The sequence below is a fragment of the Suncus etruscus genome, chromosome 5 (assembly GCF_024139225.1).
Source record: "Suncus etruscus isolate mSunEtr1 chromosome 5, mSunEtr1.pri.cur, whole genome shotgun sequence".
Lineage (NCBI taxonomy): Eukaryota > Metazoa > Chordata > Mammalia > Eulipotyphla > Soricidae > Suncus > Suncus etruscus.
The window spans coordinates 139,163,185-139,224,263 of record NC_064852.1 but is presented as its reverse complement, the minus strand read 5'-3'; the positions used below and the strand labels follow the sequence as shown (position 1 = coordinate 139,224,263).

General features: G+C 33.6%; 1 protein-coding gene across 1 annotated transcript; it reads right to left on the bottom strand.

Annotated features, from left to right (window-relative positions):
• Nucleotides 1-6,713: 6,713 nt before the first annotated feature.
• LOC126008710 (60S acidic ribosomal protein P1-like) lies at nt 6,714-46,066 on the bottom strand. Its single transcript, XM_049772939.1, has 2 exons — nt 45,988-46,066; nt 6,714-7,033 (listed from the first exon to the last, which is right to left on the bottom strand). Exons 1-2 carry the CDS (start codon nt 46,064-46,066, stop codon nt 6,714-6,716), a joined length of 399 nt encoding a protein of 132 aa, XP_049628896.1.
• Between the last annotated feature and the right edge of the window lie 15,013 nt (nt 46,067-61,079).

The window sequence follows — 61,079 nt, the reverse complement described above, 5'->3', positions numbered from 1 at the left end:
TGTCAATATCAGGTAGGGTATTGTTGACATCAGTATTTGTTCCAACACAGAATCAACTAAGAAGAAAACTTTGATCTATAAGTATAAACTTTAATATGTCATAAATGAGCCAGAGCAGTAGCATAGCCAATAGTAGGGCATTTGCCTTGCATGTGACTGATAGGTTTGATTCTTAACATCCAATATGGTCCGCTAAGCCTGCTAGGAGCAATTTCTGAGTGCAGAGCCAGGCATAACCCCTGAACACTGCCAGGTGTGGCCCAAACCCCCCACCCCAAAATGTCATAAACACATTCTGTTCTCTTTGATGATTGAAACAAGAATAGGGGCAATAATAGATGTTATTTATTAATGATTCCAAAATGATTTTAATAGATAAATGAAAAGCTTTTAGGTGTAAATATATAGTATAGCTATATTAATATATTAATTCCTATTTACAGGCCAATGCTCTATGGCAAATAAAGTTTTTCCCAAACAGTAAACACACAAAAATTGTAAAAATATTAGAGAGGGTTAAATATGAATAATATATAGATAACTAAAGTCTAGATTTTCATTCCTTTCCTTTACCTATATATGTAGTTTTCCTAATGTTATAGAAACCCAGAAAAAAAATACATTCATTGACATACTAGTAAACTTTTTTCAATGTCTATTTATAATGATTCTTACTGTTTTTATTACTAAGGTATAAAACAAAACTAACATTTTTTGTGACAAAACATTTCTCTCTCAAGATAAGCTTTTATTGCCCCAGAGGCCACTTAGTAGTAGCAAACCACACAATGTTTTTCTCACTGTGGAAATTATTGAAGTGGTTCAAAATTCAATGCCCATTGTCAAGAATTAAATAAATTCAGAGACAGTTTAAAAAAATTGTATGCCAGAGGCCCAATTTATTCCCTGGCATCAGAGGTCTGCAGAAGACCACAACAGAACTGAGAGTAGCCCCAAGCATTCCTGAGTAAAGCTCTAAAAAAATATAATGAAACAAATCACTAGATTTACCTTTAATCTTTAACTCTGTTTTACCTAAGAATATTTATTTTTAGATGGTATAGGTGTGTGGATCTCTCAAACTATGCTTAAGAAAATCAGAATTACCCATGTCAATATACAGGACACCCACCTGTTTGTGTATATTTAGGACCAAAGTATAAAGTGTTTTTCAGTGATGTTTGGGGCGCTTCCAAGGAAATATGATGTATTACTGGGTGAAGGTAATCATATGTTATCAGGTATCAAATGCTCAATGCCTCTAATTCTTGTGGCAATATTCCCAGCTCATCGCACATATGTTTTAAAAGCAGAAGGCCTTAATGTAGCTAACATATAAAGGAATGTTTTTTATTCTCCTGAGCTTGTTTTAAGTTTATACTCCAACTCATGACTTTAAAGGAAATATCTAGTAGGACTTTAGTGGCTGTTTTGTTTAATAGAGCTGTAAGTTTGAAATAAGATCCTACGTTGCTTCCAGTGAATAGAGAGACAACAACCTACGTAAGAGATACCTATTTCTTAACAAAATATTTAATTTCATATCTATAATTAGGCTAATCTGTAGTAAAAACTAAACTCTTGAAAACCATAGTAAACTTAGATTCTGGAAGATATTTCAAAATATATGAATGGACACCACAGAAGTAGTCTCCATGTCTGCACCAAGCCAGCTCCATAGACTCACTCTGATTTGAAGAGATATAAAATAAGCTGTGAAAAATCATGATACATCATTATTTCAACTGAAGCTGCAATCTCAAAAGAGGGGATGGTAAAGCCCTGTCCTGCTTTATCCACTCCAGCTGCACACATTACTTGTAACCTCCTCTTTGTCTATGCCCTGCTTCAAAACTCCTCTACTATTCTCTGCAGAGAACAATAAGCCCAAATTTCAGATATCTAATTATTTAGGCTGATATTATCAGGACTTTTTTGGAGTGAATCTAAGCACCAAGTATTTCATAGTCTCATACTTTCAGAAGACCTGGAAACTAAAAATATACCCCATCAAAGCCTTAATATCAGCAATAGTGCTTTGAATTTTTGGATCATGTAAAAACTTAAGTTTTGTTTAATTTGTAATTCTTGTTTGTTTGTTTGTTTGTTTTTATTTAGGGACCACACCCTGGTGACTCTCAGGGTTACTCCTGGATATGCACTCAGAAATTGCTCCTGGCTTGGGGGACCATATGGGACACCAGGGGATTGAACCATGGTCCGTCCTAGGTCAGTGTGTGCAATGCAGACGCTTCGGCCTCTAACTCTTCATTCTTGTAGGAACACAAAAATTTAGATTCTAATGCAAAGTCGAAGTCACTTAATATTCAGAAACAAATAAAACAACAAATGCTTACTAAACTTTCTGACAATGACTTAATGACCTCATTGGAGGATACTATAATTTTTACAATTTTTTTTGTCATTGTACTTTTTTCTTCTCTTCTCTTCCTTATTTTTTCTATTCTTTTAAAAATAATTTTATTCTCAAATCTGAAAACAGAGTACTACAGTCAACTATGTCAACTATGTGATATATGCTATTTAAATAAATTAAATATCTAAAAATTATATAAAAGGAAAATAAATAGAATCTGTTTGTAAATTCATGTCTTCTTATTCAACTCAAATAAAATGCTTTGAAAAAAAATTTAAATTTGAGCTATCTAAATGTAGTAGAGAGGTTAGAATTAAGAAAATATTTTAGATAAGATGAAGGATAATCTTAAGTGTTTTATCTGTTGGGAGGTAAATAGTTCAGAAAGTTTATGAACATATATAAATAAAATATAAATAAGTTTAAGATGAAGGAAAATTATAAACATTTTATCAAGTAATAAAAATTTTGGAATAGAATAAGGGGCTTATTTATGTGAAATTATTGAATTTATGCTAATGAGCAGAAGTATCAGTTTCATCTTGGAGGTCACATGTATGTTATAAAATAGAAAGGTATAATTTTGTTGTAGGTACAATGAACATCATGTCTGATTTTGCTGTAGTCTTTTTAAAAACATAAAAAGATATTATGTTTAGAACTATACATGTACAGATCTATGAGAAGTACAAAGAAATACAAAATTCAAGAGTAAGATGTTTCTTTTAGTGTGTGTGTGGTTTTTGGGTCACACCCAGCAGTGCTCAGGGGTTACTCCTGGCTCCCTGCTCAGAAAATTGCTCCTGGCAGGCACGGGGGATCATATGGGACACCGGGATTCGAACCTATGACCTTCTGCATGAAAGGCAAATGCCCTACCCTCCACTCCTATCTCTCCGCCCCAAGAGTGAGATGTTTCTAAAACAATTTTAATAATGATGTTCATTGACTAAAATTAGGTGTGGCATTTTTTATTTAAATAATAACATAGGGACCATAGTAGCTGAACAAATTAGGAAGGCACTCTCAACAGGATTCTATAAGACAGCCATTTTCCTTAGCTTCCTTTAGTTATTAATCAATTTCAATAGAGAAAAAAAATAATACAGAAAAAGCAAAGACAATGGGAATTTGTTCTTAAAACAGTTCCTTTTCAGTGAAAATTGGTCCAGTCTCATCAAAGGCATAGATAATCAGTTTAGTGTTTAAGCGTTTACTGTTTGTATATGAGTCATACTACATTTTTTCTGCTATAGGAAAACATTTTCTGTTTTTATAGTCAAAATTAGTAAGACTATGTTCCTTATTAAACTAGAATCATAAGATCCTTTTCCTGGGAATTCTAGAAATATGTCTTCTGTCCCACAGACAGTATTATACTGCATTCAACATATGTCTAGTCTAAAAATATACAGTAAACAGTAAAATGTATCAGTCAGTGGGAATGCTCAGAGAGAGAGGAAGTACACAAGAATACAGTATGAGTATCATTTGAGATTATTGCCTCTGAAACCTGATGGGGAATAATAAGGACTATTTTAGATAGAATAGACATAGTGTCAAATAGAAATAACGTATTTTATACTTGAAATTGCACCAAACTATTTCCAAATATATGAAAGGAAATTGTGGGTTGACCAGACAGACAATATCATTTCTCAGGTGTGTCTCATTTTGTTAGACAATTTGTCATTTGTCCACTTAGATTTTTTTCTTTCAAGAAAAGGTTAAATAACCTTTTTTTCACTGACTATTTTTATAATAATATAAAGGGGCTTTTGTCCATATATAGAAATGTTCAAGAATTCCTTGATATGCACTCAGTAATCATTTCTGGTGGTGTTCAGGGGACTATATGGGATGACTAGTATAAACACAGGTTGACAAGTGTAAGCCAAGCACTTTACCCTCTTTACTGACTTTGGCCCCAATCAGATCTACTTTTTTATACTGATTTAAGCATGTTGCTATATGTTTATCCTATGTTTAATCAAAAGAATTATTAGAGCTTTGTATTTTTTTCTAAATTTAACTGTCTTCAAAGAATTATATGAGCTCAGTTCAAGAGTAAGACTTAGCAAAGATGAATGAGTTAATTGAAATTTCTTCTCTTTATACAAGATATATGTGAGAAGACTTACAAAATAAGATTGTTCTTAAATGTGTTAATCATTTAAAATTAAGAGTAAAGATCTGTGTCAAATACTAAATTATATATCCAACCATGATAAGTTTTTGGTCATTTTATTCAATCTGATGTGGTTACCGCTTCTTTCATCATCATTTCCTAACAGGTTTCTAACCCTTCTAAACCTGCTCTTATATCTACTGCTTATATTTTTAAAGATATAGTTATTTTCTAGAATAAGTCTATCTTTAAACTAATATCCTTCCTATAAATATTTTTAGTATTTTTGTTTGTTTGTTTGTTTTGAGGGGTTGTGTCACACCCAGCAGCACTTGCCACAAAGAATGCAGGTGTGCGGTTAGAGCAGAGAAGAATCCATTATTACAATAGTAGTTGAAAATGATCACTATGAATCAAGAACTGATTGCTGAAAGGAGTTAAAGTGATGTGCATGGTACCAATTCAGTAAGCATTAAGAAAATAACAGTATACGAAAGGAGAAAAGGAAAGAGAGAGAAATGAAAGAAAGATATAGGTAAGAAAAACGTTTGCCATAGATTCAGGCAAGTGGTAGGACAAGAAGAAAATGGGATATAGGTGGTACTAAATGTGCACTAGTTGAAGGGATGGGTGTTAGACATTGTAGGACTGAAACTCTATCCTAAATAACTGTGTAATTATCTCATGGTAGTTAACTTAAAGTATTTATTAATGAAAAAAAAAGAAAATGACAAAGAGTACAGTATGGATATTTGCAGCATTAAAGAAAAAAAAATTAACTTTAACAGATTGGAAGTGAAAGTAAGCGGATGAAGACACTTGCTTTGCATGGATTTGACCCACAAAACCACATATGCTCTTTCTTCCAGCCCCATCAGGAGTGATCCCTGAGCACTGACAAATGGTTCCCCCTTTTTTTTTCCAACAAAAAGAGGCGTACATAATAACTGTTCAAAATAATTTCAAATGTTTCTGTGGTGTTCAGTTTGTGGTACTTCCAGTTAGAAGCAAGATCTGAGGAAGAAGATAACGATGCTTGACCTGAGCACTTGACATTAGCACAGAAATGTCACTACCATCAGCATAACTATGCCTTCCTAATAACACAGTTACAACAAAAAGCTAAGGCACTTTGACTAAAGTTGCTCTAGGATTTTTTATTTCTGAATATTTGATGTCAATCCAAGAAGATTGATTTACCTTCAGGGAAAACATAAAACATTATTTTCTATTGAAGTCATTTGAAGTTCTTTTTTTCATTAGAGTTACTTAAAATCAGTTCTCAGAAGGACAAAACTTTTTTTGATTTAGTAGCTATTATTTGTGCTATATAATTTGAGAGAGCAAGTTGGAAAATAGGAGTGAATATCTATGTACCTAGAGAATTATGCTAAAAAATACTAACTCTGTGATGATAGCTCATAAAAATAAAATTCAAAACATATACCAAGAAGAAAATTGTATAAATAATTTTAAAAGTCAGGATAGGTATACTGATCAATAATAAATCAATATATTCCTTCTTTTTTGGTATCTTTTCTAAATAGTGTACTATATGAAATAAAAATCTATGAAGATTGAGTCTAGTTATAGTTTAGCTTATATGAAAACAATTTATCTATGATGTGATACTTTGTCTATTTTCATTAGTTTTTTTAATAGGAGTACATAATATTAATAAGGCATTAGTACAAACACTAAAGGCAATGTTTTATTAAAATTATTTTTGTAGATAATAAAATTATTTTATTAATAAAGGATGCTTAATTATGTTATTTAAATTTAGCTATCATGTTAATTTTTTCACCTTTAAGTATCATATTTTTTATATTTTAGCTATCTCTTTTATATTATGAAATTGTTTCCATTATCTTGTGTATAGTAATTGAAGTGAAGAATTTAATTACCTATATAAATTAATAAATAACAATAACAAAGTTCTAAAATTGTTGTACATTTTACATATAACTCATGTCATCCTATAATTCAACAGTTTGTTTATGAGGAAAAATAATAATATTTGTAGATTTTCCTATAATGACAATGATACCTCTTCTACAGCATCAAAAGTACCTTAAAAAGAATAACAGTTTACAAAGTTTGGTTTTCTGAAGTGAATCTAAGATTAAATTTTTTTTTGAGTTCACCTTTTTATTGAACTTGTTACCAAAAAGCTTAGTCAAAAAGACCAAAACCCATATATCATCATCAGATGATATTCCTCAGTTTCTTCTTTTTTTTTGCTTCCACTTTCTTCTCAGCTGGTGCAGCAGCAGCAGTGGGTGCAGGGCCACCGGCAGAGGCAGCACCTGGTGCTGGGGCAGGTCCATCAGCCCCCACATTGCAGATCAGACTCCCAATGTTGACATTGGCCAGGGCTTGGCAAACAGGCCGGCCAGAGGGCTCCACGTTGACGACGGCCGCTTTGATCAGGGTGTTGATTTTGTCCTCCGTGACGGTGACTTCATCGTCCTGCAGGATGAGCGCCGAGTAGATACAGGCGAGTCCCGAGATGGAGGGAGCGAGAGCTGAATGAAAAGAAATGGACACTGCCGGGCGTGGTGCTAGTCGCCGGATAAAGTGAGGGCCTCACCCCAACGTGGCCTTAGCTCCCTTGGAAGGACTGGGCACCTTGGCGGCAGCTGCGGAAAGGGGGCTAGATTAAATTTTAATTTAACATTAATCAAAGATAAGGGTAGCAATTAAAATTAAACATATTAGATTAAATCCATTTAATTAGCCAAAATTATTTAAATTAAACCTGAAAAATAGTTAAATTTTAATATTTTGTGGCCAATAAAGTGATACAGTGGGCAAGGGACTTGCTTGCCTTGCATGCTGCCAAATCAGATTTGATCTTCAGTATCATAAAAGTCCTATGAACTCTGATCAAGGAATTCCTGAGCATAGAGAAAGCAATAAACCCTGAGTTGTGTATTTTCAATCCCACCCACATTTAAAAATATATTTTACATTGAACCAACATATGATACTGGTTACAAAGTTGATTATGACTGTTTTGTGATGCAACATCCCAACAACCATTCCTTTACAAGTGTACACTTCTCACCAACAATATCTCTATTTTCCCTCCCACCCCTCTACCATGCCTGCCCCAATGTAAAAATTTTCTTCCTTTTTTTTTTTCTTTTTCTATTTCTTCCTTTTTTCTTTTTATGCATTGTGATTTGCAATATTGTTACTGAAAGGAGTATCATGAATATCACTTTACTACCAGTACACGAGTTCTTGTCCAGAGTAATTGTTTCCAAATAACAAAGTGTTTTATTTATTTATTTATTTATTTATTTTTGGTTTTGGGGCCACACCCCGTTTGATGCTCAGGGGTTACTCCTGGCTATGCGCTCAGAAATCGCCCCTGCTTGGGGGGACCATATGGGACGCCAGGGGATAGAACCACTGTCCTTCCTTGGCTAACGCTTGCAAGGCAGACACCTTACCTCTAGCGCCACCTTCCCGGCCCCAAATAACAAAGTGTTTTAATATAATTAATTGTAGTCTCTGAAAGTGTAGGGTCATTGATCATTCAAAAATATATTTTAATTGAATTATGTATAAAATATATTATTGGTTTTATAGAAGTAAAAATATAAAATAATAAATAAAGGTTTAAACCTTGTGTATTTCTAAATAAGAAAATAGGTCAACTGTAACTTGTCATTGGTCCTTTTTTTCAAATCTTAGTTTCTCCAAATAATCAACTTTGTTGAAAGAAAGCTAGATATGTCTTCATAATATAATATTCGGTGCAGAATATAGTGGTAAAAAGTAGAGCATTTATTTCAGGTTATATTTTATGTGCACACCAATATAGAGTATATTATCTACCAATTGCCTTATATTGTCAAATTTACCAGTTGTGCTTTCATTTTACTATTAAAATGCAATAAAATAGCTAAAGCTTTATTTTAAACAAAATGGTAGCTTAATCAAATTTGTTGGTATTTTTATGTTAGGGCCACACATGACAGAGCTCAGGAACTCTTTCTGGCTCTGAAGTGGTCTGGTTTTCAAGGAACCTATGTCAATGTTCGTATATTTTAACCTAGATTGGCTGTGTATAAGACAAGTACCTTAAGTTCTGTTTTATCTCTCCAGCCCTTTAACATGCAAATTATATCTAAACATTAGCTACCTGTGATTTTAGTTCTATCAATGTTTTAATTTATTGAATAGTATTATGCTCAATATTGAATAAATAAAATAAGGTAACCTTTTCATTCCTTTTACATTACCTACAAGAACTCACAAAACGGAAAAGATAAATCTAATAAAAAAAGTATCTAAATTGTCCTTTGATTTTATTTTTAATAAATTACTAAAACCTAATAGTTTTTGTATAGTAGAACATTTGAGATTTTATATTTGTGAATTTTGACTTTCTATAATAAACACTTTTAGATCCCACTTTTATATTATTGGGATATATTAAAAGTGTACTCGAAGTTACATACTCAAACCTTACATTTTAAAGGTGAAAAGTCTTCATTATACAAAGCTTTGCATTTTAATTAATGTCAAACGTAAGAATCACGTTAATAAATGTTGTGTATCATTTGGAAAAAATGAAATGCATGTTGGTCAACATTTTTCTTGTTGTAAAAATGTCCTTATCATTTTTTATAAGTGAGACAGGACTACACCAGATAAATAAAAAACACACTTAATAAGAAAGGACTGGGCTTCTTGTTTTCTAAAGAACGGAAGATGCATGATGACAATCAGTACCAAAGCTCCTTCCCAGAATCTTCTACTCAAAAGGACTACTGACATTTTATCAAGACTAAAAGATGGTTAGTAAAAGTAAATGTGTCACATATAACTTATTTAGCTTGGTACCTGTGAAGCCTAGAGCAGAAGGGACTTCATTTTGTTGACACAATGTTAAGTTTCCATTTAAGGCTAACAAGGCTCCTTCCATTTACAGGCTGAGTTTCTATCCCAACAATAATCACACAGACCCCAACGCCGTATACACCATAATATACTGTCCTAAACATCTAACCATAAGAGGACATGGTGAAACACCCTAAGAAACAGCCAATTAAATTAAAAGTCAAGACCTTTTGATTCTAGCCTTAAATAAACTGGCTTGTGACTCACAAGGGGAAATTGCCTCCTGTTGGAGGTGGCCCTGATTGGCCAGTGTCTAGCTTGTTGGCTGATAGAATAAAGCTTTGCTTTGCTTTATTTTAATGATATGGTCTTATACTTTGACACTGGACCCTAAAAGTACCAACTTCCAAAATAAATAAAAGTCCATAACCTAGTTCCAGGCAGATTTTTCATAATATCTTCCATCACTTGCAAATTATTTATGTATATGTTTTTTTCCTGGAGCATGAGATATTCGCATCCATTACTATCTACTTCTGACAGAATCAGAGATGTCACCAATCTGAAAACTGGGGAACTGAAATAAAGAGTCAAGCTGACTTCTACATTATCATTTGTATGTTCTGACAATGAACGCCTTCACCAACATCATCTCTGTGCAACTGATAACAGCGACTCCATTTTGGAATGCTGAGAACTGACCTTTCCTCTAAGATCCAGCTGAAAAAATGACTCCTAGTCTATCAGTCTTATTTATGATGGAGCTGGATCCTGGCAGTGAGAAAACAGAGATGCTGATATGAGCGCACTTTTCCTGGGAGGTAGCCTGCCAGCCTGCCAGGAGAGGGCAAAACCTTTAATCAGGTCTAGATGTTCAAGCCTTATTGTAACCACCTGCAACTGACTTCTAGGAAGATGAGGGTAATTAAAGGAAACAGCCTTGAGAAATAAAATAAAGTGTGGCAAAAGTGTTTGAGGAGTGAGACAGCAATTATTATAATAAATATTTCTTTCTTATTTAAAAAATCATAATCATTTTGACTGTTTTGGGGTCTTGTTTGGGGGGCACTGTTCACTGTGCTCAGGGCTTAATCCTATGCAGAGTGATCACTTCTGGCGACTTCTCTGTGATTCTAGGGAATGAGATGCATAGCAGTGTGCAAGGCTTTAATCCCTGTCCTAGCTCTTTTGTCTTATAGGACTAATGCTCTTGAGTAGATATACCTCTCAACATTCTCTAAATAACATACTATTCTAAATATTCTAAATTTCTAATTATTCTAAACATTATCTAAATCTAAATGACCTAGTTTTCCTCATTTCCTTTAATCTAGCCTTGAGTCAGGGAGTCCTGAATTGCTATCAATAAGACATTGAAGAGTTCTTTTTTTTTCATCTCTCTCTTTTTATTCCTTTTAAAAGCACTGTTGCTTGTTAGCCACTTATCCCTACTTAAGGATCTTAATTACAGCTATTTATATAAAACAATTTATGCAAGTATACACAACCAAATAAGACTTTCAAAAGCATTCTCAGGAGAAAATTGATATGCCATTCACACAAGCTTCTGTATTATCTTAGAATAACTAAAATCTTTGTAGGGGTACTTAATGTTTGCCTTAGTGGTTCTGCCTAGGCAGTAAAAATATAAATTATGGATGGCTCTTTTGCAGCTGAAAATTCCCACCCACTCAGCACCAGTCCCTGCCACCTCCAGATAGAATACTTAATCACTTACTACATAACAGATTTGCCCTCAAGAAATGTTTTTAAAGGATATTAGTAGAAGGAACTTGGCATACAGGTGGAGGGCAGTTTCCAATTTCCAATGTTGAAACACTGGAAATATGAAAGAGCAATATTGGTACTGTTTTAATATAATAAGTATAAATTATTTAAAAATTAAAGTTATATTGGGGCTGGAGCAGTGGTGCACCATGGAGGGCATTTGCCTTGCACATGGCTGACCCAAGATGGACCATGGTTTGATCCCCAGCGTCCCATATTGTCCCCCAAGCCAGGAGTGATTTCTGAGCACAGAGCCAGGTGTAAACCCTGAGCATCATCGGGTGTGGACCAAAAATTTTAAAGTTATATTGTTATTCTATACAGAACCCTAGGGTCTTCTTTGAAGGTAATGCTTTGAACAAATTCTGGGGAATTTTAAAGTGAGCACCTTCACTTTGATGCATTTAAACTGTAGAATGTGACTTTGATATGGGTTAAAATCAACTTAAAATTTAGAACAGAATACATTATATATAGACTGAAAAGAAAGGTAATAAATCAAACTCTCTAATAAATTTCCTTAGCATGTAGATATAAACATTTCCTCCACTAATTTTGCTTTTATCAATTAATTTTTATAAATGATATGTTTTTAGTGTAAACATACATTTTGGGAGTCTGGAGTGATAGTACAGAAAGTAAGACATAGCAGGGTCATGTTTGATTTGTCATCACTTCATAGGGTACCCTGAGCACTTCCAGAAATGATCCTTATAGGCAGAATCTGTAATAAACCCTGAGTTATTTTAGATGTGATATTCCCAGAATAATATATATGTAATTTATATGTAGAAAACAATATAGTCTAATATAAAATGCTAATTTTAATTTTGTATCTCCTAAGATTCAAAATTGAAAACATCTGCTCTATATTCAGTGCAAAAAAATACTTGCATTACCTTATTAAAAATCACTTGCGGGCCCGGAGAGATAGCACAGCGGTGTTTGCCTTGCAAGCAGCTGATCCAGGACCAAAGGTGGTTGGTTCAAATCCCGGTGTCCCATATGGTCCCCCGTGCCTGCCAGGAGCTATTTCTGAGCAGACAGCCAGGAGTAACCCCTGAGCACCGCCGGGTGTGGCCCCAAAACAAAAAACAAACAAAAAATCACTTGCCTTAGATATGGCAATAAGGAATCAGGTAGGGTTGTGTGTGTGTGTGTGTGTGTGTGTGTGTGTGTGTGCGCGCGCATGCGTGCGTGCGTGTGTGCGTGTTTGTGTGTGTGTAGTTTAATCTATACTACTAAAAGTTTATTCCTGACTCTATGGCTTAGAATTAGTCCTAGAACTGCTCAGAAGAGCATATGATGCTGTGGTAGGGATCTAAATAAGGTTGACTATATGCAAAGCAATTACTCTAACTTATTTATTTCTTTTTCTTTAAGGTATAAAACAGTTAACATAAAATTAGATGTGCTCATGAGATTTGTAAGAAATCTTTGCATAGAAAGAGTGATGGTCAAACATGGGGGTCAAAGAGATAACATGGAGGCAAGGCATTTTCCTTGTATGCAGAAGGATGGTGGTTCAAACCCCAGTATCCCATATGGTTCCCTGAGCCTGCCAGGAACAATTTCTGAGCATAGAGCCAGGAGTAACCCCAGTGCTCTGCTGGGTGTGACCCAAAACTGAAAAAAAAAAAAACAAAAAAAAAAAGAATGATGATCAAATACTAAATTTTCAGGTTTTATGGATCAACATTTTAATAGAAGATACCAATGTTTATTTAGTAAGATACAAAATCCAAATATGAATAATTCTAAAATTTTTTAAAAATTTGTTTTGGGGCCGGCGAAGTGGCGCTAGAGGTAAGGTGTCTGCCTTGCAAGCGCTAGCCAAGGAAGGACCGCGGTTCGATCCCCTGGTGTCCCATATGGTTCCCCCAAGCCAGGGGCAATGTCTGAGCACTTAGCCAGGAGTTACCCCTGAGCATCAAACGGGTGTGGCCCGAAAAACCAAAAAAAATTTTTTGTTTTGATTCATCTTCGTGAAAGTAGAGTTATAAAACTATCATGTGCACTCTCCTGTGTCTGACATTCTCTTCAAGTGCACATGAGGTGGAAGTTTATTATATTGGGTTGGAGTTAATATTCAAAATATGCAAACATTGCATACAGCACAACATCATCAAAACAAAATGGGCAGATTACTCGAATGTGCACTTCTCCAAACAAAGACATACAGAAGGCCCATACACAAATTAAGTAACTGAAGTTATTAAACAGAAAAAATACTTAAGCTATGAAGAGTATCACAATTCTAAGAGGGAGAAAATAAGAAGGCTTAAGAATTTAACTGAAGTAGTCAATTTTATAGGGGTTATCATACAACTTATTACTTCAACAAAATATATGTACATAATGAGGTATGAAGCACTATTCTCCAAATTATATAGTGTTGATACCAATCACTAAATTTTGAAGTGACTTTAGAAACAATCAATAAAAAAGTCAATAAAATATTTGCTTATTTTCTTAGCTATTTTTTATTTCTTTATTTTTCTTATGGTATTTAACTTGATCATAACAAATAATAAACTTTTTATTCCAGGTTATTTGTATTTCATTTAAATTATTTTATTGTATTTTTTATTTGTATTGCTTTTATTATATTTTAATTATTATTTTATTGTTTTACTCTATTTTATTGTATTGTACTTGAATTATTATTTTATGCTTTTCATTTTTGTTCTTCTTTATATATGTAGTCTCTTTTAGCTATACAGTACTTGATTACCTTTTAGGAAGTTATTATATAGTTTTATATTACATAACTATATAAATTTAAACATAAAATATAATTATTTATATTTACGAATTGTATTAAATATTATATTATATAATAAATTATATATTTATTACACTTTAGGAAGTTACAATGTTTTGTTTTATATTATATGATTATATATATTATATAGTTCCACGAACTTCCATCTTTCTTGATCATTATGTAGGAAATGTCTACTGGGTTTGGTCATGAATTAAATGACATTCTGAGAACACTGCCACCTTGTGGTTAGTTTCTGCACCAAGTTCCTTCCAGTCCATGACTTAATAAGCTCAAGATGTAACTAATCAAATGCGAATTTCTACATTAAGAGCTATTGATATTAGAAACATTAAGATAATAGTTGATTATTCAATATGAATGTAAAATCTCAGTGTTGAAGAGAACAAGAAATGCCTATAAAAAGTTTTTCTTTTGTAGAATACAGTTATTTAGTGTCCTCAGTAGAAACTCAGAATACGTATCTAAATATAAGACATTTGTAGAGTTCTAAGATCTGTGCAATAACAGTAATAACCAATGCTTATTTAAAAGTTACTTCTTGTAAAGTAATGTAATAAATTCATATAATATTTCAGTCTCTGTGAAAAGTCTCTCTCTGACCCTCTTATCTGTTTCTCTTTCTTTTCTCACCCACTATATACTTATGCTCATCTTAACACTGTATATATATATATATATACATATATACATATACATATTTACCTATATAATAATAATGTGCATAGAAAGGTGATGCTACTATCTTAAAAATCTACAAAATTATTTTTAAATATCCAACTATACTATACCTATAAATATACATATAGGACAATGTTGAGCTGGTTTGATTTTTTCTAGGGGCCACATTGGGATATTCAAGACTTTCTCATGATTCTGTTTTCCTTACATATGTAGTACATATGTAACCATATGTAGTACTGGAATCAAGCCAGATTCCTCACATGAGAGGTAAGTGCCTAATCCATCATTCTGGCTCTAGATATTTGTGACTTCATAGTAGTAATTTATACACCTCTGGGTAGTGTTTATTGCATTGCTATCCTTCAGTTTCAATTCTTAAACATGACCTTTACAACTGGTATGTATTTCTACATAACATGCATTGATGCGGATGCATCTATACATATGGAGGTAAATAACTTCTGTTCAAATCTCAAATTAACTTTTTGTATATAGGCTGAATTTAGCTTTTCATATATGTGATCTTAAATTTTATAACTAAAATTTATTTGTAACAATTTCTTTTCATTTTTTATAAGAATAAGCTCTTCCCTATCTCATGAAAGAGCTAAATAATAAAATTTGTATTAAGTTCTAGGCTTATGACCTGAAATTAGTTTTGTTCTGTTTTGTTTTAGGGTCACACCCAGCAGTGCTCAGGGGCTACTCCTAGCCCTATGTTCAGAAATCACCCCCGGGCAGGCTCGGAGGACCATATGGGAGGCTGGGATTCGAACCACTGTCCTTCTGCATGCAAGGCTAACGCCCTACCTCTGTGCTATTTCTGTGGCCCTTACTACCTGAATTTTAAGTTCATTATTTTGTTAACTGAGTATGGTAAAAAAAGAAAGCAAAAGAAAATAAACCTAAAAGTATAACATTCTGTATCAATTTTTATATAATATATTTATTTAAGCACCATGATTACAAACATATTTGTAGTTGGGTTTCAATTATAAAGAACACCTCCTATTCACCAATGCAACCTTCCCACCATCAACACTACTTCTAAAAGGATATAAAAAAATTGACAAATCTACTAAAAATAAATTGTTATTGACTTTTCATTCACAGAGCCTAATTAATGGTTATTAGTAATTGTTCATTATAACCTCTGTTAGAGAATTAACTAAGTCTTGGGTAATCTTGTTAAATATTGTTCCAGGAGACTATTGAAAGGGCATACAACAATATTTTTCTTCTATATCAAATAGATAATATCTGGGTCAGACAGATATTACAGGGATCAAGCAGCCAAAATTACTTCTGTCATTGACTCTGCATACTTTCCTCCAATCACTTCCTGGAGTGAACACTGAGCACATATCCAGCAGTAATTACCACCAGTGTGCATTTCTAACAAATTGATAACTTTTTTTTAGCAATTCCATTTTATTTTCTTAATATTTAAAGATATTTCTATCATTCTAATAAAATAATGCTCTATTTAGGACTGAATTTCTTCATTTATCACCACACTCTTAATTTACACTCTTAATATTTTTCTATGTATGACTTTAAGTTTTTTAATTAATAGAAGCAATATTTACTACTATCATCATCATTATTAATATTTTTACCTTGACTACTGTTACAGTAAAAGAAAAAACTTCAAACAATCATCCTATATCAATTTCAGTAACAGAAACATGTATAAAAGTATTGTTTTAAAACAACATTTTCTATATATTTTTAGTTAACAGCCATAGGATATGATAACATTTCATGTGAGAATCTTATTTTTTGTTTTCATTTTTGTTTGTTTGGGAGGGGGACAACACCTGGTGATGCTCAGGGGTTACTTTTGACTATGCACTCAGAAACACTCCTGGCTTGGTGGACCATAGGGGATGCCGGGGGATCGAACCACGGTCTGTCCTAGACTAGCGTCTGCAAGGCTTACCTCCAGCGCCACCACTCCAGCCCCTAATACAATATTTTTGTTGTGAATACATTAATTCTAGAAATAAATTTTGTTTGAAAAATCTTATTTTTTATATATTTTTATTTAACAGTCATGGGATATGATAATATTGTATGTGAAAATCTTATAATTCAATATTTTTATTGTGACTACATTAATTCTAGGAATAAAACTTTATTTGAAAACCCTTATAAGTCTTTACTTCAGTTAAAACTCTAATGCATCCATTTTTGCAAAAGTGGTTAAAACGTAATATAATATTAATGTCTATTTATATGAATAGTATAATTTGAGTATGATTATATTTATTTTTACATAGATAAGTCAAGAGTTTGCAGTCAGTATATTAATCTCTTCATAGTTGTATTTAATGTGTTGATAGTAAATTCGTGTTCATATGGATGCAAGAAATAGTTTACTGACAGTCCTCTTTATCCTAGTCTTAACTCTCTTTAATTTTCATAGAGTGGTTTTTATTTCTGATGTCAGCAAATGTGTCATTGCACTTCACTAAAGTCTCACCAGGGATGCCAGGATGTGCCAACAGGACACATTAATTTCCGGGAATTGTATCAAGGTCTTACTAAGGTTATCAGGAATTGCTAACAACCAGAAAATTATGTGATCAGTTTATATTGGTACTTCTAATTTCAAATAAATCTTAACTGACTAGAATTCAAGACAGTCTTATTAAAATGCATAACTCTGTGTAAATGACCAATCACAAACAAGCATTGAATTTTATTAATACATCATTTTCCCACAAGTTTTAATGTATTGATTGTGTTATTTAGGTATAAATTAGGACACTCAGTGAGCAAAAATGTAAAGAACATTTAATAGTATTTATTTAATGTTAATTAATATTCTTGAATATAAAATGAGTTCATTGTTTTAAAAGAAAGATTTTTCTATTCACAAAATTGAAATGTAAATATTTAACTTATCTTGTTAATTTAGGATTAAACTCAAAGCCCCATGAAGTGATATTATTTTCTTTAAATATCAAAGCTTTTATGAAAAGTAAAATGCACAAATTTATCAAAAGAAAAATGGAATTTTAAATTTTTCTTTCTAATATATTTTTGAAATGATAAAAGTCAAGGAACAACATGATGATACATATGCTTATTTTCTTAGTAGTGAAATAAATATAGTTAATACTAAATATACATTTATACCAATTGTAAAATTTATAAAATTACTAAGGTAATTATTTTTTTTATCCCTTTTCCCTCCAGTTATAGGGGACCTCTGGAAAAACTATCAAGAGATTAGAGGCAGGTATGCATTTTCAGAAAGTTCTTTCTAAGAATACTAAGGTAATTATTATAAATAACATAAATTCCTTCTCTATTTGTAGATACACTTACTAGTAAGTGAGAATATTTTTTAATATAACTGATATAATTTTATCTTACAATTATTTACTCTAAAATACTATTATGCACTTAATATAATTATTTTATACTACTATATTCACTTAATATGCTATTATTGTAATATACATAACAGTAATGTAAACAGAAATATTAATTTGTTGTTAATTAGTTAAAATATTAATTAATTAATAATAAATTAATATTTCTGTTTAAATTACTGTTATGTTGACTAGAAATATATTAATATAGGCAGACTTTCAAAATATTTACTATGATGAATTATTGAATACTAGAAAGTGACACTTCAGAAATACATTATTTGAGTTTAATTTAACACTGTACCTAGTTCACATAGATCAAATTAAAATGATTCAGCAGCTGTATTAGAAAATTATCTCTCAAGGATCCGGGATAATTATCAGAACTTTCCACTGAACACTCTACAGAGTGTAAGTCATTTCAATTATTCTCAAAAGTATTCAAGGTGAAAGGCAAAAAGTAAGATGCTTCTGCTTATGTAGTTGCAAAAATTCTGACATATTAACAGAAGTTATAGCCAATGTAAGAAAGGGAATGCTAGTCAAGGCCATTTGAATTATTGTATAAAAGTATTTTCTTAGGGGCCGGAGAGATAACATGGAGGTAAAGCGTTTGCCTTTCTTGCAGAAGGATGGTGGTTCGAATCTCAGCATCCCTTATGGTCCCCCATGCCTGCCAGGGGCAAATTCTGAGCGCAGAGCCAGGAGTAAACCCTGGGTGATGCTGGGTGTGACTCAAACCCCCCCAAAAGTTCTTATATCATTTATAATATTTTATTGTTATTTAGTGATTATTATTTGGATTTTGTTTGTTTTTTGGTGGCCCATGCCTGAGGTGATTGTGTTCTTAGAGATTCATATTATGTCAGGAATCAAACACACACATGAAAAACATGTGTTCCAGCCCTTAGAGCTATCTTAAAGTCCTGAACCATCATTTTGTAAGTAAAGAGAATCATAAATAATAAAAACAGAATACTGAATAATTTGGTACTGAATATTTTGTAAACATATTTCAAAAGCACCTTTTCAGGTGAATGTTTTAAGTCCCTAAAGTTACTTGTATAGAGCTATATTAAGAGCTGTAGGCAATCTTTAATGATAAAATTTTGATAGCCTAGCACTGTTAGTTACCAATGGTTTAATTAATAGTGCTGTATCCAAAATTATAGCATTTATATGTAACTTGAATTCATAGCACAGTTCAAATCATTCAAAAGGTGATTCATTTGCATTTTCATCTATAAAAGCAGATTATGAAATAAAGCCATTTTAATACCACACTCCATTTTCATCTGTTCTATAACTGTTTTAGTTTGTCTTTTGATAATATTGAAAAAAATCGTTATTAAATAATATAAGGTGGGAGAAAATGAGCAATCATTGACTGGTATGAAATAATATCTCATTGTTTTGATTTCATTTCCTTATTAATAAGCAATGATGACGACATTTTCACATTCCTACTGGCCAACTGCATGTTTATTTACTGTCCAGTTTGTTTTGGATTTTTCTTTTGAGAGCAATGATTCACAACTGGTGATGCTCAGGGATTACTCCTGACTCTGCACTCAGTAATAACTGCTAGCAGTGCTCAGAGGATTATATAGGGATTATATTCAGGGAAGTCAGAAGAAAGCAAATGCCTTACTCACTGTACTATCACTCTAGCTTCAGAAATTATTTTTATTAGTAATTTTTATTTTGACCGAAATGGACAACAAATAATTCACAGTAGTATTTCAGATACATAGTGACATTGAATCAGGGGCATTCCCACCACCAATGTTGTCCTCCCTCCAGCCTGTTCCCAGCATACATCCCATATCATCCCTCTTTGCCCCCCAGGCTACTAGTATAAGTGGTTCTTTCTGTGTCTAGCTTATTGTAAAATGGGTATCGATTCTGTTTTTCTTAGCTTTGGATTTGGTGTTTAAGTCTGATCATTTTTTATTTCTATTCAATGTTCATATGACTGTTTGGTCTTGGTGCCCTCCATTATTTCCCCCCTCAATTTGTGAGGCAGAACAAGATGGTTCAAGTTATGTGGTTCTGTTTGAAGGTAAGAAAAAGAAAAGAAAAACGGGAGGGCAAAATTTAAAAAAAATGGGGGGAGTCCTTCTAGAGACTATAAAAACCAGTTTGGGAAAAGGAAGGAAAACATAAAAATAATACAAAAAAAAACAAAAAACAAAACAAAAACAAAAAACCTGAAAAGCACCACAGCAATAAAGACAACAACCAAACACTAACCACGGTCCTGAAATAAAGACGAATCAAAGCACAGAGAAAAAAAAGGCAAAGAGAAGGAAAAAACAAACAACAACAATTACAAAAAAATTTTTTTTTTCCATCTGGAAATTTTCTGCTACATCATAGGTAATAAAATCAGGCCTCTGTAGCTAGTGATCTTAGTATTTTCACATGTCATAGGATGGAGTCTTTCTTTACAGTTCTAGAAGTTCTGTTCCATCACTGTTGTTTTAATCAGTCTTCTGTAGTTGGTGGTCTTGGTTTTTGCACCAATCCTAGGATGAAGCCTAGGATAGAGTCTTTCATTATGTGTCCAGAAGTTCTGCTCAGTTGCAGTTGTCTCAGTCAGACCTCTGGATTAGAGATCTTAGTTGTTGTACAGATCATAGGCCAAATCCTAGACTAGTGTTACTTCCCATTTAAGGAAAGCATGCACTAGACGTGGTTTTTTCCTTCCCTGGTGCAGTGCCTTCCTCTAAAAGAATTATTTGCCAAAAGGCCCACTTAGTGAAGTCAATCATTTGACCCTTTGCGTGGATCATTGGCAATAATTCCAACATGGCTGTAATATTACATTTTTTCTCTCTATTTGGCCACTATAGAAATCCAGCCTCAGCTCTCCTACAGACAAAGAAATGTCAGTACCAAAAGCCCACCAAAAGTTCCCTGCTGACTAGTTCGTATAACCTGGTGCCAACAGCTTGTTTTACTGAGTCTAGCTCTATGATGGTAAACAATTATTTCCGTCCCCCCCTAAAATCTATTTTCCGGCTACTACATAAACATCATAAATATCTCTGTCTCTCTCCTTCTGGTTTCTTGAAAAACCTGCTTTTTGCTAAACCAAAAACATCTCTAGTTCTGGTTTCACTGCCCTCCAGCAGAGTTCTTTCTCACCTGTAGAACGGTCTTTTAATATGTAAATTTAAGGCTTGGTCCCTCATTGTACTTTCTCCAGAACATCTCCCACCCTTTGTTCTCCCTGACGACACCCTGCATTCCAGAGCCTGTGCTTTAAATGTCATCGGCTGAAAAATAAATTTGTCTTTCGTCTCTTGAACATTAGTCCTCATACATCGTGTGTGGTAATTCATTTTTATAATATTCCGTTTTTCGTCCACTTGTGCTCCCGCTTCTCTCCCCTCGAAAGGTTCCCAGACTCCATGAAGGTTCTGCTTACAACGCTGGCTGTCTGCAGCAAACTAGGGTCTATTTTATTGGTTCCAGGATACGTTCTGCCCAATCATAGTGGTCACAGTCATTCTTCTGTATTTAGCAATCTTGGCTTTTGCACTGATCAAAGGATGATGTGTCTTCTGATTTAATTTTTTGTTAGGTCCTGAGATGAGACTACCTGCTCTTAGACCAAGTTGTTGCCATTTCATCACTGTTAGATTTTAATAGCATTTTGTTTATCTGATTTCAAATCATTTAGAAATTATATGACAATTGTTTTAAATAATGGAAGCCTTTATAGAGGATAGCACTCATTTATATGCAACTTATTTCTATGGACGGGTATTACAGTATAATCATAGTCATTGGCAAACATTTATTTTTGTGTGCCAGGTCTATATACTTCAGGTCATCTTATTCATAAATGAATTAGAACAAAACTATTAGTTAGGTACAGTTTACTATTAAAAGAAGTTCTGGTCAGTTAAAAAGCTTGCTAACTGACATGGTTAGTAAGTGGCAACATTTATATTAGTTATGTTCTATCACCACTATTAAAGCATAACTTTAAAAAATTAAAATTCCCCCTTATTTATATGATTTCATTGCAATGACAATAATAAAAAGTACATTTAGTATAAATACAGTTATAAATATTAATTACCAAAATGTAAAGATTACAAACAAGAAAATTAAAATGCATAATAGAAAAAAATAAATCAAGGAGTCAGTGTGATAGTAACATAGGTAAAATGCTTGACTTGCATGCAGCCAACCCAGGCTCAGTATCTAGCATTCCATATGGTTCTGAGTATGGCCAGGAATTATACTTGAGTTTAAAGCTAGGAGTAATGTCAAGAGTATTGTGTGGTCCAAAAAGCCTAAACAAATAAACAAAGAAGAATAAAGGTGAAATAAAATAAATTCGAGAGGTAAAAAGATAGTACAATGGTTAAGGCACTTGGTTTGTATGCATCTAATCTTGGTTTGATCCCAGTTATAAAGGCACAATCATAGCTCATTTCTGACATAGAGCCAACAGGCACCTATAAACTCTGCTAGGTGTGCACAAAACGAATAATATTATGGAATATTTGTAAATGATAAGCTTTATTTTATAAATGGCTAATTTTAAGTTGCATCACGATATCTTTTTGTGGTACATATACTCTACATATAATTAGTGATAAAATATATGCAAATCAGAATAAAACCAATATTTAACCAATTATATATAATAGATGAAAAACATAGATGATAAGGAATACTTTTATTTATCCTTATGAGAATAAGAGGGCCAAAGTGTTGACGCAAGCGGTAGGGTGTTTGCCTTACACTTGCTAATCTATGATGAGCTGTGGTTCCATTCTCCAGCATCCCATATGGTCCCTTAAGCCAGAAACGATTTCTGAGTGTATAGCCAGGAGTAACCCCTGAGCATCACTGGGTGTGGCTCCAAATTAAAAAAAAAAACATTTTGGAGAGAATTTGTGATATATTTTTCTAAATTAGTTAAACTGAAAAAGAATTACTGTAGATAGGACACCAACTTAAAAATAGCTTATTTGAATTAGGCTTACTATTAAGTCACAGATTTCTTTTATACTGTGAAGGGAGCCCAAAGTTTCTCATTTCAATTGACTGTTTGTTATTAGCCAGTTTGCATTGTATCATGCAAAAGAGAAAAAAACTATTAAAACACAAATGAATTTTAGTAGTAAGATTCTCTAACTTGTGTCCACCAGTATTAATATAAAAATAAATAATATTATGTTCACAGGACTATTTGAATCTAGATATAAAACAATAACTGAGATAGATCTCCTTTTCTCTTAGAAAAGAACAAACCTGAGGAAGTAATATGGACACTAGGAACAGTTTCTTGGTTCTAAAGCTTAGTCTAGGAGAGCTTTACATTTAAGAGGAATTGTGGCAGAGGACTTCACAGTGTGGTCAGAGGTACTGTGACTTTAAGGATGTGACTTGTCAGGATGTAAGGGACTATGCATGCTGTGTTATGGTTCACTTAAAATTGTTTTTAATTCTTTCAACATTATAATTATATAAATTAGGAAAGTTCCTGCACTCATATCTTATTTTAATGAGTATAAATGAGATATGTGCTTATAGCATTCTAACTGGCTTAATGAATGTCAGCTCTATTTATTACCATTATGTACAAGCAGTGATGATTTTCTCTGAGAAAGAAAATGCAAAGGGAGATAAAAATCCTTGCACTTAAACTTAAGTTTGTCATATATTTTTGCTTTAATATGGATTGAAACAAGAGTTGTGATTTGTTTGATGTCTGTAGCAATGTCCTCAATCTCTACTGAACTCCAAAGACTTTAACCTCTCTCTAGGCTGTGACTTTTTTCTTTACAGTATTTCTTTTAAGAAATTAATAATTAAGGGCCAGAGCAATAGCACAGCAGTAGGGCGTTTGGCTTGCACTCTGCTGACCCAGGATGATCAATCCCCGGTGTCCCATATGGTCCCCCAAGCCAGGAGCGATTTCTGAGCTCATAGCCAGGAATAAGCCCTGAGCAATAAGCCCGGGTGTGCCCCTCCCCCCCAAAAAATGAATAATTAGAAATTCTTTCTTTTCTCCATTGAGATGTATGGCATTTAAAACCTCTTGACTGTTTTACATTCTCATTCTCTAGCATAAACTTGGGAATAGGATTTGTATCTCCACTGATGTGAACATTTCAAAGTTATGATTTCAAACTCCTTACTGCTTTCCAGCGATGCCAGGTATCAGCCCCAGGTGAATGGGTCTGATCAGGGACACCGCAAAGATTATGAAAATAAGACAAACATAAGAAAGAAATGCATTGGGTCAGAGGGGCTCCCAGCCTTGTGGACTGAGAGGCCTGACTCTCCTCCATGTACAATAGTTATTGATCAGGGCTAATCGACATGTGAAGGACAGATGTTAACAAGCAACTAGTTATCTAATGTTAATCAAGCCTGAATGAGTCTTTATTCTCAAAAAGGAATGTGTATGAAGAGGACACGAATGTCAAGTCTTTCTGGATGTTGCAGGATGAAACAGTGATTGCAATAAATCAATTCCAGGGCTTTTCCTTAGGTTGCAGATGTTCTGATATTAGAAATTAAGAGTTAGGGCTGGAGCTGTGGAGCAGTGGTAGGGCCTTTGCCTTGCACAAGGCTGACCCAGGACAGACCTTGGTTCGATCCCCAGAGTCCCATATGTCTCCCAGGTCTGGAGTGATTCCTGAGTGCATAGCCAGGAGTAATCCTGAGTGTCACTGGTGTCCCCCCCACAAAAGAAACTAAGAGTTCTTAGATCACCTCACTCCACCCCTCTCCTCAGACTAACTTTCTAGCTAAATTTTTTCATTACTTGGATGTCTTCATATTTCACCCAGTAAAGATTTACATGGATTGAAGGAGGGCTGACATCTGGAGGAGCTTTGCTCCAAGTTGTAAACTGCTCCTGCGAAGATAGGATAAACTTTCTTTACTTTGAAAAAGCCAAGTGAGGCTCTTGTGTCCTCCCTCTTCAGCTACCAAATTTTCAACAGCACATAGTTCAGGAAAATTGAGTTAAGATTGTGTTCTGTATTTTTTCTTATACATACATATATATATATACATATATATAAGAAACCATATATATATATATGGTTACAAACATGTTTGTAGTTGGCTTTCAGTCATAAAAAAAGAACACTCCCCTTCACCAATGCAAACTTCCCACCACCAATGCCCCTCATCTCGTTCCTTCCCTATCCCCTTCCTGTCTTCAAGACAGGCATTCTATTTCTCTCACTCACTACCATTGTCATGATAGTTGTTGGTGTAGTTATTTCTCTAAGTAAACTCACTACTCTGTGATCCTTTCAAACCTCATCTCTATTGTCTCTGGATATTATTACTATATTATCTTTTATTTTTCTTAAATCCCACAGGTGAATGAGACTACTGTGTGTCTATCTCTCTTCCGCTGAGTCATTTCACTCAGCATAATAGTATCCATGTCCATCCATGTATAGGCGAATTTCATGACAAAATGGAATACTATGCAGAATAAGGGAAAATGTATTCTTTTTTGTTTTCTGCCCTAATGATCCAATATTCATTTTCTTCCATTTGTTTACTATTTCTTATAATAATTTTGACTTAGACCAAAGTGGATTAGAAACCTTTCACAGTAATAATTTAGGCACATAGTGACATTAACATTGACACAGGGGCATTCCCATCACCAGTGTTGTCTTCCCTTCACCCCTGTTCCCAGCATGCATCCTAAATCCCCCTCCTTTGTCCCCTGGGCTGCTAGTACACATGGTCCCCTCTGTGTCTGGCTTGTTGTAGATTGGGTATTGATTCTGTTGTCATTGGCATTGGATTTGGTGTTATTTCACTCAGCATAATAGATTCCATGTACATTCATATATAGGAAAATTTCATGACTTCATCTCTCCTGACAGCTGCATAATATTCCATTGTGTATATGGACCATAGTTTCTTTAGCCATTCATCTGTTGAAGGGTATCATGGCTGTTTCCAGAGTCTTGCTATGGTAAATAGTGCTGCAATGAATATAGGTGTAAGGAAGGGATTTTTGTATTGTATTTTTGTGTTCCTAGGGTATATTCCTAGGAGTGGTATAGCTGGGTCATATGGGAGCTCGATTTCCAGTTTTTGGAGGAATTTCAATATTGCTTTCTATAAAGGTTGAACTAGACGGCATTCCCACCAGCAATGGATAAGAGTTCCTTTCCCTTCACATCCCCGCGAACACTGCTTGTTCTCATTCTTTGTGCTGTGTGCCAATCTCTGGGGTGTGAGTTGGTACCTCATAGTTGTTTTGATTTGCATCTCCCTGATGATTAGTAATATGGAGCATTTTTTCATGTGTCTTGGCCATTTATATTTCTTCTTTGTCAAAGTGTCTGTCTATTTCTTCTCCCCATTTTTTGATGGGATTAGATTTTTTTTGTAAATTTCTGTCAGTGCCTTCTATATTTTAGAGATTAGCCCCTTGTCTGATGGATATTGGGTAAATAGTTTCTCCCACTCAGTGGGTGGCTCTTGTATGCTGGGCGCTATTTCTTTTGAGATGCAGAAGCTTCTCAGTTTAATATATTCCCATCTGTTAATCTCTGCTTTCACTTGCTTGGAGAGAGCAGTTTCCTCTTTGAAGTTGCCATTAGTCTCAATGTCCTGGAGTGTTTTACCTACGTGTTGTTCTATATATCTTATGTTTTCGGGTCTGATATCGAGGTCTTTTATCCATTTGGATTTAACCTTCGTACATGATCCATTGGTGTTCAGTAGTGAGCTGTTTAATGTACAGGTGTTGCATATATTTTTTGTGTCCCTTTGAAGCCCACTTCTAATTTCAGTGTATTGTGATCTGAGAAGGTAGCCTATACAATTTCTATCTCCTTGATATTTATGGAGGTATTCTTTAATGGAACAGCATGTGATCTATCCTGGAGAATGTCCCAAGTACATTGGAGAAGAATTTGTATCCAGTTTACTGGGGATGGAGTGCCATATATATATATATACACACATATATATATGTATGTATATATACACACATATATATATGTATATATATGTGTATATATACATATATATATATACACACTAGGCCACTTTCTTCCATTTCTCCTTTCAGAGATAGTATATTCTTGTTGTTTATCAGCCTGGTTGACCTATTAAGGGGTGACAGGGTGATATTATTGTGCTGCTATTGATATCTTTTTGCAGATTTGCCAACATATGTATTTAATATTTTATTGGTTTATATATGTTTAGGAGTGAGAGTTCTTCTTGATGTACATATCCTTTGATTATTAACAAAATGTTCATCTTTGTTGCTTTTTACTTTTCTAAGTCTAAAGTTTGTGTCATCTGATATTACTATGGCCATTCCAGCTATTTTAAGGAAATTGTTTGCTTAGATGGTTGTCCTCCAACCTTTGATTTTTCTAACTATTTTTTTCCGATTATTCAGATTTGTTTATTTTAGATAGCAGAATGTTGGATTCAGCTTTTTGATTCATTTTGCCACTCTGTGTCTCTTAACAAGTGTATTTCATTCATTGATGTTAGAGAGATAACTGTCATTGAATTTAGTGTCATCTTTATATAGGAGTTTGGTCAGTCTTCTCTTAAAATAAACCTTTTATTTTTTTCTTTTAAAGCTTGTTTTGAGTTTTAAAGTTTTCTAAAGCAGAGGTTTATCTTTGAAGCTATGTATACATCCTTCAAACCTGAAAGTAAATCTGGCTGGTGAAGCTCTTGGTTAAACATTTGTTTCATTGAGTTTGATCACTATATCTCACAACTGCTTTCTGGCCTTAAGAGTTTCTTGTAACAGGATTTCTGTAAGTCATATAAGTTCTTTGAATGCAATTTCCCTTTTTGATCTTGCTCCCTACTGTGATATTCAGCATTGTGACTAGGATGTGTCTTAGGTGCTTTTCTTTAGGTCTCTTTTAGCTGGTACTTTTCAGGGCATACAGAATTTGGTTGCAAGCCGCTCCAGAAGTTTCTCTGCAATGATGTTCTTGACTGTTGATTCTTCCTGGGGATTTTCCTCCTGGATATCTGATACTCTAATGCTTCTTATATTGTTTCTGTTGAGTTTATCAAATACTTCTATTTTCATCTGTTCTCTTTCTTTGAGAATTTTTCCATTGACTGATCATTTGCAATAAGACTATTTTAAAGTCTCTTTTGTTATATGAGTTGTTATGCACTCTCATTTTCTAGTTCACTGATCTGTCCACAGCTGCAGTTACTCTGTTGAAGAGACTTTCCACTGAGAATGCTTCTCCTACTACTTTTTTCAGTTCTGTTATTTCAATTTGAATTTTTCTTATTTCTATTTTCATATGCTCTTGATTATTGATTGTGGTTTATTCAGCTCAATCCATGATTTCTTTGATTTCTATGAGGACCTTCCATATTTCTTCCCTAAACTTCTTATCTGAGAGGCTAAATTAGTGGTTGGTATTTTTAAATCATCATAGCTGCTATCTTTATTCTCTGTGCATGTTATTGGCCTGTGTTGCTTCCCCATTGTCCACACTACAGTGTGGTGTTTTCTATTTTTTTTTCTGGGTTTCATTCGCTAAAAGATGTGTATGGCCGTGTAGTAAAGCAGAGTGGCTGCACTCTTCTGGCTCCACCCTTGTGGGCGAGATACAATTTACCTCTGTTGGTATGCATCAGGAGATCTGTTCTTCACCCTAAGAGTTCATCTGGGTGGTGTGGTTGTATCTGCCTTATGGAGCAGAGCAAAGGCCTTTTAAAATGTCTCCCATTTGCAAGCACAGGAAACAATAAATTTTAAATAGAAAAAGCACCTCAAAGATACATAGTAAGATGGTTAATATCAAATAGTTAATTTGTAGGCAAATATAAAATGAATATTTTTTTCTGACTGACATCATTCTTTTCTGGCTTCTTTCCTTTTTGGGGGGGTGTTGATTTTTGGGGCCATGCTAGGTGTGGCCCAGTGGTTACTCCTGGCTCTTTGTTGAGAAATTGTTTCTGGAAGGCTCAGGGTACCATTGGGATGCTGGGAATCAAACCTGGGCCCATTCCAGATCAGCAGCTTGTAAGACAAACACCCTACTGCTGTGCTATCTATTAGGCTCCTTTTTACTGTGTTTTTTTTTTTCTTTTGGTAACACCAGGTGATGCTCAGGGTTACTCCAGGCTATGCTCCAGAAATTGCTCCTGGCTTGGGAGAACCATATGGGACCCTGGGGATTAAACTGAGCGCCCATCTTGGATCAGCTGCATGCAAGGCAAATTGCCCTACCTACAGGTACTATCACTCCGCTCCCTCTTTTCTGTTTTTGATATAGGTTGATTTTGTATGTTCTCTTAGTAACACAGTACACTAATTTTTTGTATTAAATTAGTGGGCTCCCTGACTTAGAAAGTTCATAGACCAGTCTATAGACTTACAACTCTAACTTGCAATAAACTTATAATAAACTTTTTAAAGCCCTTGACAGACAATGTGTTTATAGCTGTCATTCACTCAGCAAGTAGTAACTAGGACCAGAGGCTGTTTCTCCATGTATAATACATGAACTCCCAGGCTGTTCAGCCCATGAAGTCAGAAATGCAGTCATACAAAGTTGTATGCTTTCAGTAAAATTCAGCAAAAACTCAACCTTCACCTTCAGGCATCCTTTAGATGGATTCACAAAGCTGGAAGTGGAATTTGTTCATTCTAATAGTCAGCCATCCCACAAGTAATGTGCATCAGGAGATGAAGTTAAGTAGAAAGAATTTATTCTCCTCCAGGCTTACAGTTGAAATGCTTTCTCTTTACTTCAACTACCATAGCTTAGAGGGGATGGTAGCAGCTATGTTGTCAGCAGCTCATAGAGAATATAATAAGTATGCTAACATTGTCACACTATGAAGAACAAATACAAGTTTCAGGCAGTATGCTACCTTGTCACAACATGAAGAACAAATATAAGTTTCAGGCAAAGACAATTAATATGATCTGCCTTGTGAAAATAAAATAATTATTATATCAAACACACACTTTTTCTATCTGATTTAACAATATGGTTAAGCCATTGATATCTGAATTCAGGGTGCCTATTGGGTATCCTTGTTTCTAAAAATTTAATATTTTTCTTTGATATTATTCTTTAAAACTATCATCAAGATTATCTATTCCTGAGATAATGAACAGTTAAGTTATATTTGGGGGATAAAGTCACAGTTAGTGATGCTCAGGGTTTCATTGGCTCTGCTCTCAGAAATTTACTTTTTGTGGTTCTTGGGGGACCATATGTTAAAGCGGGTGATCATATGTGTGCTGCTTACATGCAAAGCAAGCACACTATATATCTTTGGCCCAAACTGCTTTTAGTATTGACCAGTTGTGTTTCCAATAGTCAGAGCATCCATATATATAATGAAAAATAGCTTATATTATGAATATGTTATTGGGTCTTTGACTCAAAATGTAAGATATTCAAATTAATCTATTTCATATAACATGGATTAAAGTAAATTTTTCACTTTTTACTTTAGTGCTTAAGTAGTGAAAAAGTGAATAAATATCAAATATAATAATTATAAAGATAAAAATAAATCAGAAATTCAAGGAAAGAGAAATATTTCTTAAGTCACCAATAATGGTGAAATTAGAGAAATGGTTCTAAAACCACTTGGATCCTAGATGTCAAATCTCATGATTGAAAATAAAGAGATTGTGTAGAATAAACTACACTTAATATATTGGATAATGAGGAACCAGAGCAGTGGCACCAGCATTAGAGCGTTTGCCCTTTTACACGCGAACCTAGGACTGATCACAGTTCGATGCCCCAGGGTCCTATATCATGCCCCAAGCCAGGAGCAATTTCTGACTGCATAGCCAGGAGTAACACCTGAGCATCACCAGCCGTGTGTGTGTGTGTGTGTGTGTTTGTGTGTTTGTATGTAATAGGATATCGCATCTAGTCTCACAACTTTAAGCAAATGACTACACAAGACCTGTGTGTGTATGTATGTATGTATGTATGTATGTATGTATGTATGTATATAGGATAATGCATCTAGACTCACAACTTTAAGCAAATGACTATAAAGACCTCATGATTGATAGTGCAAATAAAAATAAAATCTAGTCACAAATTTTGTTTCATCTGAAATTGTAATGACCCCACACACAAACATACACACATGCATACACACAATGCAGATTTGAAAGAAGATGATATCTCCCACTAGTTTGGGGATATAAAACTATTCATAATAAAGAAAAATATATTATTTTATTCTCGATTGGTTATTTGCCAATAGAAGATTGCAAAATGACCATCAGGGGGAAAAAAAGAAAATGAGTGATAACACTGTAAAAGGGAATAAAAATATTTCAGAGTAAAAATGTGATTGCAAATTCACCTTAGAGAAAAATTTATGAAGAATAAAATGTGACAAATATAACCTACAAAACACAGCCAATGAATTCTTTTTAGTTCAATTTAGTTTATGTTAAAAATCATTGGGACTGGAACTATGGTGCAGGGGTTTGCCTTGTACACTGCTGACCCAGGACAAGACCAATGTTCAATCCCAGGCATTTCTATGATCCCCCAAGACAGGAGTGATTTCTGAGCATATAGCCAGGAGTAACTCCAGAGTATCACCAGGTGTGGCCCCAAAACAAAAACAAACAAAAACAAAAATCTGACAAGTCTTTAAATGTCTTTAATATTTAGGAAACAAGTTTATAAAGATTATAAGCTAAAGGGTAAATGTATGTTAGTAGAAGTAAAAGAACACATAGGAATAAAGAAAAGTGAAATAGTGGGGGGCTGTAAAATCAATACCAAAGTTTGTCAAAAGATTTAAAATAATATTCTAAATGTTTAAGAAAGTAATTAATGGAGCCAAAGCGGTAGTGCGGAGGGGTAAGTCTTCTGCCTTGCCAGTGCTATCCCAGGACTGACCTCAGTTCAATCCCCTGGCATCCCATACGGTCCCCCAAGCCAGGAGCGATTTCTGAGTGCATAGCCAGGAGTAACCCCTGAGCATCACTGTTTGTAGCCCTATAAAACCCCAAAATATAAACAAACAAAAAAGAAAGTAATTAGCAATAGTTCAGTTGAATTACTTCTAAAAGACAAGAAATGAAGTATAAGGCAAGAAAACTAAATTCACAACAACACATATTTTTGAAACACTGAGAGTAACAAAAAATAAATACTTTAGAAATGTATTGAAAAATTGCAAGCCGACCAAAACAGATGTATGTACAGTAATAGATTTTATGTGGAATTCTCATATTTGCTAAGTATCTTCCATTTATCTGTCATTGATATTTATGTCCTAGAGATTTTGAATAAAACAAACAGAAATCACTGATCTCATAAAACATATTATTTCTATGGGTCTGGGATGGTGGTGCAAATGGTAGGGCATCTGCCTTGCATGCACTAGTCTGAGAAGGACTGTGGTTTGATCCCCCAGCATCCCATATGCCCCTTGCAAGCCATAAGCGATTTCTGAGCACATAGCTAGGAGTAACCCCTGAGCATGATCGGGTATGGCCCAAAAACCAAAAAAACAAAACAAAACAAAACAAAACATATTATTTCTAGTTGGAAACAAAAAAATATATATAAATGTTTTAGTTCAAATACTATTACTTTAATATGTAAAATAACACAGTAGCAAATCATAGACAAAATATATTTTATGCAAATAGTACATTGTATTAAAATTAGAAGGACTAATAAGAATTATTTTAACTTTTATATAATATATTAAATTAATACATAAAATATATATGTTTAATATTATATATGTCAATAAAAATGCTTAGCTACTTCAACAAATAGAGAAAAATATTAATACCCAATGACTCCCCATGTCATTTTAAAATGTAATCACATTAAATCAAATTTTGGGTGAATAAAATACATTTTTAAATAAATAAAATATACAATAATAAATTATTTATGTATATTTATATATTTAACTTACATTTTAGAATGGCACAAAAATTTATTATTGAAAACATTCTTTTCAGCTAATTTCTGATTTAATCTTCAGAAAATATAAAATTCTATAACCTTAATAAGAAACTATTAAGTCTAATGTGTAAATGGACACAAGTTATGAAAGGGAATCCAGTGGACCTAGAAGATATAAAATCATAATCATATGATTAGATGGCAGATCTGAGAATAAACACTGCCCCAAGGAGACAACAATGGCTATAGACACCTAAAGAGAGATATATTATCTCTTATTACTTAAGAAATGCAAATAAAAATAAGTAAATATTATTTTACACTTACCAGAATGCCTGTTATTCAAAATACAAATAAATAAAATATTAGAGAGGATGGAACTCATACATTATTGCTAGGAATGTAAGTTTGGTGATAATAAAATACAGGATTTCTTGAATGACCTGAGAAGAAAACCTGTTTTACCTAATTTTATGGCCCAGGACAGGGTGGTTTAGATCAAAATTCTGTTTGTGGTTTTTTTTTTGGCTATGTCTTAAAAATGTTATATTGCTACATTTGATAAAAGTATGATAAAGAAAAAGAATATTAATTGTTTAGCCAGAGAGATAGCACAGAGCAGAAAGTAGCCCCAGCATAATTAATTGAGCTCCCAAAAATAAAAGATATTTCTTGCAAAGAATGGTAAATTTTAAGTTCATCAATATTTTAAATTATTATAAATATGGTAGGATTTTTGAAAAATATTTTACTACTTAAATTAAGGCAATTTTATTATCTAGAAAAAAACCATAATACATAAGAGAATTATATTATTGAATTATTTCTAAAAGGATTCTACTGATGTTCGTAAAAAGTTTTTTCTAATTGAGTTCTGAATATGTATTTTACATGCTAGAGATTTTCTCAATTAATGAAATAGTCCTCCTTAGTATATCTTTTAATAAATAAAAATCTTTACTTATTTTCTTATATCTAGAACTCATTTTCCTAGAGTTATCATTATGATAGCTGTCAACTTCTCTTACACCAAAGTTAATAATTCTTCTTTTAATATTTATATTTTCAGTGACCTAAATATTTTCTCCATTTCAAAGAACTTGTTTCTAATAGAAACAATGCTGTTCTAAGTAATAAAAATATTTTTAAAAGAAGAATATATACTTTATATATAGTAATAGTATATATATTACACATTCTTTTCATTATTGTATATGGTAATAAAAAACATGATTAAAAGAACAGAACTATAAAGGGAATTGAGAAGAAAAAAAATAGCTTATGAAATAAAATAAATAAATAGTATAGTGAGGTAAGATCAACCCCAGGTTGCTCCATAGCATCATATATGGGTCTCCTGATTATATCCAGAGTAATAAGATCCCAAGTACAGTTAGGAGTAACCCTGAGTATGGCTGCATCTGTACTCAATAAAAGGAAAGAAGAAAGAGGGAAGAAAGAAAGAAAAAAGAAAGAAAGAAAGAAAGAAAGAAAGAAAGAAAGAAAGAAAGAAAGAAAGAAAGAAAGAAAGAAAGAAAGAAAGAAAGAAAGAAAGAAAGAAAGAAAGAAAGAAAGAAAGAAAGAAAGAAAGAAGAAGAAAGAAAGAAAGAAGAAGAAAGAAAGAAAGAAAGAAAGAAAGAAAGAAAGAAAGAAAGAAAGAAAGAAAGAAAGAAAGAAAGAAAGAAAGAAAGAAAGAAAGAAAGAAAGAGAGAGAGAAAGAGAGAAAGAGAGAAAGAGAGAATGAGAGAGAGAAAAAGAAAGAAAGAAAGAAAGAAAGAAAGAAAGAAAGAAAGAAAGAAAAAGAAAGAAAGAAAGAAAGAAAGAAAGAAAGAAAGAAAGAAAGAAAGAAAGAAAGAAAGAAAGAAAGAAAGAAACAAAGAAAGAAAGAAAGAAAGAAAAAGGAAGAAAGAAAAAGAAAAAGAAGAGAAAGAAAAAAACGAAGAGTGAGAAAGAAAGAATTCACTTTATAATCACGTATTAGAAATATTTTAATATATAATAAGTTAATAATATTGGGAACATTTTACTTTTTATGTAGCTATTTTAAAATTATTTTTCCAAAAGTTATTTTTATGAAATCTGATGGCTTAAATTATATTGAAATTATTGTTTGATACTTGCAGAGCTATTACTTTATGCCCACTATCGGAGTGTCCTTATTCCCTCCCTCTATCAAAAAGTCCTTTTCACCCCCTTGTTTATAGATATACTGACAATATCCTTTTTATTAGATTGTCTAATTTTTTGTTTCTTTGTACTTAACAGATGAGCAGGATTACTATTCTACACTATTTTATCTTTTCTGATGCACTTCACATGACACTTTGTAATTCTATCCAAGTTGCCTCGACAACTGTAAACTTTCATCTTTTCTCTAAGGACAAAACATTTCAATTTGTATATTCATCATTTCAGAGCTTGGGCTGATTTTCTCTCTTGGTTATTGTAAATGAAGATGCAATGAGGATAGGTGCTCACAATGTCCTTTCCAGTTAATGTTTCCAGTTTTCTTGGGTTAGTTGTACAGAAAAAAATTGCATATTGGTCATTTAGAAATTCAAGTCCTAATTGTTTTTAAGAATACTCCAAACTATATTTTTTAGAAGACTGAGTTGTACAGCAGGTCTTTCTAATACGACTAATGGCCGATGATAGTTCCTTTGTCACTGATCCTCACCAGAACTTAATATTTCCTTACTTTTGACACACGAGCATTCTAACATTATAACTCAAGAGACTGGAAATCTCATTGTCATTTGAATTTGCATTTATTAATTCTGCCTTCTACCATATCACATTTTGATAAAATTTTCATTAAATAAAAATCAGAAATAGCTAACAGAAACCTTACTCTTCACCAACAAGCTATTCTAGGATAATATTTTTTTGCTATAAAACATTTCATAATTTACTCAGAGTAATTGTAGTTTTCTACATACCTGGGTTCCAAAGTTCTATGGCTTTCAATGTGTATATATTAAAACAAACAACAAATAAAGCAGATCTTATAAGAAATAGACTAAATCTACTTGCTAAGTGTTTTCCTAACTCTGTGATGGTTTATTTATACTTCTTGCAACTATAGGTCACTTTTTGCAACTAATTATATTATGTAGTGGTTTTAAATAATTAAGAATCCTCATAGTTATCCAATCTCACTGATTTTGCTTTAGTACACTTTCTTTGAAGCATTTGGCGGGTTGGCCACAAACAGTGCTGCACAGTTTACTCCTATCTCTCCTCAAAAATATTCCTTGCAGGCTTTGGGGACCATATGGAATTTTGGGGATTTAACCCAGGATGGCCATGTGCAAAGCAAATGCCCTACCTACTGTACTATCACTCTAGCCCTTGATTTAGGACACATTTTTTGATGCCTACATGTAAGGAATTAACTCACTTGTCTGGAATATTTTTTGATTACTTGTTTTAGCAAAATAAATCTTAAGTATTTTTTTTTATTTTTTTAATCTTAAGTATTAATAGTTTAATTCTGAGATTAAATAGCTATATAAATTATATTTTCAGAGAACTGCAAAAAATGCTTCAATTTGTAAATTTTCATATTGGCAGTAAGTTAGAAAATATGAAATTACCAATTATGATCAGTTGGTCAGTAATTCATTCATCCAAGGATAATTAGTATTTGTTATGAAAAGTAGATACTAATTTTAATACAAATATATTGGCAAAGACTATTTAAAAACACAGGGGTAACAATCTGTACTTAAATATTTCTCGATCCAAAATCAAAAAGCCTGTAGTATTAAATAACACATTCAAAAGATAATTTATTTTTAGGTTAAAGGATACAATGAGTTTTATTTCATTGTAAATGAGAATCTTCCTGTAACTGTTGTATCTTCTCATCTTCATGTCATGAATTTGATGGTAAACTTATCTCATCTAATATGACATTACTTTAGAGACAGCAGGAAGAAGATCCCTGCAGTGAGCATGTGGCTCTTGACAGACTTGTTTCCTGTAGATTCTGTAAATTCTTAGCAGGCTGGAAAACAATGGGAACAAACAGAACCATCCAAGCGAACAAGAAACCTACTGTATCTAATTTAGTATTGACAACAAAGATGGATTTAGTCAGATATTCCACGTAAAAAACAATTGTATCACAGAATCAAATAATATCTACTTCAGTCATCAATAAGATGACCATGTGGCTCTTAAAGTTAGCAAATAGAGTAAGATTTATAAATATTTGATTTAGTTGATCACCTTATTAAAGAGAAAGCTCTCATTTAACTATGCATCTTTTTTACAAAGTTTTGACACATGCAAAAGTATGTCCAATCTAGAATAAAAACCCTGCTTCATTATATAGATTTATATTTTATAAATACTTGTTTATAAATATAATATATAAATATAATACATCATATAAGTTATAATATACATGTTATATATAATATATGTTTACATATATAATCTAATTCAATTATTTATAAAATTATTTAGTGCATATTTTATTCATATATAATATTATACATAAACATTACATATAACTATAATATATAATTATATATAAAATACAATATACTGTATAAAATAACATATAAATATGTATGATATATGATGTATATTATATAGATATATATTTATGATACTGTATTAATTATATATTATATTTATATATAAGTATTTTATATTATATTTATAAATATATAGAATATATTGGAATCAAGCTAAGTGATTATTAAATCTTCGTTCTGTCACTTGAGGTCTCTAAACACATAGTTTGAATCTGAAAAACATCAGGGTAATATTGTTAACATGCTATCATGTGATTTAAATGGAAAAATCCAGATTCAGCAGATCATAAATTTGGTAGCTGTTAAATGCAAACCACTAGTGATATTAATGTAATTCCTCTTCAATTAAATCAGATTCAAAGTAAAATTCATATGCTTGTAATAGATCTTACATTCTCAATAAGTTTCTAACCACAATTTAAATACAAATAAATGTACCCGTGACCTCATTCATATATTATTTTAACTATGAAGAAGGGACCAGAAGGTGGTGTAATAGCGTTTATGCACTCATGAGCTGGACTTTAGTGCCACATGTTACCTCAAACATTGTTAGATGTATCCGCAGAAGTTCAGCAACACTGAGCAAGCTCGTATGGTCTTTGACTCTCCTGGTCCCCAGACCACTCCATCCTCAGATCAATATTGTGTTGAACTAATAACGCCATTGGCCCAAACACCCAAAAGGAAAGCCTAAATAGTGTTAAAAATTTAGATATGCTTTCTTCTCTAAGCTAAGTTCTGAAACATATGGCATGTTTTCCCATAGAATGAACATAGTGTGATTTTTATTATCAAAAATTAGCCCTTAAAAACTAATGTGTGGAACATTTTCCTGGTATTATAGTAATGGTATATTAACCTTGGTTCTTCTTCCAATACAAGTGTGTTTTAAGAAAGGAGAGAGAACAGCATTTTTGGTTTTCCTCCACGCCACTTGCTTTTCCACTTGGAAAAGTATATACAAGAGAAAATTTCTCTGCCTCTTATACCTTTTCCATTTTCTTCTTCATTTGTTATTATTAAACAATTTCATGACTAATTTTTGACTCATTTCTTAAACACATTCCCTTATCTCAAGAAGCCAATGTAATAGGTCATTATAATATCCACCATAAAACACAATATCAAATTTGTTGTATAGGGAAATATTATACAGGAAGTGAGGCACTTACCTTGAATACAGCTATACAGCCTTCAATTTTGGTTCAAATCCCAGGCACCACTATTGATCCCATGAGCATTGTCAAGGGTCATTCCTGAACTTAGAGTCAAAAATAGCCCCTTGAGAGCAAGAAAATGTGCCCAATACCCTCCTCCCTATAAAAACAATCACCTATAGTAATCCCCAAACTACTATCATCTCAAAAATTGATTTCTAATCTTTTTATGAGACTAAAAATTCCTCTTTTAGAAGGTAGTCCTGGAATTAGGGAACAATGTGAATTTAATTTATGGTTAACTTGAGAGAGAGTTATTTTCTTCAACTAACTGGTAATTTTTTTCTTTATTTAAAAGGGAAAAATTTCTTATTCAGTCAATTTATTCTCTTAATTTTAATATTTCAGATACTCACATAAATGAAGTGATCGTGGCAATGTAGTTTGGGAGAGAAATTTATTGGCATCAAGAGGCTCTGAAGGCAACCTAGGATCTTCAAACGTCTGTTCTAGGGAGTGGGAGACTCCCTGAGCATTTCCTGATTTTCATGGATTTGTCTACTTTCCTTGGCATAGGAAGCAAATGATGTTGATTATACAGAGGCAACGGGGTTCTTTGGGGAACAAATAGACATTCAGGGCAGTCAATCAGGGAAAAATAACTTCAGGGACCAAATGCAAGAAGTCATGGTAGAACAAGAAGCAGATGGCATTAATTTGACTCCTGACTGATAGTTTGAAGAAATACTATTTACACATAATAGAAATTTCTTAAGGGATTTAGGTTCTTTCACAGTCCATTGTTGAATGCTTATTCTGCTCATTCATTTGATCACTCATTCAGCGATTTATTTTTCAGTTTCTCTTGTGCAATATGCACTTTAAAAAACAGAAGGCTTTAAAACAAATTAGGTCTGATTTTTAATTATCATAGGGTCTGACGTTGAAAGTAAATATTTTGTGGTTTGCTTTGTATTTTAAAGTAAACATATTTACATTGAATAATATTTTATATATACTGGAAAAATTTAAAGTCACAAACATCCTTATTCCATTTTTCTTGCTATTAAAATCCATTTAACTTCATTTCTGAAACACTGTTGACAAGCTATTATTAACAAAGGTGCATATGTTCTTCATATTTTATGAGCATTGCCAAGTGTCTTATAACTGAGTTAGATCTCTGGGGCATTCATTTATATCTTATGTCAAGTTAGATATCTCTTCGTTAGTGTTTTTTGACTTTTGAGGTTTTGCTGACCTTGATAGTACTGAGGAAGAATATTCAAATACTTTATAGGATATCCATTATTGATATTTGTATTCTTTACAATCATTTACATGTTATGAACATAACTTATAAAAATAAAATCTATTTACTTATTTATTATTTGTAAATAAGTGAATATAAACAATGTAGAAAGGAGCAATGATGAATTATAAACATTTATAATTCTACTATTTTTTATATTTATTTACTAACAATAAAATTAGATTCGGATATGTTAGAATTAATTTGATGATCATAATATGACATAGTCCAAGCAAATAAATTAAACATTCTAAATATACATTTTAAGTACTTAGTTTTCATTTTCTACTACTTTATTTGCAGAAATTGTCAAAAAGTCTAAACAACTTAATTTTTAAAAAATTTTTATTTAAGCATCCATTACAAACATGATTACAGTTGGGTTTCAGTCACAAACAGAACAACCCCCTTCACCAGTTCAACATTTCCACCCCAAAGCCCCTTTTCTCCTTCCCATCCCCTGTCTGTATTCGAGACAGGCATTCTACTACAGTTATTTTTTTTAAAGTTCATTAAGCTTTATTTTTTTTTTTCTTAAAGGATAAGTGTTTAAAAAAATACAGTGAAGGTGTCAAAGTGGCAATTGTCATTGTATGTATAGGCCCAGCAAAATATGGGGAAAACAGAAAAAAATGTCTTTGGCCTGATTACAAGAAGGCTTCACCCCAGAAATTTATTGGCATAAGACCAACTCTGGGCTTCAGGCATACCAGTCTGTCCAACTCCATGGTCCTAATGAAACGTTTTCGCACTGACTGTAGAGCCAGGAATAACTTCTGAACACAGCCAGGTATGGCCCTCAAATAAACAAACAAACAAACAACAACAACAACACACACACATATATAAAAACATGGAGAGTATAAAATATGAAAGGTGCAAATAGTTGTGAAAATGTGTAAATATAACCGATAGCAACAGAAAATCTTATCCATAAAATATCTTGTTTAAAAAATATCTATTTGATAGAAATAATTTACTAATGAAAATATATTGTTAGGGATATAATAGATATATTTCCTTTGTCATATTATTATTTCCTATACTTATGGTATTATTATATTAATGATATATGAAATATATGTCTTTCTTGGATAAAATTCATCCCAGACTCTTTTTGAATTGTTTCATATTCCAAACAATTTACACGCTTATTTTATTTGTAAATTGAATATTTTAATAAATGCATAAAACCAAACAGGAAATGAATGTAAGTATTCCTTATTTATTTTATTTTATAAAAAAATAAGCCATCTTCAACTTTAATTCACTACAGACTTCAGGAACTCCATAAAAATAATAGTGATAAATATTTTTCTTAATTTACTTGCTATTTAAAATTATTGAGAGGCAAACATAAGCCATGTTTAAAAGTAATGAGGAAGGGGAAAATATAATAATCATCAGAGAGAAAGATGATTAATTTAGTAAAACAGAGGATATTGAAAATAGAAATAACCAAAATCTATTTATTTAATTTATTCTCTGTAAATCAATGAATATAGACAATTAGAAAGTAGTTATTATTATTTATAAAAATTTACAATTGTACTATTCTTTAGAGTTAATTCCATTAACCAGAGAATTAGATTCTGATATGTTAGAATTAATTTGATGGTCATCATATCATATAGTCTAACCAAGTAAATTAAATATTCTAAATATACATTTAAGTACTTAATTATCACTTTCTATTACTATATCTGCAGAAAATTGTCAAAAACGCTAAGCAAATTCATTTCTTTTTTTTTGTGTGTGTGTGTGTGTGTTTTTTTTTTGGGTCACACCCGGCAGTGCTCAGGGGTTATTCCTGGCTCCAGGCTCAGAAATTGCTCCTGGCAGGCACAGGGGACCATTGGGATGCCGGGATTCGAACCGATGACCTCCTGCATGAAAGGCAAACGCCTTACCTCCATGCTATCTCTCCGGCCCCGCAAATTCATTTCTTAAATGCCTTATAGAGCAGCAATCTTTGTGAATGTTAGGATATGTGTATAAGTGAAATTATCATTAGATATAATGCGGTTTTTTTTTTTATTTATTTGGTTTTGAGCTTAGACCCAACACTACCTAGGAATTATCCCTGGTAGTGCTTCAAGGGACCATATGCAATAATGGGCCTTGAATCAGGTCTGCTTTGTGCAAAGCAAATTCCCTATCTACTGTGCTATCACACTGGCCCAAAAGCACATTTTATAATTTTTTTTTTTTTTTTTTGGTTTTTGGGCCACACTCGGTGGTGCTCAGGGGTTACTCCTTGCTGTCTGCTCAGAAATAGCTCCTGGCAGGCACGGGGACCATATGGGATGCTGGGATTTGAACCAACCACCTTAGGTCCTACACTGGCTGCTTACAAGGCAAACGCCGTTTTGCTATCTTTCTGGCCCCAAAATACAATTTTTCTAATTTTTATTTTTAGAAATGATTATACTACTAATGTGCATGGAAAAGAAAATCCACAATATGCACAGAAAGAAAATAAATCTTAGGATAAGAAGATCATTATGAAGTTTAGATGCATAACAAGCACATACTGACCCAGGTTCTACTCTAGGCACCACATCGTCACTAACCATTATCAAATAGATCTCAATGGCTTCCGAGTCGCACAGAATTGGTCCTTGAGGTCTAGTATAGGTATTTTGACCTACATATACTCCTACAATACAAGTCCTGAGCAGTATTGCATCTTTGAGCTCTTGCTTTGAATTGCCAGCCAAGTTCAATGGCTGAGAACTGATATTGAGGCCCTTCCTGAGTAAAAGTCACCCACTTCCATGGAGAGTAAGAAAGCTTTGGTCCAAAGAGGTGATTGAAATAACTGGAGCAATTCCTTTGCCCAAGAGTCCTGGTTCAATACCTAGTCCTCTCTAGTCCTCAGTATAGAACATTAAGAACATCTCATGGCTCAAACCCAACCACAATTATGTTTGTAATCAAGGTATTTAAATACAATATCTTTAAAAAAAAAAACATCTCCTGAGCACAAAACCCCAGCAGATGTAGCCCAAGAAAGAAATTCTGGGATCTAGGAGTTGGTATTTTGAAACTCTACCAAGTGATTGGGAAAATTCTAAATTCTGAGTTTTCCTATATCAGATCATAAAAATCACAATGTTAAAATATAAAATATTAAAAATAAAGCATAAATGTAGAGATAGAAAAGAAGGTGAAAGTATATTTGATTGGTAGTCTTAAGGCTACTAAACATCTGTGAAATTGCCAGATATATATATATATGTATATATATATATATTTATAAACCAAACCAAAAAAAATTACATTGAAACTTGAAATTATTTTTTTAATTTAAAAATATGAGTAGCTCAAGACTCATAGTTTTGAGAATAGGAAAATAACTCTACGATTAAAGCTACCTTGATCTTTTATTTTGCTTTAATTAGATAATAACAGAGCCTAAAATATGTTTATACTGTAAAGGACCCCAAATCCATAACATGACATAACTTATCTCTACTTACTATCACTACTTTTTTTCATTATTATACTAAAAAAACCCTTGATACTATTTTCATTTCATTTTCTCTATGTGGTATAAGTGTTCATGGATATTCTTCATACATTCCTTAATTGTATTTATCCACTTTTCATCCTCATATATATGTATGATTTCCTCTGAAAATACACTCAATAGTAGTTGCCATTACTGTTATAGGAAAAGCCTGCCTGGTCAGAAATAAGGCTAATAAGCTTGTTCTGGGAATCAGATTCTTGACTTTAGAAAAGAAAGAAATAATTTTTGATAAAGTCTGAAAAATAGAATAGGAATATTATAAAACAAAGATTTCAATCTAAAAGGTTGAAAAGGTGGTGATACAAACCATCCCTACACCAATTTCTAGTTAGCATGGAAAAGAGATGGGGTAAAGAAATAGGACATGGAATAAAAAATATATAAGGAATATATAAAGGCAACTATTTCAGAGTGTTAAAAGGGTCCGTTGAAGCCCGCTGCCTCAAATAAAGACCACGAACCTTCAGAGAATGTAATCAGCAGCCCGAGGTTTATTGATCCAGAGTTCTGAGGTCCACACTCTCTGATACATCAAGATCGCTGATGGAACCCCGAGCCTTAGAAACACAGGCCTTTATAGTAATCCATATAATAATAAGGTTTCAAATTTCAAACATTTCATTGGTTCACACAACTGTTACAATTCAAAAACATCCAATATTGCAAGCTGACCAAGGCACAATTCCTTAACTATCCAAACCCCCCTTTGATGTTAGTCACCCTAGCCCACATCCTGATGGACTGTAAAGATACAACCTGTACCCTCCAGATGATCCTCGGATGGGTCCTAATCTGGCAGGGTGGAGGCCTTGTTTCCTTGGTAATAAGGTTACAAAGGCTAAGGAGGGGAGGGAGTGACCTTGCTGGAATGCTCTTTATGTCTATCTTGTGGGTCCGCTAGGGAAGGGGATGTGGCACACCTGATGTTCTGCCCCTATGGTCTGGTTCCAGGAATTAAATGCCTCTTCAGGCCTAGTCTTTTTACCTTATAATCGCTAATTTTAATTTTACCTTATAGTTGCTAAACTTCTAAAGCAAGCAAAGTACAGAAGCTAAAGCTTAGTCAATTCTAAGCAAAATCCTTAACACACTCTGCAGCAGAGCCTGTAATGGCAGAGCTTATGTCAACTAGGAGTTAACACAAGAATCTCTAAAAGCAAGCAAAAACAGAAGCCAGAAAGCATGTTAGTCCCAATAAATCACACCTATTATGCTTAATTTATCCTACCTTATTCTTGACCCTTGCACAGAGAAGTGAAAGATTTTATTTGTACAGAGATTTGCTGAATTCAAAGCATCATCATTCAATGCATCAAAGCATCAGATGCAAAATTTGTTTTGTGACCTCCAAGAATTACTTAAGCCAAAATTGCCATGGTGTAATTTTAGAAATGTAAGTAATTTTTGGTGTAATTTTTGAAATAAAAATCCAAGGAGAGTTTAATGAAGTTGAGGTGAATATTTTTTTTCATCTAATTCTAACCAGTTTTAGCAAAAATCAAATCAGAAATTCTCCATGTTGAAATTGTCCACTCCCCTATACTTTGCTGATGTAATTTCTTAACTTTACTTTATGAAGTACTCCATTTTAGGAGGTATTAGCAACCTCATTGAGGTCAGTAAATACCTTGATTTACTTTACAGGAAATTCTGCAATCCTCTTATTTGTAATTTTCCTAAATTAAACTTTTATTACATTTTTACCCTCCTGAAATTCTTTTCTCTGAAGGACAATAGACAACAAAATATGGAAACTGGGGTTAGGGCAAGATGAAAGCCTTGGGTCTATGAATATGCTTGAATTAGGAAGCATTTCCCAGGTCATAGAGATCAAGAAGATCTCAGATACAGCATGACTCTGTTCCTGTGGGACTGGCAGAATCAGAGTGCCTATCCTAGGAAGGAACTTGAAAATATTTTGACAAGTCCTAATTTCCCCAGGCATTTTGGCGCCCATGTCATGCATGGTGAGCCAACAGTTGATCTTTTTTTTGCAATCGTTTCTCCCACTAGATATATTATACCAACAATAGGCTTTACACTAGCCATTTGACATTTATACTAGCCATTCTCTTGTCCCATCAACATATTCTAAATGTATTGTACATTAAAAACTAGACCAACACTTCTGTTTTTTAATCACTTCTTGGCTTTTTGGCTAAGATCAAGTGCAGAATCACAGATTTTTTGTTTTTTGTATTGCTTTGCTTTGTTCTAGATCTTCACCTGGCAAAGCTCATAGGCTACTACTAGTTCCCAGCACTATTCTGGAGACCATGTGGTACCAGGGATTAAACCTGGCTCTTTCATATGCAGTGCTTGAACTCAGTCCACTGAGTTATCTCTCCAGCTCTATATTCTTTATATTTAATTTTATAGAAATAGTGACTCAACAGGGTTTTGTAAATATTAAATCTAAAAGAAGTGAACACAGTGGCAAAATTAAGAGAACTATATATTCTCATAATTGATTTCTTCTTGATAATCAATTATACATCTGTAACGATCTTGTACTTTTAAGAACATTCTTTTGTCAAAAGCTTTTTCAGGGGTTTGGTTTTGAATCAATTCCATGTTCGGAAGTCTGAAACACTTATTCTTTCAACAAGCAATTACTGAGCTTTAACTGCATAAGATTCTGAGTTAAGTACTAGACATGAAGATATCTAATTACCAGCTATACCTGGGAGAATAATTTAGCTTTGATAAACCTCATATTCTTCATCAGAATAACAGAGATAGCATTGCCACTTTATAGGATTTAGTGAGTATTACATAAAATAATGAACCTAAAGAGAATAACTCAATGTATGACGCTAATGTGAGGATAAAAAGCAATGAAGGCTATTATTATTAGCACAATGTAACAATATTAGATTTAGAATTTTAGTGAATATCTTTCTGATTTATTACAACATCTTGAACTAGTTTGTACCCTTATTCATATGTTTTGCTGTCTTTGTAATTCATTTCTACCACAGCTTTCCTGGAATGTAAGCATAACTAAGCCATTTAATCTCATCACAATTGCAAAGTCACTTTATATTTATATAACCAGAATTATGATTGTTTCAATAAGAATATTCCACAAAGCCACAGGAAAAGGTATGACTCAACTGAAACTAGTTAGTTGTAAAGATCTATGTAAGCAATGCAAAAATGCTGTAAAAGACTCAAAAAACACTGTATCAAATATTTCATTGTCACCATGAGGTAGTTGTTAGGAATATATTAGGTCTAGAGGAAAAATTATAAAATACACAGAATACAAGTGTTGGGAAGTGAACTGTTTTTACTCTTCCAGGAAGAAGAGGAACAGAGATTAGAGAATTTCTCTTAGTGCTCCTTAGAGAATGTTAATGGTTACCTATATTAAAGAAGTTGGTAAGTAATACAAAGGGACTAAATCATTGATCCAGGACACAGTGTTTCCTTCCGATGATTAAATGACAATATCAGGAAGTTCAGTTTGCATAAGTAATATTTTGGAAGGATAATATTTTCAGCTCTTTGCCTCTTGTAGGAGATGGGCTATATTGATAAAATTTAGTTACAGCAGATCCTTTAATTATGTGGGTATAATTTAGATCCCAATATTTATACTTTAGTTTTTATTGTAGAATTTAATTAAGTATTTCTAGGTCCCAGGCTCAGGCCTTTCTCTCTTTATGTCTCAAGATTATCTTTTGCTAGTCACTGGGCTCCAAAATTCTGTTTAGCTTCTCAATGGCCCTTTCCCACCACTCTATACTTCTGGCTTTCCTTTGTTCTCTGACTACCTTCAAGTGACTGATATCTGTTTTCCTACCCCTGCCATTAGCAAGGGCTAAGATGAGAGGTCAAAGAGAAGTTGAACCCCCTCTAGGCCCCAGGCAGGGACAACCAAAATGTCAAAAACAAGTACAGTGACAGATGTTACACTTTGAAATGTTTACTATCTCCAAGCCTATTGATCTCCTTTCTCTGATTGGATACATTTCAAGTAGGTGAGATTTAAAACCATCAATCACATTTTACTTTTCCATCCTAATTGTGTTAGAAGCAATTTCACAGGGAAACATCTTTTGCATTTCTAATAAAAGCAAAAATTTCATCCTGATACTCCTTGAGTTGTATGGACTTGGTTGGGAACTCACAGAAATTTATCAGTTGAATGTTGACATACCGGTTGGTATTGAATTTTGTGGTGTGGCTTTTATTTTTACCCAAATTCTTATTGTTGTTATCATTATTGTTTATTTATTTGGGAAATACTCTCAGAAATATTTAGGACTTGCTCCTGGCTTTGTTCTATGCTCAGGGTTCACTCATGACGAGGCTCCAGAGAACATATGTGGTGCAGGGATGAAACTCAGTTTGGGCACTTAGAAAGCAAGCACCAAACCTACTTAACTATTAAGTCTGGAACTCAGTATCCACCACACAAAAGACCACTAGGGAGACAGACAGTAATGTAAATGCAAGGGAATTTATTCCAACATCTAAAAAAGAAAGACCCAGAGAATGGCTCACATGTCAAATTAAAGGGGTACATGAGGCTCAGTATAGGGTATCCCCACCTCTTTGTATTGATCTTTTAGATTATTGGTCCTTAGTACAAATTGAGCTAGGATTTCTTGTAGTTAAAATGTAGCATCAGACAGACACTGGACGGGCTGCAGTCCTGAGACCCAGCGTGGGTGTCCTCTGGCTCTGTCAGCTACTGTTTAGCCTTATTTGGATGTATTTCCTGGCATTTAGCCAGAGTCTGGTTCTAGGAACTGGCTGTTCTTCTCGGCCCAGTCTTCCTACCTTATAACTTCAGCTTGAACACAACAAAATACAACGAAACCAGGTTTACAAATGTTAATTTCCTCAAGCAAGCAGAGTACAAAATACAAAACAATGTTATCACTAAAGGCACACCATTTTCTAACATCAACATTTAGGTTATATCCTAATATCACTTTAGTCAGATGTTAAATTTTGTAAACGTAGCTGATTTACCTATTGCTTACAGCAAGATAATAACATCAAAAAATAGTGAAATTAGACTTCCCTAGCAGCAAATTAAAATGGTTTCTTTGTATTTTTTCTAATTGTTATCATTTATAAAGTTAGAACCAATAGCAAATGAACAGGTAATCTTACCATGTTTTCAAAGCAAACTCTTAGTTTCCTAGAAACATCTGTTTGAAAGCAGCCCCCAAGAAGTTAAGAGCTGAATTAAAAATTAAAAACCAGCACATTTTCTGGACAGAGTCTTTTCTTATCTTGTTTTTAAGATAATTGGTAATTGAGAACTGAATAAAAGACTTTGTTTAGATTTGTAGATACTATAGATTGTGCCGTAAGTCTCTTGCCAGTAAGGGAATTCACTGCTTATTCTGCTATTCCTAAAGATAGGACCTACTCTGTTTAAAAATGAGCTTCCTGTCCAGGAGAATATTCAGGAGTGATTCCTGAGCAGAGAGGCAGGAATGATCCCTGAACATCTCCTTGTAAAGCCCAAACTACTAAAATAAGCAAATAGAAATGAACGTCTTATTTTTTTTTAATAAAAACTCCATGCCTATTCAATTCCAATTCCCCAGTTATTTGGGACTAATCAATGTGAGACATGATGATATGTCTACAAAGCTTTATTAGAAACAAGCTAGCAGCTTGGAAGATAGTAGATTCATGTCCTCAGTGCAACCTCACAGCTTTGACAAGGAAGGAAAAAAAAAAGAGAAAAAATTATTGGGTAAAAAGGCTACATACTGGTGTGTACTAAATAAAATAGTAAATTCCCATGGTGGGATGGTACCTTCACATACACTTCTTTTTTCTACAAGCCTGAGTAAAAAAAAGGGTTAGCCATTTGAGAAAGTAAAATTTGAGGAAGACTGGCCCTTTCTTTAGGTATTTTGGAGGGTCAACTGAGGAAAAACTGTCTCTCCTCTTGACTTTGGAGCACAGATAATTTTCCAGTGTAATATTAATATCTGGCCTGGTTTCACTTTTTGTGACCATTTAGGTCAGATTGGTGACATGAATCTATTTTTTTTTTTGTTCACACCCTATGACGCTCAGAAGTCTGGCTATGCGCTCAGAAATTGATCCTCACTCAGTGGACCATATGGGACTCTGGGAATTGATCCTTGGTTAGTCCTGTATCACCGCATGCAAGGCAAATGCCCTACCACTGTGCTATTGCTTTGGCCCCAAGTTTACTATTTTTTAACTCACTAAGTTATTTCTAAATAAAGTTTTACCTACACATCTCATCATGCACCGGTAGAATCAGCACTTTGAGGGTTGATTGTCACAGAGTTTTCAGCAAGAGATATATATCTATATAAACCTCTATATATACTTTTTATAAAATTATATATCTATACTTTTTAATTGATGCTCCTGATTAATAACTATATTTAATATATTATTGATACTTTAACAGCAGTTTAAGGTCAATAACACTATATGATTGGAAGATAACTAAACATTATCTAATACATTTGATTTATTTAAGATCATCACAGTCTTCATGCACTTAGAGACACCAAACAGTTCAACTGCTTGATCTGTGAGAGTCATGAAAAACTGTGGTATCACTGCAATTAGGATACAGCAGCTCACAGAATTGGTTAGTTCTAGTAGCCGACCCGAAAACACTAAAAATATGGTAAAACATAACAACAACTAAAAATAAACACGAATATTAAAACAGAGACCAGAGTACCACCACTACCTTTTTATTGTCAACGGGTACTGTTTGATATCTGAATGCACATTTGGCAATCCAAATTCTTTCTATCCTTCGTTCACATCTGTTGAAATAAATCACTGATACTGATTTAGGATGGAAAATTCTAACAAACAGGCAAATTTAAATATGGACACTATGAGTTTTTAAGAACCGATTTTATATACCCGAGTCACATAAAAACTTCACAGGCAAAAATAGTTATGAATGAAAACAAATTTAAGAAGCTCTGGTACACATACCTCTGGGAAAAATTTAAATATGACTATAATAGGTAGGTTTAACTACATTCAGGACAATGTTTTCATAATAGCAAAATCTGAAAAAATGCCAAATGTCCAGTAGCAGAACAATGGATAAATTATGCCATATTCATATTAGAGAATATGGTAGTAAAATGAACTGACTCATCAACATAAGGGCAACAATATGTTTTAAAAGTATAATGCAGGCAGGCAGAAACAAGCCATTGGAAAAAACATTTAATTCAATACAATAAAATATAATTTGGAAAAGAATAAACCTTTGGAACAAATAAAAATACAAAATATGAATAAGGTATAAAATGTTATTCGTACACAGTTACTAGAGGGACTTTTATATGTAAAAATATCCTATTTCTCTTAACTTGAGTAGTTCTTATATCAAAATGTGTAGGTATTCATTTTCTATCATACTAAATTTTAAGGTTTATACTTTGTGTTTATTGAATATGAATAAAAAACCAATCATGTTAGTACTTGAGAAACAAAAACAAGACCCATTTCTTAAATTTGTGTGAAAACTCTAGACTGAAATAATTTACCTATCAATGTCTATTTTAGGAGCTGTGGCTATAAAAGAAAAAGGAGGCAAAGTCTTGCACAGAGCAGACCTGGGTTCCATTTGGTCACCCCTATGCGTTCTGAGCCTCTGCAGCTTAGAATCCTGAGCTCAGTGCTACCATACTCCTTCAGAATTGCTAAGTGTAGGCCACAAACCTCTCCAACATAATTAAAATAAAAATTATATTAATAAAGATAAATCTATATATGAAAAATATCTTTTGATTTATTTTTTTATACAAACTTTCTTTTCTTTTTTTTCAAATAATATTTTTATTTAAACACCTTGGTTGCAAACATGATTGTGATTATGTTTCAGTCACATAAGAAGACACCCTCATCACCAGTGCAACATTCCCAAAACCAATGTCCCAAATATTCCTCCTCCCAACCCCGCCCCCAACTGTACTCTAGACAGGCTTTCTATTTCCCTCATACATTCTCATTGTAAGGTTAGTTAGCAATGTAGTTATTTCTCTAACTAAACTCATCACTCTTTGTGGTGAGCTTCATGAAGTTGGCTGTAACTTCCAGTCCTCCTCTCTTTTGTCTCTAAAAATTATTGCAAGAATATCTTTCATTTTTCTTAAAACCCATAGATGAGTGAGACCATTCTCTCTCTCTGACTTATTTCACTCAGCATAATAGATTCCATGTACATCCATGTACAGGAAAATTTCATGACTTCATCTCTCCTGACAGCTGCATAATATTCCATTGTGTATATGTACCACAGTTTCTTTAGCCATTCATTATTTTCCCCAACTTTAAACTGTATTACAAAGCAATAGTTATCAAAACAGCATGGTATTGGAATAAAGACAGGCCCTCAGTGGAATAGGCTTGAGTACTCAGAGAATATTCCCCAGACATACAATCACCTAATCTTTGATAAAGGAGCAAGAAATCCTAAATGGAGCAAAGAAAGCCTCTTCAGCAAGTGGTGTTGGCACAACTGGCTAGCCACTTGCCAAACAGCAAACTTAGACCCCCAGCTAACATCATGTACGAAGGTAAAATCCAAATGGATGAAAGACCTCGATATCAGTACTGATACCATGAGGTATATAGAGCAACATATAGGTAAAAGACTCCATGACATTGAGACTACAGGCATATTCAAGGAGGAAACTGCACTCTCCAAACAAGTGAAAACAGAGATTAACAGATGGAAATATATTAAGCCGAGAAGCTTCTGCATCTTGTAGGAAATAGTGACCAGGATACAAGAGCCACCCACTGAGTGGGAGTAACTATTCACCCAATACCCATCAGGTAAGGGGCTAATCTCCAAAATATACAAGTCAGTGACAGAACTTTACAAGAAAAAAACATCTAATCCCATCAAAAAATGGGGAGAAGAAAGGGACAAACACTTTGACAAAGAAGAAATACAAATGGCCAAAAGGCACATGAAAAAATGCTTCACATCACCAATCATCAGGGTGATGCAAATCAAAACAACTATGAGGTACCACCTCACACAACAGAGATTGGCACCTATCACAAAGAATGAGAACAAGCAGTGTTGGCAGGGATGCAGAGAGAAAGCAACTCTTATCCACTGCTGGTGGGAATGCCGTCTAGTTCAACCTTTCTGGAAAGCGATATGGAGATTCCTCCAAAAACTGGAAATCGAGCTCCCATACGATCCAGCTATACCACTCCTAGGAACCTAGGAACACAAAAATACAACACAAAAATCCCTTCCTTACACCTATATTTATTGCAGCACTATTTACCATAGCAAGACTCTGATTTATTTATTCTCTATCTAAAATTATGTATTGTCTGACCCAGGGTAAGAAAACTGCTTTATATTGTCGGTTTTTTTTCTTTTGTCTTAAAATAAACAATAGGCTTCATCATTTCTACCAAAAGTATTCCACTAAAAGTATTTTTTAAATGCTCTCATATTAATATTTGTAATATTCGTTTTTATGCAAGGAAACCTCCACTGTCCCTCTGGGCTCTTTTTGGGCAGGATAAATAATCAATGCAACATCAAATAGTTTAGCAAAGAAAAAAATCAATGTAATAATTTGTGCAGGTTCCGGGGAGCTATAGTAATTATGCAGGTTCCAATTCAAGGCAGAGAGAGAGGTATATACATCCCAAAGTGAGGTTCACCTAGGAGAGGGGCTTGGGGATTGAACTGAGGAGAAGTAAATAACTTAACTCTTACATGAAGAATTAAGAGATTAAGAGAGACAAGATATAGCTAAGCTTATACCTGGATATGTTGCTTTGTTTGGGCAGGCCACACTTTCTTAGTATTCATGGATACTTCTGATTTTGCACCCCAACTTCATTTGGGTCTGGGAACTATACCAAGTGCCAACATTTAAGTAGTTCAGAACAGACATTGGCAAGGTAAGCATCTCTGGTCCCCATTTTGGGGCTTTTAAAATAAAGGTTCCTCAAATATTTGTATATATACATTTATTTTGTGAGCAAATACTTTTGTTCCCTTGGGTAAGTGTACATTTTTTCTTCTACTTCTTATATAGTCTACTTATTACCTTATTGTATGTTTAACTTTTTCTTTATGTGCTTACATATTGTAATGGCTAATGTTAAGTGCATTACTTTTATCTGCCTCAGGTACATAGGTTAAACATTGCATTCATATGTGTTAATGAAGGTGTATTTGGATTAGATTAGAGGTTCCATCAGTTAATTCAGTATATTGCCTTACCTACTATGATAGATAACAACTAGTATTAGTGAGTATGCTGAATACCAGAAAAGAAGACAATAAAGACTGAGAAAGTTGAAAGAATAAAAGTATGAAGGAATGAGAAAAAATAAAATCTCTTCTTACGAAGGACTTGGGAACACACCCACAGCTACTCCCAGTATATGGATCAAGACCACCACCCAGGTTTTGCCAGGGATCACACTTAATCCTCTGTACACAAATATGAAATCCAGTCCATCAATCCTCATCTATTTTTTTCATGTCTCACTCCTTGAATGTGGGCATTTTATCCTATTCTTTCCCACCAACTGAATGATTAGCAAAGTAAGTCCTGGATTTCAGAGAACAGGACTTTAACTCAATTGAACCTCTGACTTTTCTGCATCTATTGCTTAAATAAGAGGAATTAGAAAAATTTTCAGTATTAACAATCATAGTACTCATAAACAATTGTATGAGTTGCAGAGTAATTATTTCATTCTCTTCATCTGAAGAATCTGTAAAGTATATTTTCGGCATGAGTAGTCTCTTTAGTAAAAAATGTGCTTTAATGTGTATTCTGTACATAATGTTTTAGCTGGATTATTTGTCTTTGTTCTGTTAGTTATTTTGTGACATTTGGGGACAATGTCATATGCTCAACATTGAACTTTCATTGGATATGTGATTTGTAGCTATTTTCTTTGAATCTGTGGTTTGTCATTTCATTTGGCATTTTATAGAGAAAAAGTTCAACCTTGAAGAACTTGTTTATTTTCTATTATGTTCTTTTATAGATTTTACTTTCTGTGTTCTCAAGTATGCTTTATATATCTGTTCTCAAAACTTATGATTTGATGTTTTACAGTGAAGGGTATAATTAATTTTGTGCTTATTTTTATGTATGTTATGCTACTAATATCACAGTTGTATTTTCTATCTTTAAATTTTGCAATGGTTTTATTTTTTTTTTTCGCTTTTGGTCCACCCTCATCAGTGCCCAAGTCTTACTCCTTATTCTGTGCTCAAGGAACATTTTTCAAAAATTTTTGTAGTTCTTAGGGGATATTGAGATTAAATCCCAGTTGACCATAGACAGGCAAGGAAAGCAACCATAAGTACTATACCATCTCTGGCCCGAGCCACTCTATCCTTCTTGATGAAAATCAAATTATTCCACTGTCTCTTTGGTCCTTTATTAAAAATCAATCAAACACACTTATGTGAATCTATGTTTTCTTTAATCTCTTATTGATATTTTTACCCCTCTGTAAATGTCACTATTTTTAATATTATAATTTCATAAATACCTTAATATTTAGTTGTGAAAATCCTGCATTTATATATTTATTTTAAGATGGACTTAGAATATGGGTCAAATTGTATGGCTTATAATTCACTAATATACATAACTGAGTTTGACTGTTATTATGCATAGAATCCTAAAGATTTTGAGTAGTCTATGACAACCAAGCATTGGTAGTCATGACTCTTATAAGCAATTATTTTTAAGACATGTTTAAATACAGTTTTATAATAAATAGCTAAACAGCCTTGCACATGACCAATCTTCATTTAATTCCAAGCAATCTATATGGTCCCCCAAGCCTTGCCTGGAGTGGTCCCTAAGCACAAATAAGAATACGCCCAGAGAACTGCTATGCATGGCCCCCAAACCAAATGTAAGTGCATATTTAAAGATTATTTTACTTGTACTAGAGTCTTGGACTTTTTCACCTAAAATTTCCATTATAAATTTATATATACAAAAATAAATCATTTTGTAAGTTTAATAGGATTTGTCTTAAATTTCTGATCAACTTTAGAATATTGGCATCATTGCTCTATTGACAGATCTTTTCTATGACATTGTTATATTTATATGTTTAGTTATACTTTGATTTCTTTGATGAGACTTTTTATGTGTGTGTTTTTGTTTTTTTTTCGGCCACAGCCGATGATGCTCAGGGGTTACTCCTGACTATGCTCTCAGAAACGGCTCCTGGCTTGGCAGACCATATGGGAATCCAGGAATCATACCGAAGTCTGTCCTGGGTTAGCCTCCTGCAAGACAAATGCTCTACCGCTGTGCTATCACTCCAGCTCCGATACTTTTAATCTTGATGACATATATAGCATGTATATTCTTTGCAAACCTGTGCACTATAATACATAATAGTGCAGTATAATGCATAGCTTACATTGTAACAATTGCATATTGCATTGCTTTTACTTTTCTTTTAATAATTTTAATTTGTTTGTTGGGCCAAACCTGGTGACGCTCAGGGGTTACACCTGGCTATGCTCTCAGAAATTGCTCTTGGCTTGGGAGGACCGTATGGGACGCTGGGAATCGAACCGAGGTCCGTCCTAGGTTAGCTGCATGCAAGACAAATGCCCTGCCAATGGGTATTGCTCCGTCCCCTGTTTTTACTTTTCATTAGTATAAAAGCAATTCTAATATTTTTGTGTTGATCTTACTGTCTTCAAATTTAATAAACAAGCTGGTTATTTCTAGAATATATTTTTAAGAAACCACTATTTTCTATAATATTTTATGCCATCAAAAGAGTTATGTATTGATTTTCAATTGCTTTATTTTTTATTTCTTTCTTCTGTCTCAGTACACTTGCTAATTATTATGGCTTCTTCTCTATTAGTTCTCTCTTATTGCCCTTTTTTTTGTTAAATCAGTGCTACTCGAACTGTGTAGAAAGTAGGCATCCTTTTCTGTTTTTTGAAAATAGAAAACTCTGAATAAAATTAATATTAATCCAGAAACACATAACTTGAACCATCTTGTTCCACCTCACAAACTGACGGGAAAATAATGGAGGTTACCAAGATCGAACAGTCATATGAACATTGAGTAGAAATAAAAAATGATTAGACTTAGGTACCAAACCCAAAGCCAACGACAACAGGATCAATATCCAATCTAAAACATGCTAGACACAGAGGGGACCACTTATACTAGCAGCCCGGGGAGCAAAGGAGGAGGATATGATATGTTTGCTGGAAACTGGCAGAGACAGAGAACAACATTGGTGGTGGGAATGCCCCTGATTCAATGTCAAGTTATACATAAAATATTACTGTGAATGATTTGTGATCCACTTTGGTCAAAATAAAAATTATTTTATAAAAAATAAATAAAAATGAAAACTAAAAAAATAATATTAATCATTAAATATTTGAGAAAATTTCCAGAGAACCATCTTAACTGTGTATTCCTTGAACACTTGGATTTTTGTTTTTTGTTTTGTTTTGGGGGCCACACCTCGTGATACTCAGGGGTTACTCCTAGCTATGTACTCAGAAATAGCTCCTGGCTCAGAGGGACCATATGGGACACAGGAGACTGAACCCAGATCTGTCCTGGGTTAGCCAAGTACAAGGAAAATGCCCTACTGCTGTGCTATTGCTCTGGCCTCAGGGACTTGGACTTTAATCTTCAATTTATTTAATGAATATAAAAATAGAAATATCAATTTAAATATTTGTTTAAATTCACCCAAATAATTGTAATTTTTCTACACCTTACATAATCATAAAATAATAATTTTATGAAGGTTTTCACAGTATTTCTATAGTAATATTTTTGTGTGTGTGCTAAAAGACTTGTGCCAGATTTCTCTTTTTATCTGTTATTTTACCTAGAGGTTCATTAATTTTATTGATTTTTTTTAAAAAGACAGAGCTGTTGGTTTCATTGATTTTTCTCTAGAGTTTTCTATTTCTTATTTTATTTTTCCTATTCTATTTTTCCTTCTTACATACTATTTTTGTTGTTATTGTTCTAGTTGTATGAAGTAGAAAATTGAATTAATTATTCTAAACTACCATTTCTCTCTAAAGTATTCATTTTCCACTATAATTTTCTCTCAACACAGATAATCTCTCCCCCCCCCCCATGTTTAGTATCTTTGGTTTATTTTTGGTGGAGGGGCTCAGACTTCACAATTCTCAGGCGTTTCTCCTGCCTCTGTATTCAGGATTCACTCCTCATGGTTCTTTAGATACCATATGTGATATTATAGGTTGAACCAGGTAAGGTCAGCCATATACAAAACAAGACATTTCCTGCTGTATTATTGCTTGGCCCCTTAACACTGTTAATCCTTGATACATGTGATTACACTTTTATTCATTTTATGGATTTGTTTTATTCTTTATTTGTGGGGATGTACCTAGGAGTACAGTGCCATGATCCAGTCCAGAGCCTTAAGCAAGCAAACTATATGTCACAAATTAGTTGAATTATATGCATGACCACATTCTTTGTATCCTCTCTTCTTTTTTTCTTTCTTTCTCCCTTTCTTTCTCTCTTTCTTTCATCTTTCTTTCTTTCTTTCTTTCTTTCTTTCTTTCTTCTTTGTTTTTTCCTTCCTTCCTTCTTTCCTTTCTTTCTTTTTCTTTCTTTCTTTCTTCTTTCTTTCATTCTTTCTTTCTTCTTCCTCCCTTCCTTCCTTCCTTCTTTCTTTCTTTCTTTCTTTCTTTCTTTCTTTCTTTCTTTCTTTCTTTCTTTCTTTCTTTCTTTCTTTCTTTCTTTCTTTCTTTCTTTCTTTCTTTCTTCTTTCTTTCTTTCTTTCTTTCTTTCATTTGTTCTTTCTTCTTTCTTTCCTTGTTTTTCTTCCTTCTTTCTTTCTCCTTTCTTTTATCTTTCTTTTTTCTTTTTTATCTTTCATTCTTTCTTATCTTTTTTTTCTTTTTATCTTTCTTCCTTCCTTCCTTCCTTCCTTCCTTCCTTTCTTTTCTTCCTTCCTTCCTTTCTTTCTTTTCTTCCTTCCTTTCTTTCTTTTCTTCCTCCCTCCTTCCCTCTCTCCCTCTCTCCCTCCCTCCCTCCCTCCCTCCCTTCCTTCCTTCCTTCCTTCCTTCCTTCCTTCCTTCCTTCCTTCCTTCCTTCCTCCCTCCCTCCCTCCCTCCCTCCCTCCTTTCCTTCCTTCCCTCCTTCCTCCCTTCCTCCCTTCCTCCCTCCCTCCCTCCCTCCCTCCCTTCCTTCCTTCCTTCCTTCCTTCCTTCCTTCCTTCCTTCCTTCCTTCCTTCCTTCCTTCCTTCCTTCTTTTCTTTCTTTTGATTTTTTTGGGCAACAACAGTTACTCTCAGGGGTTACTCTTGGCTATGTGCTCAGAAAACGCTCCTGCTTTGGGGGACCATATGGGACCCTGGGATTCGAACCACATGCAGTCTATCCAGGTTCAGCCACATGCAAGGCAAATGACCTATTGTGCGCCATAGCACCGGCCCTACCTCTCTTTAACTTTTATAAGTATATATTCTATTGATCTTTCAACTTTATTGATCTTTCAAACATTTTATTGAGATTTCTGAATTTTTATTTTCAATCATCTTCATTCTACTTTGTAGCCATTCAAAAATTTTGGAAATTTAACTTTTATTGATTAAAGTTTTAGAATTTTTTTGTGGAAGGGGGTTTGAGCCACACCTGGCAATACTCAGGAGTTACTGCTCACAATTCACTCAGAAATTTCTCTGATAGCCTCCTGGGATCATATGGGATGCAAAAAATGAACCGGATTTGCCATGTGCTATCACTCCAGCTACTCTATAATTTTTTAAATCCCTTATCTAATCTTTTTAATTTTTGTGAATTAAAAATTCTAGATGCAGGTTGTGAAGGGGGATTGAATCGCGGTCGTCCTAGGTTAGAGCATGCAAAGCAGAAGCCTTACCAATAGCGCCACCATTCTAGCCCCTGAGGATTTTTTATTCCTAATTTTTAGCCATTTGAGCCCACATTACAATGTGGAGTGATTATTATTAGGTTCTGTTTAGGTCTTGCAGTTCTTGGGATTACCAGGACTATACCATTGGTATTTAGAGGTGCCTAGGTTTTCCCCCAAGCAAGGAGACCATGGGTATGAGAGACTGAACTGATATAGACCACATACAATGTATCAATCAACCCCTGTTTCACTGATCTCTCCAGTTGTGACTTTCATGGTTGTTGGCATGTTTGTTGATTTTCTATATTATCTTCAGCACTAAAATGTTAATTGGGAACATTTATTATCTTATATAATTCTTTATTTGTATTGAGGAGGAATCTGTTTAGTATATTAGTACAGACTATTTCTCAAGCTCCCATGTCCCTACTTTGGCAGGTAAGTGCTGCTATGATATCTGAGAGAGAAATTTTTCCCTGTTCAGACTCAAAGAAAAACCACTTCGCTGCCACAAATGAGTGTAGATCAGGGGTCTCAAACTCAATTTACCTGGGGACCGCAGGAGGCAAAGTAGGGTGAGGCAGGGCCGCATAAGGGATTTCGCTTACCGAATATTTGCAATAAAAATCGAATTAGTAAGAAAAAAAATCGCAAAAAATCGCATTAAACATTTGCATACCCCGAACGAAACTGCTGGGGTATGCAAATGTTTAATGCAATTTTTTTATTACTAATGCGATTGTTATTGCAATTATTCGGTAAGAGCATAATCGCGAATACTGCAATATTTGAAGGCTGGCCGAGGGCCACAAAATGTATGGAGGGCCACAAACGGCCCACGGGCCCATAGGCCGCGAATTTGAGACCCCTGGTGTAAATCTTATTATGAACTTTCAAATGCATGATCTCTTTTTTATTTTTTCTTTGTATTTCTCTCTACATTTTTGTAATAATTTGTCACTCCTATCCCTTAAAGGGATGCAAAAATTCCGAGATATACTTATTTAATAGACTATCAAAGAGAAAAAAAAATTAGAGTTAGTTTTTTTGTATTATTGTAAAATTTTATCTTGCAAATGTACACCAATGTAATTTATATGGGCACCTCACTTATTAGTCAATAATGGCATAAAAACTTAATTTTAGAAATATACTTATGCACAGTAAGATTTGAGAGAACATTCATTAACTGTAATGGGTGAACTATTTATTGCATTAAAATGAATGAATTTTATTTCTTTATATATTTATTCATTTTGATTATATGGTGAGAAAGATATAAGCTAGATGCTAACACCTGCAAGGCAAATACTCTACCTTTTAGCTGTATTCCCCAAACAATTCCAGGTCTCTAACATCATATTGTTTGAGGTGAAATGATAGCAGGCAGGGCACTTGCTATTCCTGGCATCTCATAGGGTTCCCTGTGTCCTGTCCGTTAGGAGTGTTCATGATCACTGTCAATAGTGTAAGCCTTGAGCATCATCTTGTGTTATTCCTTCTTCCACTCAAGACAATGAAACTGGTGCACAACAGTAGGGAATTTGTCTTGTATGCAATCGATCATGGATGGACCCATGTTCCATCCTCAGCATTCCCTATGTTCCCGCTAGCGTGCACTGAATGATTTCTGAGCACAGAGCCAGGAATAACCCCTGAACACCACCAG

Excerpts from the sequence above, each read along its gene's own strand:
- LOC126008710 (XM_049772939.1), bottom strand. The coding sequence starts at position 46,066 with ATGGAATTGATTCAAAACCAAACCCCTGAAAAAGCTTTTGACAAAAGA. Across the intron at positions 7,034-45,987 it reads AGTACAAGATCGTTACAGAT|CTCTCGCTCCCTCCATCTCG; the intron begins GTATAATTGATT and ends CTTTTCATTCAG.